General features: G+C 34.1%; 3 protein-coding genes across 3 annotated transcripts; all 3 read right to left on the bottom strand.

Moving 5' to 3' along the window:
- Window positions 1-15,526: 15,526 nt before the first annotated feature.
- On the bottom strand, window positions 15,527-19,209 carry LOC133842681 (uncharacterized). Its single transcript, XM_062275881.1, has 3 exons — window positions 18,978-19,209; window positions 16,213-16,286; window positions 15,527-16,029 (listed from the first exon to the last, which is right to left on the bottom strand). The coding sequence occupies exons 1-3, from the start codon at window positions 18,993-18,995 to the stop codon at window positions 15,798-15,800; spliced, it is 324 nt and encodes a 107-aa protein (XP_062131865.1). The 5' UTR covers window positions 18,996-19,209; the 3' UTR covers window positions 15,527-15,797.
- Window positions 19,210-34,894: 15,685 nt separating this feature from the next.
- LOC133840167 (probable nuclear hormone receptor HR3) lies at window positions 34,895-63,001 on the bottom strand. The gene is made up of 9 exons (XM_062271852.1): window positions 62,021-63,001; window positions 40,988-41,215; window positions 39,734-39,902; window positions 39,502-39,671; window positions 39,329-39,432; window positions 38,144-38,290; window positions 37,830-38,073; window positions 36,656-36,806; window positions 34,895-36,588 (listed from the first exon to the last, which is right to left on the bottom strand). The coding sequence occupies exons 1-9, from the start codon at window positions 62,148-62,150 to the stop codon at window positions 36,468-36,470; spliced, it is 1,464 nt and encodes a 487-aa protein (XP_062127836.1). The 5' UTR covers window positions 62,151-63,001; the 3' UTR covers window positions 34,895-36,467.
- LOC133840169 (putative uncharacterized protein DDB_G0280331) lies at window positions 62,534-63,454 on the bottom strand. The gene has a single exon (XM_062271853.1). The coding sequence runs from the start codon at window positions 63,348-63,350 to the stop codon at window positions 63,090-63,092; it is 261 nt and encodes an 86-aa protein (XP_062127837.1). The 5' UTR covers window positions 63,351-63,454; the 3' UTR covers window positions 62,534-63,089.
- Window positions 63,455-72,089: the final 8,635 nt, after the last annotated feature.

Genomic DNA, 72,089 nt, shown 5'->3' with positions numbered 1-72,089 from the left:
TTCATTTTCAGTCAATCGCCCCCATTTAAATATAATCAATATTCTGCATGGCATAATTATGCAAAATATGTTTCACCAAATTGCCAAATGAGGATTTAAATAATTATACAATTTATTGTGTAATGGTTTCATTTATGGCAACTGATTTTTTAATACATACAGCTTTTTAAATAAAATTTGGATTTTTTATAGAATTGAAAACAACAATAAACTTTCATTGTGAACATACAAAAAAGAGAAGCTTGTTAAATAAAATAGGGGAAAAAAAACAATATACTTTAATTTTCAGTCCATGAAAATGTAATCAATATTTGAATGAATCAGCAGTTTAGAAAACATGCTTTTATTCAATATTTATTTATTTAAACTGTCTAATTATGCAAAATATGTTCTATAAAATTGTTAACAGTGGATTTAAATAATCATACAATTTATTGAATGATTTAATTTACATTGCTTTTTAATTGAATCGTTATATATGTTCTTCAATTTTTAGTTGATTAGTTCCATAAAAATGTAATCATGATTAGAATGAACTATTGACAAAAAATTACAGTTATTCAATTATTAATATATTAAAAATGCTAATGACATAATTACGCAAAGTATGTTGTAAAATATAACTTTAAAAAGTTTAAATATTCACGCAATTTCTTGACGGCAACTGTTTTGGCAAACAAATAAATTTGAACTAATACATCACATAAATTATGGCAGCTTATTAAATACAAGGCCAAGGCAACGAGATTTCATCCTTGTTGTAAGTAATTGACAAGTTAATTGCAACAATAATTAATATGATTCCCGACCAATTCATTCTACTTCCTGCAGCTGAGCTAAAAAAAAGAAGGGTTCGCAAACCCGAGATAAAACTGTTGATGCCCCTTGGCACTCAGAATGGGTGCGGGTATCTGAACGAGTATAAAAAAAAGTAAACAAATATAAAGTGTTGTATCTGTGTGTGCGGGTGTAAGCGAATAGGTGTGAGAGTGGGCGTGAGTGTGTGTGTGTGTGTGTACTGTGCTTTTCAGTGCTATTCATTTACGAAAAGCTGGCAAAAAGTTGTGGCAATAAGCTGTGGCAACAGACACAGCGCAACAGCAGACGCTGTGTAGGCGTTGGTTCGGATAAGTAAACCAAGGAGGCGATATCAAACTGAAGCTGCCGCAAAGGAGCTGAAGGCGAGGCAGAGGGAGATGAAGAGAGGGGTGGAGAGGGGGGGTGGCTGCTGTCGACGTCAGGAGACGACAATGCTGGCAGCGATTTTTAAAGTCTAACGCGCTTATTTACACATTGTGCCATATGTGGCACTGCACAATTTGCATACGTATGTATTCGTAAGCCCAGACATTCTCACATGTCTGTGTGTGTGTGTGTGTGTGATGATGAGATTGTATTGGTGTGTGTGGTGTGTGTACCGTTATTGTGTCACTGCCTTAACAATTTTGTAAAATTTCAAGTTGCTACGTTTAATACTTTGGCTCTGACGCCATTTTGTACACTTGGCTGCGTGGCACACATCCTGAAAGCCAACAGCAGCAACAGCAACAACAACAGCAACAACAATTAAAAGGAACTCTTCCTGCTCTCCCCTTCTGCACCAAACAAGAAGCAGTAGCAACAGCACAATAAGAGCCAGCGGCTTAGCACCGTTCCGACTCGCCAGTTTGCTCGAGAGCGTCTTACGGGCGACGAAAATGAAAGAAAGCAAAAGAAATCATCATAATACCCTCACATCTGAGTTTTGTGCTTGTATTGCTTATAAGTCGCACCCACACACACACACATACACGTGGCCTCCATCATCCGCACACACACAAAAGGACGACAAGTCTATTTGTCATGTGCAATTTTGCTGCTCACTCCGCATCTGCTCTGAGTTGTTCAGCGCTCTGCTTAGTTATATACTTGCCTATGAGTATATTTTTGTATAATTGACAGCAGCGCTGCTAAATGCTCTAACTTCTACTTTAAGCACCCTGCAATTATGAACAACGTGCATAAGGGTATCAGCATTACAAACGTGCTTTAAGTCTCACCAAATTTAATTTCTAGTTCACAAAATTTTCCAATAAATAAATAAATTTATGTAAATTTCAGCTTAGGTAAAATGGTTTCTGCTAATCACAATATTTTTAAACAAATAGTATTGATTGTTAATTATTGGTTACTTTATATTGTTGTTTACCTAATTTACTAATAATCTGAATTGCTACATTACTCATCCGCTTAGTATTCTTTTTTTATGAATTACGATAAACTGCAACTTACATAAATATGTTTTCTGCCTAATTCTATTTCAGTTTCTATAACTTCAAAAATAAGTAAATTACTTATATAAAATATAGTTTTCTGTCTAATTTTCTTATAGTCTGAACTATTGCATTACTCATCCGCCTAGTGACAATATTTTTAAATAAATACATAAGAATACAAATGTTTTTCAATTGTAATTTTCGTTAATCTCTTTTCTATTTAATTTTTATCAAAATGGCATCGTAACATTACTCATCCGCCTAGTATACATTTAATTTTTTAATAATTACTACATATTATTATCGCAGGTAACATACAAATGTTTTCTGTCTAATTTTGTTGTTTTGCTTTCCATAACTTACATTCTATACGCAGTTAGTCAAATGTTAACCAAGTGCAAATTTAATTACTTCATATTAAGCATACGCCTAGTTAACAATTTGCTTAATTCATTTCTAGATAAGTGTTGGGTTAAATTAAAAAATTTTACGACTAACATGAAGTCTTTAAATCTAAAACACGCACATTCAAATAACGGCAAAAATTCACGTCTGACTTAGTTTTATTCTATGTGGAAAGTGGCTAATTTTTCGCACTGTTTACTGAGTATCTAATAGTCAAACGTCGTGTTCTATTGCGTGGCCACTTGTTTTCTTTGCTCTGCGGCATATTTCACTTTAAAAAGGCCCCAAAAAACATTTGGTTTCAAACTCGGGGCCGCCCCCTGTTAAATGGCGCGTAAAATTTCACACTCAATTTGTGAGTGTGTGTGTGGGTGAGTGTACAAGTGTGTGTGTGTGTGTGTGAAGGGTCTGGTTTTTTGGTTTTTTGCTGTTTAATATGCTCGTGGCTTAATAATATGGAATTTATGTGCATTATTTTGCTCATCGTTTTGTTGTTCTTGTTGTTGCTAGCATTTTAAATTTATTGCTCGGCTCATTGATTTGTGGCCTTTGAAATTATTTATAATTTATCAAATATGCTCGTTGAAATCGAGTTATTTAAAAGCAAATAAATTCAATTTGAATTAAACGAGATTCTGATTTAAAGCACACAGCTTAGAGTTTCATTTTGAGTTGCACAAATAAAAATGAAAACGACACAAAAGGCTAAACAATTCTTCAGAATAAATAACAGAATACGTAAAAGTCAACTACTTTTGACTGATTGACTGACTGAGTGCACAAAGCATACCCTGTGAAGTGGAAAAAATTCAAGTAAATTGTGCAATTGTCTGATGAAATGTCAAGTTGATAGACAGATGAAGTCAAGTGCTTGATAGATTTTATTTTAATAAAAGAATATTGTTGAGTGGTTAAAAGTTTGTAACTCTTTATATGGAAAACTTAGTAATAGGGTATCTCAGCGTCGATCACTCTCTGTGCTCATTTTGTTGTTTGTTTTTCTCATTTTCGAGTTGTTTATTTAGTTACAGAAAAGGATAAGTTGCATGGTTTCCTTGGTACAAAGGACAAATGTGGCACAAAGTTGCGAAACACAATTGAAATAGTCGTAATACTCGTTTAAGCTTTAATTAAATCATTTCACTGCCAGTTGAAAAATTCATTTTAATGGTTCAAATTTGACATAAATACACAAATGAAACACATTTAATTAAAAACTTGTTTTTGCTGACATTCATTAAATTTGTTTGCTTATTACGAGCTTAAATTTGAAACTGTTTTAAAAGGTCACGTTTGATAAATATTAAATCTATTTTTTGTCAATAGAAAGTAATATTTTATAACTGCAAAGTCATTTAAAAGCAAACTATATAAATTATTTTGTTCATTAGAAAGTATTCTCTTATATATATAACTATCTGGTCAACCGATTGATGTTGATTGAATTACAAATCCTTGGCAGCAACTAGTGAATGTTGTCGTGGCAACAAATCTAATCACGCTGCATTTGAATTTCATTTGTAATGTCAAATGTCATTTAGAGCAAAACGCGCTGTGAAAATTGTGAACTGAGTGGAAATAAGCAGAGATTATTTGAATTGTACTAACGTCTATTTAGACACTGAGGTGGCAATGGCTTCTGCTTAGGTTGCTTTGGCTGCTGCTCCTGCTGATAGCAATTTGTTGTGGGATTAGCCCATTGTTTGCACACGGGCACTCAGTTTCGCAGAGAGGTTCTAAACTCAATTTAACAGATCCGAATGTGCCATCAAACACAGCTGGAACTCGAATAAGGTGCAAATACGTACGAAGCTCAAAATTTGAAAAAAAAAACCGAGAGAAAACTTTTCTGACCAGACCGAAAATGTTGTAATTGATTTACAAATGCAAATGTCTTTTGCCTCACGTGTGTCCCCTTCCCCTTCCCCTGCTTTCGCCTGTTTTAATCCCCCCCACCATCTCGAGAGAATAGTGGAGAACAACACAATTTCAGGCACGTACCGAATTTGTCGCTTATCTTTGAAGCTGGCCTGGCCTCATTCCACACCCTTCATCAGGTAGAAGTGGGTGGCTTTAAAATTGCTTTTGTTTTCCACTCATTGTTGTTGCTGTTGTTATGACAGATGGCTGGGGGAGAGAAGAGAGGATGGGAGCCACTTCCACTGATGTTGTAATTGCTGTTTATGCTCTTTAAAGCAGTTAACAACTGAAGCATACACAATTTGTATTTGTGTTTGTAACAGGGCCTCTCAACTTGAAGGCTAATTGAAGGCTTGAATTTTGCTTGCTGCGAAAATTGTGTATCACGTTATGATTGATTACAGTTTTGTTCTTGCGTTGTGTAGTCCTAATTACGGCTTAGAAAATCTCAACAAAATTTGCAACTTTTTTGGTGCCTTAAAATCAAAAAGTTTGATGAACTTTTCTCCTTTTTTTTTGTATTTATTCGCACGGGAGCTAAAATTCATTTCATTATGTGGAAACTTGATTTTAGAAAATTAATCTCTTACATTTGAATAATTAATAATGAAAGTTTTACTTAAGAAAGCTTAGCTGAACATTAGAAAATGATTTCTTTACATTTTTCAAGTTTAATAAACATATGAAAAATGGTTTTCAAAGTCAAGTTGAAATTTAGCATACTTTTTTGCTGTCAATTTCTTGTGCACTTTTTTACGACAAGTTCGTAAAGAAAATTTAAACAAGTTGGCAGCGCATTCTTGGTGAGTTGGCAGCACATTCTTAGCAAGTTGGCCGCACATTGTTAGCAAGTTGGCAGGGCTTAGCAGTAACCGAATTGCCAAGAGCTCTTAAGACTCCTTGTTGCAGTTTCAACTCAAACATGTACCTTACAGATTAATCTGCTTACAATTAAGTGAAAAGCTTGATATTCGCTACTAAAACATTATTAAATTACAAACAGAATATAAGCTCACATTTCATATGATGTTTTAAGTGCTTGCTTCATTCGAGAATTATGCCACTATCGCCGCTTGTTAGAGAAGATTCATGAGAGCATCATTCGTCTCACACAATTTCACAGTAGTTTCAAGTGCCAGCTGTAAATTGGTTTGTCAGCAGTCGCTGATGGATATGAACCCGGGGAACCTTGGGGCGTGCCTGGGCTATAAAGTCGGCGTCCTCGCACATACGGGTTCTCAGTTCTCAGTTCCCAGTTCCCAGCCCCAGCACGTAGTATTGCAAATGGAAATGGAGAGAGAGAGAGATGACAGGAAAAAGCCATAACCGGCTGTCGAGTGACTTGATATCGTCGTAGTGTAGTAGTAGGTACTTCTGGGTACTTCTTCCAGAGCAATCTACTGGTCTAAACTCGTATTACGCTCTGCATCATTCTCACGTTTTTCGTCGGTTTATCAGCTGGTGCTAACACAAATTTTTTTTCTTTTTTTTGGGGGGAACTTGCTATTGTCGTGTCTTTTGTTTGATTTGTCTGGCGTGTTTTTTTGTTTGGCATCAACTCGCGAATTCTTAAGAATTTTTAATGATTTCTCTGTTTAGTCTTTTGTGCTCATTTCAATTAGGTATACATTGATATACATATATATTTGAAAAGATTGTTATTGTTGCTGTGGAACATATGCTTTTTTTATCTGCTATGCCTGCAGTTGGCTTTAACGAGCCGCTAACAAGTGAAATATATTTAAATAAAATATAGAAATACAATTCGTAGCTGCGCAGCTATATAGATAAGTATAAAAAGTATAAACATATATCTCAATGGCGCTGACTGTCTATAGACACTAGACAGCAAACAAATTGCTCAAGCTCAAATATTGAAAGAGCACATTTATGGCACCCGTAAAATCGAATTTAAACCATTTCATTCGCTCTCTGCTGTAAAGAGTCTTTTTATACTCTGTAAATATTTGTTTTTTACAATCTATTGAAAATCACTTTTCACAAATTCAAATGTTATATTTTTTGTTTTATCACACATAAATCACTTTTCACACTTCACAATTTATTGCTAATTTAGTTAGTTCTAGAACAAAAAAGGTTCCAAAATAATTTCTTAAAGAAACTGCTTTAAGCATCTAAGCACTCTGAACGACAAATTGACATTTAGTTTATAAATACTACAAATGAAATTTAATGACAATTTCATGCAAATTTTTCGTGTTCTTTAGTGTCGAATGTGTCTGAGAATATATCCAATATAAAATCGGACGATTATTTCCGCCGCCAATGTGAAATATATTTCAGAGAAAGTTGTTCTATTTGTTGTTGTGCTTTTTGGTCTACTTAAATATTTTGCAACCAATTTCTGCCAATTTTATTTAACAATTTTCTTGCCATGTTTGCAATTAACTTAATAAAAACTGGACTGATAGCAACAGAAGAAGACGAAGAAGAGGAGAGGTGCAAAGAAGGGGGAAAAATAGAAGAATAAAAGATGGTAAATTAAATTGTACTTACTTTTGTTTAATATGATTAAACTCGCACCTTTTTGCTGAACTGCTTGCAATATCAGCAAAAATCTATATTTGTATTTGTTGTTGTTTTCTTTTTGTTTTTCTTTTTTATGATGATTATTAATTTTGTTTTGTTGTTGTTGAAATTTGTTGAGTTGTTGCTTTAGCGTCTTTTGCGCCGGTTTCTTTTTTTTGGGAATATTTTATGTTGCTGGTGCAATTGTTGTTGCTGTTGTTGATTTGGTTAAAGCCGAAATAAGCCTTTAATCAGCGCGTTGTTTTTTTTTGGTCACATTCACTCACAGACACAGTTACACATACTAATGCACTCGTAAAAACTCATACACGCGTCGCATTTGCATTTGTTTTGTATTTATTGCTCAATTTGTTGTTGTTTGCCGTTGGCTGTTGGCTGTTCGCCTTACGCGCCTTCGTTTCTTCTTAACGCATGCCGAAAATACTTGTATTGAACTTGAGAATATTATCACGCGCGCGGCCGCCTTGCACGTTGCTGCGATTGCGAATAAACTGGCAAACGCAACAGAACACAGGCAACAACAGCGAACAGAGCTGAGCAGAGCAGAGCAGCGTTGCCCGAACAGAGCGTGTGAACAGAGCAGCGTCGTCTGTGATACTTGTGCGAAAAAATTTGCTACAAAAGATGCCGCCAATACTTGACGTTTGCGCTCAAACACAATCGCACTCAACGTGTGTGCGCTTCGTTGGTGTGAGTGGCTTTGTCATTCACATTCGGGTGTTGTTGTTGTTGTTGCTATCGTTCGGTTGGGTGGGTGGTTGGACCTGTCGCGTTGGTGGGCCACATGCTGTGCGCGCATACGTCATCGTTGCGGCTCGCTGCGAACATGTTGCATGTTCGATGCGTGCGCTTTGCACTCAAACATGTCGTTGAGCTCACGCTTACTCTCACTCTCATTGGTTGGGCAGCACTCTCGTCGCACTCGCTAACTGTTGCCGTTCTCAAGCATGTCTGTGCGAGGCGGCATGCGTTTATTTGCCTTGGTTTCAGTTTTCGTGCATGGCATGCCAAATTGCTTGAGTAGGTTGGTAGGTCACTGCCTTGTATTGATGTGTGTGTGTGTGGCGCTCCTTTAACCGTACATACTTATGTGTGTATGTGTATGTGTTTGTGAGGGTGGGTGTTTATACTGCGGGTTCGGTTCGTTTCGTCTATGTCTGTGCTTAAGTTCATTAACGGCGACCGCGCAACAGTTCACGGCATGTGCTGTGCTTTCTATGGAACTTATAACGGTGCTTTACATACTTACACATGTTGTGTGTTGCGAATGTGTGTGTATTTGCGCACACACACACACACTTATAGAAGACCGTTAGTTAGTCGTAAGAGATACTCAAATTTTTGGGACTGATTGCTTCGCCTATTTGCCCGTAGTAAGTAGTAGGAAAACCAGCAGCTGAATGAATGGGAACTGAAATTGTGCAAATGTTGTTTTTCCTCTTCTTCTTCTTCTTCATCGTTTCTTTTTTTGGTTTTGGTTTTTGCCTCTGGGTGCGGTCCCCATTCAAATCTGCGGCTATACAGTTGATAGATATTATTTGCACGTGCTTGTCTAGATTGTATTTGATGAGAAATGATATAAATAAAACCGGCGTTAACCAAAGAGAAAAGGGTTTACTGCCCTGCTTTTATTTGGCTCCTACGTGAATGCCAAAGTAAATGAAAAAAGGGTTCGACTTTGAACTTTTATTACACAATAAAATCAATGTTCGAACTAATGCAATTCGATAATTGCGACAGTTCCAGATGTTTGCCAGGTCTTTATCATTGTTCCACAGATCATTTCCTTCAATATCAATAAGTTTCGTTAAATTTGCAGCTTCCCATTCAATAAAAGTATCGTTGAGTTTTCAAAGACTTCTTCTAAGTAAATTTTGTACTTGAACTATTTTAGGATTCACACACGACAAAGAAAGGATTGTTACATTGCTTCAAAGGCAATAAGTATCGTTAAGTTTGCGAGATTCCATTCTATAAAAGGTTCGTTTTGTTTTCTAAGCCTTCTTCTAACTAAATAAAAAAAAAAATGTAATAAAATTAATATTTTTATTTAAATATTTACTTCAACTATTTTAGATATCACACATAGCAATTAAAGGATTATTCTACGGATCATATGCTACAATTGTCAATAAGTTTCGTTAAGTTTGCTTCCATTCAATAAAAGTTTCGTCCAGTTTGCTAAGACTAGTTTCAAGTAAACTAAATAAATTACAAGAAAATCAGCAAAATTTTTAAATTTTTTTTTAAGGTTTCACACACATAAAACAAAACTATTTTTTCCATGAACTTAACTTGAATCTCTTTTCATATTTAAATATTTTTACGCTTTAGCAATTTTGTTGAAATTTTATAAAAACTCAATTTAGCATTTACTGCTAATTTTGTGGTAAACCAGAAGTGTAATTATAATATTTCCAAAATGTCGATAAACAATTATTAATATGTGTGGCAGATGCCAGTAATTATTTCTGGATGTGTGGTTAAATGTATGTGTGTGTGTGTGTGTGTGTTCGTCTGGCTATTTGCTAGGTATTTTTATTGCCGTCTGTCCGTTAGTCTATTGGCCGTTTGGCGCTAATTAAGTGCATTTTCTAACTGCCCACACACGCACATTTCGCTGGCCAGAGTTGCCAACTCGCTTGGGGGACTCATTAAGAGCAAATCCCAAATTAATTGGGTATTAGACACAATGCATTACAGGCTAAGCGAAAAGTGTTGCTTGTCTCTATGTGGTATGCCTGTTGGCCTAGGCTCAGTCAGCTATAAAATGGGCGCAAATGGGCGTGGCAATAGCCATACCATAAAAGTAAGCAAATAATAAAAACCGACAAAAAAAACAAAAACGACTGTCAGCCGCTTATTGATTCTCAGGCAGTGTAAAAGCAAACCAACTCCTGAAATTCCCAGACCAGAGGCCATTGGGTCGTAAAAACAGTAATAATTCATATATACTATGGCATGCATAAAAGATATACTGTTTCCTATCATATATACTATATATTGTAGTATAACATACAATTTAAGATTGTGCAGACGGCGCTTTGTTTACTGTTGTTGTTCTTCTCTCTCTGCCGCTTCCTTAAATTATGCAGAAAAGTCAGCAAATTCGAGTTTTGACCAATTTTCTGTTTGTATTTCAAAACTGCAGACAACAAAACAAACAAAGAAACTAAAGCACACCCACACATTGAAGAGCACACTCACACACATTCGCAGGCTCAGAGAGATTCGCACATAAATTGGCATTTTGCTCGACAGCAACAGTGGAAAGTGCTTGGTTTATTATGGGGTCAGCTCTCTCTCTCTCTCTATTTGTCTAGGCACAAAAGCAGACTCCGAGTATTTTCGGACAGCAAATTTGTATGCTCTTATTAAACGAAAATTTGCATAAATATGCCGTGCATATTTGTAGACTATAACATGATCTTTAAGTTAGAGCTTATGCAAATCGCTGCGATTTCTGTTTTAATTGCTGCTGCCCGTGACAGTGATTTCCAATTAGAGTTGGTTTTTTATTAAATCAATATTCAAGTAAATAAACTATATACGAATAGGGGTCAGGGGCTTGGCTTTTTATGACTTTTTGGGCAGTTAACGTTATAGCTGGGAATAAAACAGCTGAAGCGACAGTTCGTTAGCACGAGCAAGGAAGTTGGTTAACCCTTTTGTGGCTAAGCCAAGGAATACAAAAAGTATAAGAAAATATTATTGAAGTTGGTGATACTAAAGAAAAGGAAAGTGGCTTGAGGTTATAATGCCACTAGTCATCTTCCAAAAGTTCACTTCTCTGAACTATCCAGCGAAATTTACTTTGATTTTTTAAAAACAAATTTATAATAATACCTTTACTTTTCTTTGACTACTGAGATTTCAATGAAAATCATATTGCATCATTTTGTTATAATCAATATTTGCTAAATTATTGAGTTGCCAAAAAGGAAAAAAATAGTTGAATTATTAAAAAATAAATACATTAAGCTGTTATATCTAAATTTTGTCTCAAAGTTGCGTTTATAATAGTATGTTTCAATTTTAAATGCATAATTAGTATGCACTGCTATTTCAATGTTCAGATCTGTATATAAATAGACTGTCTTTTAAAATAGTCATTTAATGTACGCAACTATATACAAATTTTACTACAATTAATCTACATACAATTACCTAAAGCATGCAACACTAATATTAAATAAATGATCATTCTATTTAACTAAAGTGCCAGCCTAAAGCTCACGAAATACTGAAATTTCATTCCATTTGCCTGAGCTGAGCTATGTTAATACGAGTATGCCTTCAATTGAAAGTGCCTGAACATAAGTTTTATTTGAATATCCCACATGCTTATGGGCTAAACAATAAGTAGACGTCGTCAGTAGTTTATCTAAGGGGGTTAGCTACTTGTTTTCGTCCTCGTGTTCTCCTCACTGCCCTCCCTCTCACAATCTGTTACAATCTATGCTCCTGCTGTGCTTTCCTATTGTTATGCGTGCTATGCGCATTTTTGTGTACAAGTAAATGTACTTACGACATGCCTGCGATTTATTTGACTTTTCCACAACACAACTACACACTCACACACATACATATGCAAACACAGTCAAGTGTGTGTGTGTGTGTGTGTGTAAATTAACCCAGTCACGTAGCTCGCTTAGGCGGGCCTAATCAAATAAACGCACCAAATTAAACAACAGCCGCAAAAACAACAACAGCAACAAAAACTAACAAGCGACAAGTAAATATATGAGTTTGACACCTCGACAACAGATTTTGTCGACAGAGACGAAGCGCGAGCAACAAAAACGACGAAGGAAAGAGAGTGAGAGGAAGAACAAGATCGAGTTAAGTACATGTGTAGAAAAACTACTTCAGGCGGCGCTGCAAAGTATGCTATGATTTTTTACTTCATTATACCCTGTATAGAAAGAGATTGCGTGTTCAAACTATTCACAGTAAAGTTGATAATTTTAAGAGACAATCGTACAGACTTTTTTTTTTTAGCAAAAGTAAAACTATATTAGTTAATGCCTGCATTTCTTTATTTGTCCCAAAATATCTTTATAGCTAATTTCTTAAGCAAAAGTAAAACTATTTTATTTATGTGCAATGAAATATATTTATTATTGCTTTAGTTAACACTTTGTTTAGTAGAAAAACACATGTAAATAATCATAGACAATTTTAAGACACTATCTATTGGATTTTGCAAAGACTTTCATTGACTTTCAGATAAAACTGAAATTATTTTATTTTATGCTGAATATTTTTAAAGTAGCTAAAAATCTTTATGACATAGCGTCATAAGTTATCATTTTCTATAGTAGAATATTACACATAAATATATAATTTAATTTAGTATAGAAAAGTAGCGAATTTTAAAGATTTCTACTTTTGCTAAAATGAAACTCTTTTGGTTATATCTTGCATCTCTTTATGACATATAAAGTATATTTACAATTGCACTTTGTATGGTGGTAATATACTACTATCGAATTGCCATTTTTATATATGAGTCATAAAAAATATAAAGTATATATTTACAATTGCACTTTGTATGGTTGTAAAATACTACTATCGAATTGCCACTTTTTATATGAGCCATAAGTTGTTATGCCGTATTTTAGTTCACAATAAAATAATTCAATATATAGTGATACAGTTGCGCACGAAATACATAACACAAGATTTTATTTCTCAAATATTATAGTGGCAGATATTTCTTAATACGTTACCTCAGGATGTTTACCGCTTGGTAGAAAGACTCTTCTGTCGCTTGGGGCTACTTAACTTTAACTATTTCAATTTGCCGCCATATTAAGTATGCGCAGCGTTGGGTAACCTTAGAATAATTTTGCCATAGGGTATGTTGCGTAGTCCTGCTAGCTTTTAGTCTCATTAGCAGCTCATTTACTAGCTGGATTTTTCTTCGTGTTGTGCTCTAATAAGTTGTTGCAGCTGACGTCATATTAATTATACGGCAAGTTGTGCGAGGAAGAGACGCCCAAAAGGGAAAAGGAAAAACAAAAAGGAGACGAAGAAGAAGGAGAAATAAGCGATTGGCTCTTGACGCAAAGATTCAATCGGAACTCAAAATTGAGTGGCACTGCTTGAGTGCGTTTTTGTCTGGTGGCACTTGAGTGCGTCTGCCCAAATGAGCCATCAAACCTGCCTGCTGCCTGCCACATGGTTGTGGCACTCACGATGCCGTTGCCGTTGCCGCTTGCCGCCCTGAGCAACGTTGCCAACGTTGTTTACATTTTGTTCTCATTGTTGTTGTTGTTGTTGTTGTTGATTGTGTGTTCGCTTTTTTCTCGTCTTTCGCATTTGTGTTGCTCGGTTGTTCGGTTGTGTTTACTAGACGGGCAGCACGTGCTGACAGAGCACACCATCCGTTGACCCCCAAAAGCCCAATCCCTTAGCTTCTGCTTGTGTGTGTCATGGATGTTTTTGTTGTTATTGTTGCTGTAATTGCTGTTGTTGCTGTTGTTGCTGTTGGTGCTTTGGGTTATGCGCCTGTTCCTGAGGCATGCATATTTCATATGGCCATAAGCTGAAGATGTTGTTGCTGCTGCCGTTTGCTTTAGTTGCTTTAGTTGCTGCTGTCTCAGCCGTGTCTCAGGTCGCCACTAATCGCAATTGTCGAAAGGGGCAGCAAAAAGCAACAGCTTCGCAGGCACATCATTATTTTTAGCTTCTTCGGTTTCCGTTTTTATCGGTCGTTGTTCTTCCCTTCTTCACTTGACATTGTTTGTTACTTATTTATTTATGTGCTTTAGCGTATTCCCCAACTGCTGCACGTTAATTTCAATTGTTGCAAAGCCCAAATACTTCAAGATTTGCAATTTTCAATTTGTGCCGCATGAGTGTGGCAGTGGCATAATCAACAAGTCTGTTTATCACTCTACAAAGAGCTATAAGCAGACCAGCTTAGCCTTTTGCCTCCAACCCGCTGTCGACTTTCGCTTTCTGTGGCTTTCGATTTGTTCCAAATGGCAGCAGGGCTGCGTTTCACTTTTGCCACTGTTGCATGCAACACACAGCCGACAAAGAGCGTTGCCAAATTGAGTGCGAATGATGCAGAATAAGTAAGATTTACATAAAGTATATTCGATATATGGTATATATGGTATATATGGTATATATGGTATATATGGTATATATGGTATATATGGTATATATGGTATATATGGTATATATGGTATATATGGTATATATGGGTATATATGGTATATATGGTATATATGGTATATATGGTATATATGGTATATATGGTATATATATATATATATGGTATATATGGTATATATGGTATATATGGTATATATGGTATATATGGTAATATGGTATATATGGTATATATGGTATATATATGGTATATATGGTATATATGGTATATATGGTATATATGGTATATATGGTATATATGGTATATATGGTATATATGGTATATATGGTATATATGGTATATATGGTATATATGGTATATATGGTATATATGGTATATATGGTATATCTATATCTATATCTATATCTATATCTATATCTATATCTATATCTATATCTATATCTATATCTATATCTATATCTATATCTATATCTATATCTATATCTATATCTATATCTATATCTATATCTATATCTATATCTATATCTATATCTATATCTATATCTATATATCTATATCTATATCTATATCTATATCTATATCTATATCTATATCTATATCTATATCTATATCTATATCTATATCTATATCTATATCTATATCTATATCTATATCTATATCTATATCTATATCTATATCTATATCTATATCTATATCTATATCTATATCTATATCTATATCTATATCTATATCTATATCTATATCTATATCTATATCTATATCTATATCTATATCTATATCTATATCTATATCTATATCTATATCTATATCTATATCTATATCTATATCTATATCTATATCTATATCTATATCTATATCTATATCTATATCTATATCTATATCTATATCTATATCTATATCTATATCTATATCTATATCTATATCTATATCTATATCTATATCTATATCTATATCTATATCTATATCTATATCTATATCTATATCTATATCTATATCTATATCTATATCTATATCTATATCTATATCTATATCTATATCTATATCTATATCTGTTTCGTAACTTAATTTTTCGCTTAATTAATTCGACTTTAAAATCAATATAGAAAGGGCTGAGCGTAACCCACAATGATAATATGCAACTGTTTTAATTGAAACTGACATCGCAGACAGACCATTTTCTGCTTTGTTAACTTCAAGACAAAGTGACGAAATGGGCCCAACTCAATAATGAGATTGAGAGATTGCGACATAGAGAGAGGGAACGACTTCAAGTTGACTTTAAGTTGTGCTTAAATTTAAGATTTATTTCGTTTATTTGTTTATTTATTGCACAGAAAATGTTACGCTTACAGTCTAAATAGTGACAAATCACACCCAGATTTTGTGAGTTTCGTCATACGATTTGATCATTATTTTGGTTTATATGTTGCTTAAGATGTGAGTATGTGATGTCTAAATGTTGATGTTTGCTTTTCGTTGTTGTGTGTGGGCTAGTGTGTCACGACACGCCCACAATTTAGCCACGCCCAAAGGTCCGAACCTTAGACAAAAGGATGCCGCGTACGTCGCTTGGCCTTGATGGGATACTCGTAACCCTCGAAGTCATCATCGAGCTCGTCCTGCTCGTGATAATGATGACTGTGACTGCTGCGATGGTGCTTCTTGGGCTCCTTGTGCTCCTTGACCGGCACCGGGATGGGTAACGGCACTTTCTTTATGACCGTCTTGGTGTGCACATGCGTGTGATGCTTCACCGGCACGTGGATACGTATCCTGTCAAAATGAGGATGCCAATGTGAACGTCAATGTGAATGTGAATGTGGGGATTGTCAATGCGAATAGTCATTCGGTGAGTATGTGATTCGATATGTGTGAGTGGCTGCTGTGCGAGTGTGTATGTATGTGTGTGTGTGAGGTAGGTGGACAAGTCGTTAAAGGCGTGGCCGTTACACTTACTTAAGCTTGTCGTTTGATGGATGGCCGCTTGTCAGGACAAACATCATGCAAGTGATAAACAGCAAACTTAATGCCTGCAAATATAAAAAGCAAACAAGTCAGTACGAAGTCCGCTCGACTTTCTGATATGCTGTAAGCCTCTCAAGTCTATTCAAATGTAATAAAATATATGTGAATAAAGAAGGTAATGCAAAAAAGTCAGAGGCTATCAAATATATGCTGGATAATTGAATTGCAAAAAGTTAATTAAAATGTTTTCATACTTTTTTAAAGGAACTAAAATGATCTTAACCTCTGCTATTCTCTCCAGTCTCATCTTCGTGTTTTATTTAGCTATTCGTAATGTTTTATAGGGCAAAAGAAAACAGGAATATTTAACAGCACACGAGCTTTCTGGGACCTGCCTTAATCTTGAAGACGCGTTGCCAATGCGGCGTATGCGCGATAAAAAGTTTAGCGCCTATAAACAGCACAATATAATTAGCATAATGTCTATTTAGCCGCTATTTGGTTGTTTATGCCGTATTAGTAGGACAGCAAATCTGATTTTGATTGCAGCACTTTATTGTAGGCGTGTCACAACATCTTTAAACTTCACGCTAAGGTCGCTTGTCTATCGATTTTCTTGAGAAGATTTTGCAGTGTTTGGGCAATATTCCACCCGAGGCATATTCAATTAACAGTTTTGTTATGAAATTGAAAATTTGAAAACAGCAAATTGCTCTGCTCATCACTTTCCAACTCATTAAATAACACATTGAACAGTTCTCGGCCATGTGGCCTAAAAGTTTTTATATCAATAGGGCCAGTATAACAGCAACAAAACGAAGCAAAAGCAAAAGTAGCAGCAATAGCAACAGCAGCTGCCTTAAGTAATTTGTTTAATAGATGAACCAAGTGCGAGTATTATGATTACATTAGCTTGAGTATTTCACTCAAGACTTTTGCGCTGCAAATTTAAATAGATATTCCTATAGCAAGTGAGATTCAAAATAATTAAGTTATGCGAGAGTTTCAGTATTTCACGAAAGTGTTAATAGCAAGATTGCCAAAACTTAATATTAAGTTTGTGAAGAATTTATTGTGGTTAGCTTCAAAATATTTGATTTCTTTTGACACACTTAAAAAGTTATTCATTACTCGAATTTCTGCATTTGAATTGCAGAGAAAGAATAATTTAAGTAGATCAGTTAAAGAGAAAATAAAGAAACTATCATGGAAAGATTGGAAGGTTAGGTGATAGAAATTATTAATAAATTAAGTAGTTTTGTTTGTGAAGAATTTATTGTGGATAATTTTAAATTATTTAATTTTTATTGACACACCCAAAAAAATGTTTAAATATCTGCATTTATGAATTTGAATGACGCATATTCGTTTTGAGTAGCATAAAGATTAATTTAAGTACAGCAATTAAATGGAAACTACCAAAGTTATTATGGAAATTTTTAATTAATAAAATGGGTAAAAGAGTTGAATAATGGAAATTATTAATAAACTGATTGCTTCTGCTTGTGAAGTTTATGAAGATGTTAATTGGTTAATTTTTTAATTATTTCATTACCGATACACTAAAATATTTGAGTTTATGAACTCGAATGGCAGGGATCAACTTTGTGTATCATAAAGTATAATTTAAGTAGAACAATAAAATAGAAAATACAGAAGTTATCATGGAAAATGATAAAATTATAGTTGAGTGATGGAAATTATTAAAAATTGTAGTATTTCTGTTTGTGCTGATGTTATTATGGTTTATTTTATATGTGGTAATTGTTGTTGAAACGGTTTAAAAATAATTGAAATATATTGTTTTAAATTTATGACATGATAGTGCAACGATACATTTTGTGCAGCGTAAATAAGAATGGAATTTAGTAAAGGTTATAGTTGAGTGAGGGAAATTTTAATAAATGATGGCTTAAATGATGATAAAATTTTCAGGAAATTACTTAATGAAGTTTAAGCTGATATGCCATTAAAACAATGAGAATGATTAAAATGACAATACAAAATCAAATGTATTAAGCAACCATATGACGAGAAACATATTTCCAATATAAAAATTTATATTTTTCCCTTAAAACTCTCAAATGAAATAAAATGTAAACAAGTGATGCAAGTCTGAAGAGAACACTTGACCAACATTTGCAACATGGTCTAATGAAGTGCTAGTTGTGTAAATCACTTCGGAGAGCGAACTTTACAGGGAGTTAACGCTGGATTGAATGCGTATACAAATTGCAGACACTGTAATAAATAACTTGCAAATCATCGTATTGATTACACGCTCGATTAAAGTCAATGAATTTGCTTTGCGACACAATAAAAAAAAGTACGACAACATTTGCAATATTTCAATTTGTTTTGCATTTTTTTCTTTGTTTGTTATTGCGGTTTACAATTGGTTGAATGAGTATGCGACTGTGTGTGTAAGTCTGTGTGTGTGTGTATGTTATTGTGTGTACTTTCTAAGCTGGTTTGTGGCTGCTTTTAAGCTCTTTTTCATCTCATTTCAGTGCTGTGCTGCTTAATAATGTTTTTCCCATAATTTATGGGTCCAAAACGCGTTCGACGAACTCTGCAGTCGATTTTTGTTGTTGTTGTTATTATTGTTTGCCGTTGTCGATTTAAATTAAAATAATGCCAAAGGGAGAAAATGTTGTTTTAATTGCCACAGGCTTTCGTAAAAAAAAGGATAATTGTGCATTAACTTGTTTTCAATTCACTTCGTCGATGTTCTTGGTTTTGTAATTAACACTTACTCCTTGGGGTAATTGCATTTTGAACACGTTGCCGATTCTTAACACGTTGTCGCCAAACTTTAATTTGTTTATTTTGTTTGTGTAGATTCTTGCTATGTTTTTTTTAATGTCTTGCTTCCTTTAGATTATTGCGTTTTATTTGTAGTATTTGTTTTGGTTTGATTTCGGTTTTTTTTGTTATATGCTTTTCTTTTGGCAGCTCCAGCTGCTTCAAACGTAGAAATGGAATTGCACTGGGACCTCGCTGTGTTCGCCGTTTAAATATCAACAAAAAATCGAAGAAAAAAAAAACAGCTTGGGTACAGTGAAACGTGCCGCAGCTCCAAATGAAAACTTTAGCAACAAGTGAGAGTGCAACGGAGCGAGAGACAGCTGCCGCAAAGCGTGAGTGAGAGCAGGAGAGTGTGTGAAAGAGATAGTAATAGCAGCAGCTATAATGACATGTAGTTGCCGCATTGGAAGTAAGTAAAACAAAAACATAATCAACACACACAACACACACCGGCTGCAAAACTTGACCAGGTTTTTTTTTTGTTGTTTTTTTGCTTAGCCTCAGCTGCGGCTGAGAGGTGGGCAAGGAGCGCGGGGCAGGGGGATTGGCTTTATATTTGCAGAGTGCGACAACAAGTGCTGCAAAGCGTGGCAGCAATGAAAATAAAAAAAAAAAGATTAAAGCAGCCAAGTGTCTAGGCGACGCACAAAGACGCTGCAAACACGAGAGTTTAGTCTTTGCTTAGATTTTAGATAGCGAAATGGAACAATTGAATTAATTAAGTAAAGTTTATCTGCTTTTATATAAATTCCAAAAGAGTTATTTACAAAATTTGTTGTAGTAATTCGTACATTTATTAAACGTTGTATAAGATTATTACTTATATCTTGCAACAAGATTAAGTTAAGCTCAACCTGATTAAATTAATGAAATCCATCAAAATAAAACATACTTTTACATATTTTTTATTATGTATTATTTTCATAGTATGTAGTAAATAATACATATTAAGCATTAAGTAATAAAATACTTCCATAGGAAATTGTAGTTTATATATGAAGAATTTATGAAATTTGATCTAAACTTAAATTGTTATTTGTTTTTAATTCCTTGGAGTATTTATTTTTGCCAAATTAGGGTATATATATTTTGTAATTGCAATATTCGGTGTAGTATTAATTTTTAATCTTTAGAAAATTTGAGTAACAAATTAAATTTATCAAAATTATTTAGAATTATAAAATATTTCAAGAGAAAATTTAAATTACAATCAAGGAAACTTATGAAATATGATATTTATTTTTTATTTTAAATTTAAATCTTTTGGTGTATTAGATAACTCGTTGTATACATATTAAATGCAATTTCTTTAAAATATGTGTATTTGAATGGCTTAAAACAATAAAATATCTCAAAAGAAAATTGAAGCTTAAAGTAACACAATTTAATAAACATAAATTTCATCTTACATATATTTAAAGAAATAATATCATAAAAAAAAGTTTCAAGGTTGATTTTGTAGTAAAATTAAAAAGATTATTAATTTGATTTTAGCTCTAAAAACATATCGCCCGTCGCTGTTATTGTTAAGGAAATGTAGGTCGTAAAATACATTTTAATCATAATTTCTTAAAATGAAATTTGTTTACTTTTTTTTTTGTTATTTCATATTCATATTTATTGAGAGCTCTTGAGGTATCTACATTTTTAGCTAATTAATGGAAATCGCTTCTTCAAATTTTTAATACTACTTGAAACTAATCCCAAGAATCTTAAGAAATAATTGCAAAGTAAAAAGATGACTAATTAATAAATGATTATTGATTTATTAAGCTTGTCATTAATGCTTTTACATTTATTGTGATATCAAAGGGAGGAGTTAGTTTCACATAATTAAAATTGAATAAAATTCAATATTTCGCTAAAAGTTTTCAATATGCCGCAACGCATACCCTGCAGCGCATGAAAAGTTTTGACTGATAGTGGAAATACGACTAGTATTACAACAACGATGGCAACGACAATGGCAACAGCAACAGCAACAACAGTGGCAGCAATAATTTCAGACGCACAACGACGTCGGCAATCACATTAGCAGGCACAATCTCGAAAATGCTCAGACAATGAGTACGAATGAGTAAGAGGCATGCTCAAAGGCGAAGCGTGGCAAGAGCAATGGGAACCGCCTCAAATACATGCCAACCACATTGTGAAAAGCCGCCAAACGTGTAGCAACAACAAGCTTTAGAGGGAAGGGGAGGAGAGGAGGAGAGGAACAAGCGTCAGAGCCAAAGTCAAAAGCGTAATTGAAGCTTGTGCCTCAGTTAAACGCAGGTTGATTATGTCTACTGGCTTTTCATGGTGAGCCGCGGCGGCCGCAGACAACGAGCAGCAACGAACAACGAACAACAACAACAACGAGCAACAACAAGAAAGATAACAAACAACATGTTGGCAGCACCAGGTTCAACTTGCCACAAGGATTATGCAGCCTGTAGCTGCTTCCTGGTTGCCTAAAAGCCCGCAACCGAAACTGTAACCGTAACGTACACACCAAAAAAAAAAAAAAAAGCAAAGTAAAAATACTAAAAACACTAACTGAAACTGAAACCGAAACCGAACAAATCATTTGATTTTCAGCCGTATTCCATTTGCCTTCCCCACTCGCCCTCCCCCTGCGCGCAACAAACAAAGTCAACGCAAATTGCGAGCTCTATGGCACGTTGAAATATGTCGCCGTTTGTGGCAACATTGCTGCCGCTGTTGCTGCCACAGCTGTGACTCCTCCTCGTTCTCCTCTTGGTTACCACGTTGTCCGCCCTCTGGAATTGACAGTTTTTGACTGTGGCAATTTAAATGTGCAACGAGGCTGCAATAACAACATCGTCGTGATATGGCAATTGACTTGATTGGTATTGCAATTCTGGCCAACGGCGCATTTCATTTAATGGCTAATCCATCTAATACAGGAAGCGCAGCGAATCGTATTTGCATACCTAATGAGACGAGCCGCCGCGGCGTCAAGTGACACTTAATCATGTGATTAATCTAGTGGTAATCGCTGAGTACTTTGTACATTGCGACAAACAAAGTTTGAATAAATAAGCTTATAATAAACAGAAAGTGAACTTAATTTTCATGATTAATTTACAAATATAATATACTATTTTAAAAACATTCGAAAGCTTCAACTTAATTTCATTATAACTGTCATAAAATTGAGTTAGACATTTACTATTTTGAAAGCACATGAAAGTTTCTAATTGAGCAAACATTAGATGCTAAAAATTTATAATTGTAATGAACAAAAACAATGTTAAAATGGACTTAAGATTAATTAAATTAATTTGCTATTATAAAATACTATTTTAAAAGCACATGAAAGCTTAAAAAACTATACTGTATTAGTAATTAGTTTATTACACTTATAAACTTAAAATGTGATAACCTTTATTTGTCTTAAATCAATTTACCACAAGAAAATTATGTTTTTAAAACATCAATATAAATCTTAAATTTTTAATTGCGTTGTATCTTATTTTTAAAGCAAGGAAATAACACCTACATTTTATATTACTAAGCTGTACTGTTTTAAAAGCAGGGTAAAGCATCTAATAAAGAAAGCTGTAACAACTAACTTTTATAAGGTTTTTGTTTTTATAATTATAAACATAAATTATGATCATTAATATCATTATCAATAAATAAAAATAAATAAATTGAAGTTAAAGCTTCAACATTAAAACTAAAGTTCAATTACAACTTGATTATTAAATTTATAAACTTAAGTTGTGTTCATTAAGTGTATTATTAAATATCGCTTATATCTTTTTCTGCAACAATAAAAAATAACTATAAACTTCACATTACTAAGCTTTAGGTGCAATAAAGATTAATTTAAATCATCAAAATTTTCAGCAAATGCTAAATTAATTGTTACAATATCTAAAAATAAAGTGTCTTTGCTCTCCATTGAAATAGAAAATATTGCTGTTACAACTTGTTTTGCGGGTCATATCATTGAGTGCCTTGAATGCACATGAAAGTAGAGTTACAGGAAGCTAAAGATCGATTAAAGAAATATATGAGTGATGAGTGTTAACGTAAGTGTTGCATTTAATCAAATGGAAATACATTAAAAATTAAAAAAAGCTTAAAAGTATGTATGCTCAAGATTAGAGTAAGCAATCTGAGTGTAATCATTAAATTATCTAAGCTAATTACATGATTAATTATCGCATTGCTTTGTGACAAGTTGTGCCCGTAGCTTACTTTACAACTAAATTAGCTAAGCTCGCCTTATTCCCATTTTTTTTGTTGTTTGTTGTTGTTTGTTGACTTGCATAGCTTAGGCCATAAACTGCGACTTGTTAACTGGTTTTAGACCCATTTTTTTGCTTATGTCGAGCACTCCAATTGCATAATGTTCATACAACAATGGCCAAAAACGACATTTTGAGTCGGTCAGCAGCTCATCCGCTGCAATAATTCAACTGCAACGTGAATTTTCCGCACAAATTAGCAGGTAAAATAAAACTACAAGTTTTGCGTTTTCTCCACAAATGATATAACGAGTGAAAAGTGTTATAATTATATGTGTTGTTAGAAATCAGTATTATTATAGTATAGTAATTGTGTATACATATATTTGATATGATTTATTGGCCAAATGAAAGTGCTGTGTGCTGTTTGTTTTGGTCATTCGTTGTTTTTGTATTTTCGTATTTTCGTATTTTTGGTTGGCAATTATATTTGATGATATAATCGAAGACCGATTCATAGCAAAGTCAAAATCCCAATGCTTGAGTAAACAAATTGCAACCGGTTACCGGTAACCGGTTCGTCTCCGTTCGACTTGTTACTCGTTAATAGTTACGTTTAGCTGGTTACCGGGTCCGAGATGCAGATATGGATATAGAGTCACTGCCGTAGTTCCAGTCCGGGTGCAAAATATATAGCTCTGGGTCCGGTTATGGGGCGTATACATAATGGACACATTGCCAAAGTGTAAAAATAAAGATACAATATTATTAATTGAACGTCGCTGAGGTGCATACACAAAAATCGCTTAAGCTTTGGCTTTGACTTCGGACCAGGTCATTAGCAGCAAATTAAGTGAATGTGACAACGACAGCAGCAACGGCAGCAGCAACAATAACAACAATAACAACAACAGCAACTGCGGAAACAACAACAAAACCACAAAGAGCAGAGACTGAAAGCCTTTCAATCAATCGCTCGCTTGCTCGCTCGCTCGTTGCCCGTCAATATTTGTGCAATAAAAAACTGGCGCAAGGCCAAAAGGGATTCGCTCGTTCAATCAATTGGGCCCCATCGGTGGAGGCCACATTTGGCTAACCTGTTGGCCGTGCGGCGCCACAAAGAAACTCATGAATCGTAACGTATCGACAGGCGGCAAGAAAGCCTTTCGCTTTTCAGCGTGGGTAGCTTGACAAGTCTTGTGATTTGCGAAGAGTTCAAGTTCACTATTGCTTGACAGATTGATTTAGAGAATAATTGCTGTCTTTGTATATAACATTTAATATTATTATTAAATTTACCAATTTATAAAGAAGTGTCGCTGGAGAACATTTGTGTATTTATCATGAACCAGTATGAAAATTAGATAAGTTTTATATTTATATTCGCTATCTGAAGAAGGATGTTATAACTCTGTGCCTACAGGAAATTTGCGTAACAAGCAGAAGGAAGCATCTCTGAACCCTTAAAGTTTATATATATTCTTGATAACAGACGAGACGATGCACATTGGGATGAAATGCCTTTATTTTGGCCATAACCGTAATTTTAAAGCTAGAAAGTTGAAACTTGGAGAATTTGCTGCTTATATTATTTGTGAATTTCGGATTTTTTTATTTTTTATTTTTAATTTTTTTTTTTTAGTTTTTATTTTTTATTTTTTTTTGTTTTTAATCACCTCTAAATCGTTTTCCGGAAAATCATTTGGAATTACCCAGTCAAAAGAGGCCTTGACATTGCGATTTGAATCCAGCCAAATTTTTAGTTAGTCACCCCGACGAAGAGAAACCTTGCTTGTATTTATTGAAATATTTAACCCCCCCGCAAATTCCCGCAAATTAATTAAATGCTACCTGAATATACACATAATAACTCATACTACCACATAAGTTGTTATTTGTAGTCTGTTGTATTTTGCTAGATATGCTCCACGAAACACAAATATTTTAAGGTTAGAACCAACAAAACTAATGCTTACGTATTTCATTAAAAACATGACAACACAAAAACAAATATAATTAAAACCTTATACAAATATTTTCTACATACCATGAAGAACATTTTCCAATTTAAGGTATTTTAATAAGTCAAACTGTTTAAAAATACGACAACGCCAAAATTAAGAAATTTGACTAGTCAGCAAGCTTGCACGCACCACGTGGCAAGAACAGCTGACTTTAAACAGCTGGTGCAATACGAGGGCTGCGCAATAAAATTCAAATTAAATATTTTCGATGTCTAGGGACATTTCTAAGCTTGAAATAATTGCAACATTATTGATATATTACCATGAACTTTTTAGGTTTAACGAAATAAAGGCCTTTCATCCCAATGTGCGATGTAGGCATGTCTGTCTGTCCCTATGAACACCTAGATCTCACAAACTATAAGAGATAGAACTATAATTTTTTCAGCAGCATTAGTTATGTTTGCACGCAAATCAAGTTAGTTTCAAATTTTGGTATGGGGTCTTAGTTGCTTTGGCTGACAATCTGGTATATTGTGCCGTCTATGGTATATCCTGTCTAAAATAATCGAGAGAATTGATACACTTCTAGACTGCGTCATATAATTGTTTTCACCTTTTCTTCATATACTATGTCAACAACAAATATTTTATGTATATTTATGTATTCTGCCCATGGCGATTCTTTCGACTGCCCTCAAGCAAGATGAATATAGAACTGAATAATGCTCTTAAATCTACAAATAAATCAGCTCGAAACATTTAATCTGTGTTAATATAAAAGCAATCAAATGTTATATTAATGATAAGAGATAAGCTCTCACAATATTGTCTAATGATCATCTCCGAGCGATAGACTTCATGATAATGCAATTTAATGGAAATTTAATTAAATTGATTAAAAGTTGCTACATCAACGCGTTTATTTATTTAATCTGTTTATTGAATGTTTAGATGAGAAACGAATATGTATAGATCATTTATTACATAACTTTAATATTCAAGATTCGTATGAAAGGATATATAGAGGATAATCATAGTTTAACTTACTTTTACGTATTTTCATCTCTATTGAAAGCATTTAGAGACTTACAATTTGATACATCAAAACACAAAATACAATAAACATTTATCTATTTGAATATAAAAATAAATCGCTGCATTAAACAGTCGATCGATTTATTATTCAGAACGTAATTTCTTAATGCATCAATTATATATATATATAAATGATTACATGATTGAGTTAAATATAGAAACTTCAGCTCTTCAAATGCTCACTTCTTCATCGCTTCCTTTCGGGCGAATTAGCATCTTAACTTCTTTCAGATTAATAAAATAACAAGATAGATGCCAATATGGTACATTTAAATTACTGCATAAGAAAAAACAAAAATTAATAATTATGTGTATTCCATCAAAAATAACAATTTGCAATATTAACCAATCAAAACAAAGATTGTTCCACCAGCCACTTTCGTTAAGATCTGCGCAACTATAAAAATCACCAATTTCGTAGGAAGTTGCAAATTTCATGTTTTCGCTGTTTCTCATCGCATCCTCAATAATAGTTCCATTGAATTTACTCAAACTCAGTGCGTATTCATTGACTTCAGCAGATATTTTGAAGTCATCATAACGAGCGTTGTAAGTACTTCCATTCACAGCAACCATATGTATATAAAGTTCGTAATGCTGGAAACTCATGATACGATATATTTTCTCGAGCCCGCGGAAGAAATCACTCTCAAGGGAACCGAAACCGTTGCGATACGTTGCCCAATTCCTTGAAATCCTCTTTTCCCTCAACTCGTTGTTGTATTACAATCCATCCAGGTCCAGCCAACTGACTATCGCATAAAACATCGAAGAAACCTACAACAGAAATATTGAGTTGATGAACACCAGGAGAATCTCCAAAACAAGAGCAACTTGATGGGATAAAAGTTTTGGGTAAAGTCTTATTCAATGTATCAACTTCAGCTTGACATAGCTGATTATCTTTGTCTTTCTTTATTAACATATTTTGACTCTCATCGAGTTGCAACTTAAGTGTTTGCTGTTGCTCTGTAATCTTTTCGATATTTGCATTAAGTCTCCTGATACTTTCATCCTTTTCAAATAGACTAGAATTAAGGTGTTTTAATTGAACTTCAGAAGATTCTAAGGTGCTGGATTTATTTGCTAATTCTTCTTTACATGTATCATAAAGTTTAGAAATTGGTGTTAATGTGTCAATAATATTTTTTTGTAAATTAAACACTGATTCCAATTTATCAACTTTAATTTGACACGATTGCAAATCGTTTTCCGCTTTAATTACTTTGTTTTTATACTCATCTAATGGAGCCGAGTCCTTCATAAATTTTTCATGGATTCTCACAATTTCATGATACTTTTCAATTAGATCAGAATTTAATTCTGATTTAATTTAATTTCTTTCCCTAATTTTTTTGTTTTCTAACTCATTTCTAGCAAAGGTTTTACAGTTTCATAGGTCTGATTAAGGCATTGCTCTTCCATTTGTCCGTCGAATTCGCATGTCTGATAAGAAGAAGATGTAAACATTCTTAGCACTCACTGTACTACACTGCTTTATGTTATTGTTCTCACCTCTTCTGCAGTAGCTGTGGCCACCAAGAATATTTGAAGTATTATTATGGGAAAAAATTAGTTTATTTTTATTCTACTCATTTTGAATATTTCGACTGCACACGAAAAAGATGAATTTGAAACTAAAAGTTTAATTTAAAACGAAGAATTCAGCTCTGAGTTGCTTTGCCATTTTTGAGCCTTCACGTGATCAACGGATGTGGGTTCAGCTCAAAATAAGAAGGTGATAGCAAATAGTGTCAATGTCGAGAAAATGTCAACTTTCTATCGCCTGCCTTACAGAGGCTTCTTGATAATGAAACTAGAAGTGACGATAGCTTGTGAGCGATTCATTTAGTCTCAGATTTTGGAGGCTAAATAAAATATATTTAACAAGTAAGAAAGCTTAATGCATCAAGTACACTCGACTGTGAGATACCCGCTACCCATTTTGAATAAAAGTAATATATTTTGCGGTATTATTCTCAAAATATACCAAATATACTATATATAAAAATACTAAAAATATACCAAATGGTATATGTGGTATATCGATATAGTACCGCACTCAAAATATACCATAGACGGCACAATATAACATATTGTCAGCCAAGGCATCTCCGACCCTATAAAGTATATATATTCCTAATCAGCGTCACCAGCTGAGACGATCTAGCGGTGTCCGTCTGTCTGTCTGTCCTTCTGGTTCATACAATAACAGCTACAGTATTTACGATTCGTGAAAATTGGTTGGCGATCAGATAAAAAGAGTAGAAGTAGAAAAAATACTTTTGTATGCAAAAAAAAAACCCCTCGGCAATCGGGACCTAGCTGCTTTGATTGAGAGTATACTGTGTATTCTTTAGTATATTTTGTAGTTCTATTTCAATATACCAAATATAGCCTTCGCTACAGTTTAGTTTGTTTGCGGTATATTTTATAATTTATGGTATATTTTATTTTAATATACCAAATATATCATTTGCCATATTTTAGTATTTTTGTGGTATATAAATTTGGTGTATTTTAAGATTAATATCGGACCACTTGGTAAAATTAGATATGATTTTAATATTTTACTATTTCTATATACCAAATATAGCAGTTTTTAGTTTTTTGGCGGTATATAAAGTTGGTATATTTTAAGAATAATATCGCACTATTTGTAAATGTGAAATGTAATAAACAAATTATTAGGATATTCAAAACTCTTCCACTCGAGTGCACTCGTTAAATGATATTCGTGAGTGCTCGTTAAAAAGCAATAAAGAAAAATATGGCAAATCGCCCACTGTAATTATGTTGTTGAAACTGTGTTTATTACTGCCACAGCTATTGAAAGCTGAAACGCAACTCATCAAGCGCCGCTCGCCTTCGTCCAGCAGCAGCTCTTGGAGCGTAGCGAAAAAGGATTATCGAATTGTAAGTCCCGGAAGCCAATACATCAGCCAGCCTGTAGTCTGTAGTCTGTAGTTGTTGTTGTCTTCATTTCCTTTACAAATAAATTTTCACTTAACTATGTCGGTCGTGTGGCATGCAACATTCAATAAGTTGCATGGGGCAGCCGCAGTATGCTCATGTCGAATCATACAGCATCGCATCGAAGTTGAAACCGGGGGCATTGTTTGCCGTTTGCTCTCTTGTTTGTGACACAATTTTCCCGTTTGGCTCGTAAATTCAATTGACGGAAGCGCGTTAAAGTTGCAACAGCAGCGGCAGCTGTGGCTCCTCGCAAATGTTGCATGGTCCACAAATTTGTTGTCAATTTATACATAATGCATTTGCATGCGAACTGTAAGTCAATAAAGCTGTTCATACGTTCATTTGTTTATTTGTTTGCTCGCTGCTTGTTGCTATTATTTTTTGATTGTGCACTGTAATTTATGAGCGTGTTAAGGACACAATCATGTCCTGCTTCGACGCTGTTGCCACACTGTATGTGTGTGTGTGTGCTGACAAGGCCATTGGCTAAGCGGCAACTGGTTTCATATCAGCGTTTTGCTGAGCCAAGTGGCAAGACTTATTTGGCAAGTTCAGCAAACTTTTGCTATTGCCACACACAACACAAAACTAGACCAAAGCAAAGCAGTGCGGTGAGGCACTTGCCTTGATGGCCATAAATTCAAAGCGCTCTCTTGGCCATAAAAACGTAGCCAAAAACTTCAATCCTCTCCCTCTCCCTCGCCCTCGCCTCGCCCTTTGTCATTGTCGACACCTGCAATATATATGTTCGAAACTGCGACTAAACTTATTTTTGTGTGTGTCTGAAATAAACACCAATACAATAATGTACTTACATAGATACGTATTTCACACACACACACACACACACACACACACTCGCATTCGCATTCTCGACCACAAATGAACTCAATGCCACTTAGATTTATGGCCAGTCTCCGGTTGTTGTGGCTCTGTTCGCTTATGACCATTTGTGGTAGTTTGTATACACTTGTCAGACTGTGGCATGTGCCTCAGTCTATGTGTGTGTGTGTGTGTGTGTTGCAAGGTCACTCTGATGAAGTCAGCTGCTAGTGATAGTCTTTGGCACTAATGTTTACCTTTAAACCTCAACGCAAAACCAAAATTGTAAGATAAACTTTGCATTTGCCTTTTGTTTTTGTTTATTACGTGTTTTTGTGTGTGTGGCACCTACTTATTACACACAAGTAACTGGGGCAAGGGACACACACAAACACACAAACACACACACACACACTCGCACAGTCATGCAGCAGTTAAGCAAGCACAAAAGCACGTATTTAACTTGCCTCAAAGCAAAACTGACGTTTTGGTGCTTCGACAGCAGCTTAAATTAGAAAAATTTAATATCACGTAATGGCTTTAAGTATAGAAATTACTGCAAGAAATTGAATTGATTTTAAAATATTATATAATGGACAATAAAATATTTAATATTGAAATTTAGAATTTTAATCATAAGCATATTAATATTGATATTAGTTAAAATATAAATATTTCCACCTTTCCTATTTGCAAGAATTGTTTGCATTCATTGATTATGAAATTTCAAAAAAGACTCAAGTTATTTTAATCTTTTTAGAAAACGTTTGACAAAATGGATATTATTATTCAGTTTTTGCGAATATTCTAGAATATATTAAAAATATATATACTAAGATAAATGAGAATAAGTTAATCGAAACCATTAATGATTCAAGTTTAATGTTTAATATTTTCAAAAGTACATACAGATTTATTTAAACATTCTGTATTTGCCACAAATGTCATTTTATAGTTTTAAAAATAAAGTTTAAATAATTTTTGGCTATTATTCACAATCACTCTGTGGGTATCAAAGATACAAATATAAAATGAAATAAAGAGCATAAGAAGTGGAGTTTGGAAATCATTTGATAAATATTAAACTTTCTAGTAAGTAAATTTTTAAAATATTCTAATTAATGCATCTTGGTTATTCAAATTATGCATAAATCATAAATCATAAAAAGTATGATTTTTATTGAAATTTGAATTTTGAGCCACAAAATTAAAAACAGAAAAGTTTGGCATATTAATCTAACCAGATTTATATCATAAAAAAGCAGAGTGAGGACATTTTTATAAAACAAAATAAATTTTTGTAGTGAAACAAATTTCTTAAGCGAAAAACTTTGCTGAATCATTCTGCTAATGCACTTGAAACTTATGTTTGGTATGTACTGTATATCCCTATATATACTGTATACCATAAAACGCCTCATAATAAGTGCATGCATTTATTTACTACTTCTAACTTTAACTTTGTTTCTTCTGAAATACCAAAATGCAGGCAATCTTTAGAGTTTAAAATTGAAATCCTTTTCCATTCAAGGTAAATCTTGTATATTAAGATATCCTGCTGCTATCAACTTCCCAGTCAATTCATATATGTCAATGCTAATTAATATGTGCTATTCGATGACTCTTTTTTATTTCCTTGTGTCAATCAATCAGTGAAAACGGTTGCAGTTAATGCAACGTTTCATTAATTTACCTATTAAAGAGGCGGTATAATGAACAATGCCGTTGTCGTGTTTTGTTTTTGTTTTCTGATTGTCCAGTTCAGTGCCAGCAAATAAACAAACGAACAAATTGAAAATGCCATTAAGTACTTAGTTGATAATTGAAAATGCGAAACAAAAGCAAAAGTAAAAGAGCGGACTTATTCCATCCGCCGCTTTTAATACTCACCTAACGACAAGCTGGAAAAACTGCATAATTAAAAAGAGTACAAAGAGAGTACGAGTGAGAGAGGGAGATGGAGATGGAGTGAAAGAGCGAGCAAGATATTTGAATCTTTTCATTGTTTTGTTTTTCTTTTTTGTATAATTCAGATTACACTTTATTGTTAAGAATGAATTGAATTATTTAGTTTGTTTGTTTTTTTCATTTTTGCATTTTCATTTTAGTTGAAAGTTTCATACAAAACTCTCTACGAATTGTTTTGTTCTTCGTGTTGTGATTGGGTTTTTGTTTTTCATTCATTTAATCATAATCATAATAATAATAATGCAGTATGACATAATATATGTGTGTGTGTGTGTGTGTTTGTGTTGTTGTTGTTCTCAGGGTTTCTATATATTTCTGAAGTATATATAGAGACACAGCTTATGTAGAGATATATATATATATATATATAATTCGATTTACCTAGAAAACAATTTACAAATATATAAAAAACGAATTCATCTAGTTAAACTAAGCATATAAAAAACGATCTATACGCATTGTATATATATTCTTATATATACTATATACTTATGCTTCCTTTTTAGACTTTTTCTTTTTCTTCATCTTTCACAAACGTTCTCTTCTTCATTTATTGTTTTATCTGCTTTGCTTTCATTTTTGTCCAGCTTGCTTTTTGTTTTGTTTCAAATATTCTTTTTCCACTTTCGGCTTTTATCCAGGAAAAAAATTGTGTATACAACTGAGCCATAAATATTATATGGTATTTATGTGCTGTGTTCTTTTTTCGTTTTGTGTGTGTGTTTGTTTTTTTTTATTTATGTTCGCGTTTAAAAGCATTTAAAAAACCATTAAACAAAATACACAGGTGAATAGCAAAATAATAGTTCGAGAAATGCGGCGAAAAGCGAAACAAACCGGAAAACTGAAATAATAATTCCAAATATTGCGTATACGCCAGCGGCACCCAGAGTAAAATTCCGCCAAAGGTTCTGGAGCTACAGTATGCACTCGCTGTGATGACCAGCAGAACTGTTATTACATTTTTTGAGGGGGGTTTTCAAACTCAAAAAAATGGAAAGGAAAAAACTTAACTAAAAATCATTTGTAACTGTCAGTGGCAGGGCTGGGCCTACATTTGCATATGTATGGGTGATTGTATTCGTGTGTGTGTGTGTGTGAGTGTCGAATGTGTGTGTGCTTGTGTCTGCAATGTGCAACAGTCGTACTATGGCTACGCTTAATCATACATCATGAATAAATGAAGTTATTCAGCTGCTTTTTTTTGTTTTCTTCTTTTCTTTTGTATATAATTAATTTCAGTTTTTCATCATTTGCTTTTTCTTTTTTTTTACTTTTATTTAAAGTCATTTTGTGTGTGTGTGTTTGTTTTTGTTTTTTGTTTATAGAGGGACTTGGTTGTTGTTGTTGTTGTTGTAAATATTGTAACATAATTCATATGCCATTATATGCTAAATTTAAATGTAGATTTTTGTTTACTCGTGTGTTTCATCATTATCATAATTATTATTATTATTATTATTAAAAATTTAACCATTTTTTCTGTTTTCTTCATTTCTTTTCTTTTTTGCTCATTTTGCACTAAAAACTTAGCATAAAAATTTAACAATATATATATTTATTTCTTGTATATATATTATATATAGATACTTTTCTTTGTTTTCTTTCTTGCGTGTTGTTTTCTTTTCATGCATCAACTCAACTGCTTTTACTTTTAACTTTTCCACACTGCAAATTTTGCATTGATCTGTTTTTCCCATTCTTCTTCTTCTTCATCTTCTATGTATTATGTATGTTTTTTCTATGTTTTATGTTTTTGCTGGTTTGAAAGCTGCTCCCTTGCTTTGTATAAATTATAACTAATTCATTATTCGCTATATATATAATATATATGTATATATATACATATGTGTATATATGCATGTATATGTGTGTTGTATATATATAAAGTATTTACTATCATTTATTTTCTGTTTCTTTTTTTCTCTTTTAATTCTTAAGGCCAAAAATGTCCGAACGTAAAGTGTGTGAGTGTGTGTTGTGTGTGTGTGTGTTTGTTGCTATAAATGTTTTAAGGCCCAAAACGAAAACTGGCTAAAAGATTAATTAAATTAACGATGATGATGGAATTGCAATTGGTAATTTATTGTTGTTACTGTTCTTTTTCTTGTTGTTGTTGTTTATAATTTGTTTATATATTTATACGTGTATATTTAGTTTATTTAATAATATGCCTGCCTGTTGAAGGGAGGAGTTGGAGAGGAGTTTGTTGCCAACAAATCGATTTGGCTAATTGCAATTTAATCTAAAAAAACAAATGTAAATCAATGTACTTAATGGATTGATGAGGTGTCTTGAGCGGGGGGCGGCGGTGAAGGGGGCGTGGCGAGGGGGGCGATTAAGACACACCGATTATCACCTACAAAACGAAAGTTTGTGGTTCTTCTTGTTATTTTTTTTAACGCTACTTTAACTAATGTATGTATGTGTGTGTGAAGGGGTGTGTGTGTGTGAGGAGGGGAGTGTGTGCAAGTGTGTGTAACGTCTTTGTGTAGTCAGTCATTTTATTTGATAAATCAAATCGAGAATCTAATGCAATTATGATGACATCCAATTTGTATTTTTGTTTTTGTCTTTAAATGTAATTAATGTAGGAGAAAGAGAGGATGAGAGAGGGGGCGTACGACAAAAGGGGGCGTGGTTAGGGGACTGTCCGGGTTTTGTTGTGGCGTGCGGTCCATCAGTCTGTTTGTTTGTTTGTTTTCATCTCTTTCATTCTTTCTTGTTTTTGTTTTTTGTTGTTGGTTTTTTTTCTGTTTTTTGTTTTTTATTTCTTATAAGTTTCGCTTAAAACAATAAACTTGTAACTTGATAATTACGATATAATTTTCATCATTTTGTTTTTTGCTTTTTTTTTTTTGTTTTCCATTCTCAATATTAACTTTATCATTTAGTACAATTTATTTATGTATCTTTTATTGTATTTGTATATCAAAAGTGTTTCTGTTCATTTTCATTTTCATCTTCTGTTGTTGTTTTTGTTGTTGCTGTGTTTTAGCTAAACTATTAAAGTCTGTTAATGCTTTTTTATTTAAATTGTGTATTTTTTTTTGGTTTTTTTGTTTTATTCTCATTTAAATCTAATAAACCTTGGAACCGGAATTTTTTGGGGGAAAAATGCTATAAAATAGTTAAACGAAAATGATAAAGGTTTTTGCTCCTAAATGTGTTTTTCTTGTTTTGTTTTTTGCAACTTGTTTTTTTTAAAGTGTTAAACGTAATTGTAATTGTAATTATTTAAACATTAAACATTAATCATAATTATATAAGAACACATTTTTCCGAGATATTCGATTTTGTTTTTTGCATTTTTTTCTTCCATTTTTTCGTTTTTTTGCATTTTGTTTACAAAAATTGTATTTGCATTATGTATAAAAAATGATAATATATAAATGATTATATATATTTATATGTACGTAATGTAATTTTATATTTATATATATAAATTGGTTTTATATATATATATTGTATATATAATACACATGTTTTTAGTTTACAACAAAAGGCAGAGACAACCTAGAGGGTTAGAGCGGTGTTTTATATCATTTTTTTTTTTTTTTTTTCTTATTTTTATTTAAGGGACTTTGAACTGAGGAGGAGAAGGAGGAGGAAGAGGGGAGCATATCATGATATCAAGCTGAGCTAAGTTTTACACAAAAAAAAATGAAATGAAAATTTAATTAATTGCTTGTTCATTAAGTACTTGGCTAGAGGGCGGGGGGCGTGGCTATGTTTTGCTTACATGCTTTTATTTGCTTTGCATAACTGAAAACTATTTTTGCTTATTTTCGGTTTTGTTTAGTTTTGTTTTTGCTAAAATGCATTTTGACTTTTTGTTTTTTTTTTGTTTTGTATATATATTTTTTTGTTTTGTTTTGTTTTTGTTGTCTATGAAGCGAAATATTAACTGAGTTACGTTTTAAATTTATTAAATTGTATTTGCTTTTGTTTTGTTGTTTTGTTTTGTTTTTGATGTAATTAGCCTGTGTGTGTTTTCATCATTTGCATCCTTTTGTTTTTTATTTGTTGTTTTTTTCTAGAAAAAAGTATATATAATATTTTTGAAATATTTTTGCTTTGTTTTTTTTTTTTTTGTTTGTAGCTTTTAAGTGAGTCCTCGGCCAGGATCACATCCTTGGTTGTATGCTAGCTTAAATGATGATAAAGTTTTGTTTGTATTGATGTTGCTTGCTGTTTTGTTGTTGTTGTTGTTGTTGATTATTGTTGTTGCTGTTGTTGTTGTTGCTGTTGCTGTTGTTGTTATGCCGCCTCAGTCCTCCAGCTGCAGTGGCTGCTCCGGTGATGTTGCCGTTGCAGTTGCGGTCGCTGTTGCAAGTATCTGCAGCGGACAACCGGCTGCAACATCGGCCACAGAGCCAGCTGATGTGTCCATAAAGATCGGCTCTGGTTATGTCAGATCCTGTTGTGAATCTATTGAGAATAGCTCCTTGTACAGCGCTGGGAACACAACATTCGGATGTTGTTGCTTAAATTTGCTCAGCGCTTCCATGTGCAAAATCGAAATATCGCTGTAAATAAAGTGAAATAACAATTTATAGAGTTTGTATTGTAAAATGTATTGATTCAGTGACTAACCGGAAATTGGGTATGTTATTGAGGAGCGTGTCCAGCACGGTAACATCGCCCTTGAGCGGCGCATGATTCGTTTCCAGCTCCTGCCGTATTGCATTCATGCTCAGATTGAAAAGCCTCTGTATTTCCGTATTGCCGCGCACTCCATTGCGTTCTACAAAACAAAAAGAAATATATGTTTAATATATAAAAGTAATAATGTTTAAAAACAATTAAGAAAGATAGAGTCAAGTGTGCTCGACTGTGAGATACTCGCTACCCATTTATAATAAAACCACGACAGTGTGGTATTATTCTTAAATTATACCAAATTAGCTTACCAAAAATTACTCCAATATACTACAGACTATATGTGGTATATTGATATACCTATACTTTAAGAATATACCATAGAAACCAAAATATACCAGATTGTCCACCAAAGCAACTAAGTCCCGACAGCATCACACATTTTTCACATATAACAATATTTCTTAAATATACCAAAGACTATGTGTAGTATATTGATATACGTTTATGTTTGGAATATACCATAGAGATCATAATATAACCAAAGCAATTAAAATCTGTCATCATCAGACGCCTTTTCACATATCGAATTAATTCTTAAAGAACTTTTGCGTATTTTATTTGATTGCAACTTCATTTTTAGGAAAAATTAATACTGTAGTTATTATTGTAAGTAAATACATATATCGAAATAACAAAAAATATGTCGAGGAATGTATTTGGTATATTAATATACCAAGTATTAGGTTAAAAATATTTTAAAGAGTTAAAAAATATACAAGTTTGCCAATCAAAGCCATAGAGATTTGACTGCAGGCTACTAGTTTTCATGAAAAATTAGTTCTTTAATAACTTTTAGGGTTTTTTATCTGATCGCATCCAAATTTTCAGGAATAATACTGTAGCTACTATTATAAGTACTAAAAATCGAATACCAGAATAAATATATCAATTTAAATATACCGAAGGCTGTATTTTAAATATCGATATACCAGATTGTCAACCAAAGCAATTGAAAAAGTATTTTTTTCCTAAATAATTCTTACAGTTTTTGTCTGATCCCAACCAAATTTTGGCAGTAGTCACTGATACCTAAATTTTCTATTGTCACAAAGTTATAATACTCTTTTACTCTACAAGCAACAGAAATATAAAAAAGTGATCTCACCTGGCCAGAGCAGCACTAAGCTCTGATATAGCGCCAGTTCGGTTTCAGTCAGTTTGAGTTCGGCTATCGATTTAGCCGTTTGGAAAATGCGTGACACCAGACGCATCTCCTCCGAATCGGATGTGTAGAATGCCTCCTGAGGCAGCATCACATCGCCATACAGTACAGCATTCTGTGAGAGATCTAGCAATCTGGACATGCGAACAATCGCCAGCTCAAATGAGCCCGTCTTCAGCAACAATATCTGAAAGGGGAGTTGAAACAAATTTAGTAATACTTCATTATAGTTTAATATGTATTGAATGTTCACTCACCTGATCATCTTGACTGAGTCGCATAAAGCCCGGTATTAGCTTTGCAAATTCGATAATATTCTGTATCATTTGTGTCAGCTTCTCGGCACAGTCCAGCCAGAGCTCCTCTTGGCCCAGATTTTTGTAATAGAGTATGCGCGATAGATCCTAGTTGAAGGAAAGTTTAATTTATTATTAATATTTTCCGATTTAGAGAAATGGTAATTCACATATTTGTATTAATCTTGCAAACAATAACTTTTCAATGTTAGAGTTCTCTAAACTAAAATAATCAACTTTAAAGAAAGCTACAAAATGTATTCCTATTTTTCACTTTATAAATTTAAATTTGCATAAATGCGTAACACATTTCAAAACTATTTCCTTAATTATGTGCATAATATTAAAATAAATATAATTTAATCTGCTGTACTATGAATACTTCTATTTCAAGACTATACTTTAGTTATTTTTAAGCATTTATAAGATTAAGAAATTAATTTAACGTCCGAAAAAGACTGAGACTAAGAAGATTAAAAAAAAAATGAAAAACTTAAGTGTTTAAAAGGTTCTTTTCTGATGCTTAAACGAATATATGTATATTATATTAATGTAGATAAATCATCTTTTATATTCCTGGCCATTAGTAGCTCTATTCTTAAAGTATCCTACAGAATTCAGCTCAATTCTGACTAGCAAACTACAAATTAATGAATATAGAATGCGTTTTAGTATTATTTATAGCTTCTCTGCATTATTTGATGGTAAAGCTATAGTTTTTTCTTTTAAAATTGTTATATTCATATTTACAATCTTTAAACTAAATTTAGAAATAACTTTTCATTATTTTATCAGTAAATTCAAAAGTTGCTTTCTACTGTTTTTTCACCATATTCTTTGAAGTATTGTCGACTTTTCAAAGCTGACTTAAATGCATTAAATCTAATATCAATAGTATCTACTAAATCTTAATAATTCTCAGCTTTAGTTGCTTAAAAGGAATGTTCGAATAGTTATTATTTGTAACAAATTACTACAGTTGATTGTTAATTCATATTCCAGCTATCCAGAGATTACTTCTCCAACTTGCAAATCATTTGGATTAAAATGTTAGGACGCAATCCTTAGAATACTTTGTAGTTCAATCCCTACTTTAAAGTGAATTTCTATTCCTAAAGTCCCCTCTTTCTTCCTTCCTCATCTCACCTGTGGCTTTCGGAACATGTCATGCACAGATTCCAGTTTGGTATTTGTATTTGCATGCGCCTCCGCCAGAGTTTTGATCAGCACATCATTGATATCGCCGTCCGCTGCAAAAGTGTATCAAAGATTATTCGAAATTCTAAGTAAATTGACTTTAATGAATTCATTTGGCATACCATGACTAATAAATTCGGGATCGATCATTGTACTGCGTGGCTCGTATGTGGTGCTGTCCACATAATCGGCCGAGATATCATATTGCATCGTCTGTTGCGGGGTCACCGATGCCGAGTAGCCATATGGACTGCCATAGCCGACCTCGTTGTTCGAGTAGCCGCCGCTGTAGCTGATAAAGGAATTAAAAGTTATAGCAGAGTAAATACAATATATAAACAAAAAGTTGCTTACCTGTTGTAGTTGTTGTGCTGCAGCTGATCGCTGCTTGAGGGCGTCTGTGTATCGTACACTGAGCTATCCGGAGCGGCATCGCTTTGGGCACGCATCTGAGCTCGATGGAAACGCACCTCGTCCTCCACTTTTTCGCGCTGTTTCTTGGACATTCTGCCGAATTTTACAGCTGCAAAGAGGAGGGAATTAGTTGATGGTGATTTAGTATTTAATATTATATTTGATCGAAAATAGATTACTGATTGCTTGGGTCTTCGACTCGCTAGCTATCTAGTATTATATATAATGAAAATAACTTCTATAACTGTTTTTTTTTTTTATTACAAAATCGAAAAACTATGAAGGAATGTGCTCGACTGTAAGATATCGGCTAAGCTTTTTCAATAAACGCGAAATATTACTAATATTACTTCTATACTAAAATACCCCAATAAAACTATCATTGATATACCATCACATTCCAAATATACCGAAGTTTCAAAAATATACCAAATCTACAAAAGGATTTTGCCGTATAGAATAATTTCCAAATTTTGCATTTCACATAAAGATAAACTGTCATTGATATTCTTCTACATTCGAAATATACCAAAGATTTAAATATATACTATATTAGCAACCAAATTCACAGAGGGATTTTGCCGCATAAAATAATTTCTTGAAAAATTTATAAATTGCAGTTCACGCAAAAGCAAACGATCATTGATATACTACTACATTCAAAATATACTAAAGATTAAAAAATATACCATATTACCAGCCAAATCTATAGAGAGATTTTGTCGTATAGAATAATTTCTTGAAAAATTTCTAAATTTTGCAAGCCACCACAAAAAAAAAACTTTCATTGATATACTACTATATCATATTATCACTATATTGATATATTATACTACTACTACTACATTAAAAATATACCATATTAGCAACTAATACTCGAGGGCTTAAAATAACACCGTTCGTATTAAACAATTTCAGTGGAAGGAAGTCGGCATGACCAAAATATGTCACATTCTTGTAAGTCTCTTTATTGTAGTCTCTAAGATGAAGGTGTTCGTATGGACGGAGAGATTAGATATTCTTCCTGCATTTGTCGACAACATATAATGATTTTCTTATTTTATTTAGTATACTAAATCTAGTATTCAATACTTCATTTAATAGAAAAGAGAGTACTCCAAAAAATGCTTTATAAATGTATCTCTCAGATAAATATTGTGTATCTAAGTGAATGTGTTTGCATCATCTTCTTACCATCACGACTCATTCCCAGTTTTAGGCACTTTTGCAGTCTACAGTATTGACAGCGATTCCGATTAACGCGATCCACGACGCATTGCTTATTGCGGGGACACTGATAGTTCACAACGGAGCTCTGCGATCGCCGGAAGAAACCTTTGCAGCCCTCGCAGGTGATGACGCCGTAATGCACGCCCGATGATTTATCGCCACAGACTTTGCATGGAATTATTTCAATTTGAGCTGCAAGTAAGAAATAAAACAAATGGGTTTTCAATTAGTTATTTTGTATTTTAAAAGAATAAATAAAAACGAATTTTACTTATACCAAAAAAGACATAGAAATATGTATTTAACTATATTATTATTACATTTAGATTCCATACTTTCAATTGAAATGGAATCAATTTTTTATCGCAACATTTTGTTGCGTACAGTTGAGTTCTGAGTACAGTAGTTATTCGTAAAGTGGCAACCAAGTGTAACTGATGACTATATTACATAGTAAATGTTGCGATTGTTAAGTGAATTAGGTTCGAGAGGCCTATTTACATTGTTCCCAAATACTTTGTTCCGCCTGCTGTCTATGGAAAAGCCTTCCCCGCTCCCCACCTTTCGTTGTGCCCACAAAAATGCGTAGGGCTAACTGTTTGGGTATAGAATTATTCAAAGACCATTAACTGTAACCGTATGGCCTCTTGGCCCCCATGCAAAAGTAATGCAAATTGAAGTTGTTCGTGGCAGACAATTTGCTACAATGCGCCATTAGGATTATTGCTTGGGTTTAGTTTAGTAGGTTGCCCATTGTCGTCGCATAACAATGCGGGATTCGCCTAAGAACTAAGTACTTATTACGCAATAGGTAAGTGCACACTTGGAGAAATTTGACAGCATAAAACTTAGAGCATATATATATTATACTATCAATACTATCAATATATAAGAAAATGTATTCACAAAATACATTATAAGAATAACATAATTAAACATTTCAATTATTATTTGAAATAATAGTCTATATTTATATTTATCAATTAATTTAATAAAAAACACAAATGTTTAGATATTCCCAATTTAATATTTTTACTAAAATCTTTTTGCGTAAGATCATGTGAACATTTTCTTTAAATTCTGTTGGAAGTAAAAAATCTCTTTATATTAATATTGCATTTTTTTTTACTCTTTCTTCTTTTTTAAGGTATTAATATATTAAAATATATATTATATTGATTTGGAGTTTCATTCTGAGAAACACTTAAACATTTTAAATATTTTTTATATAATTTTTCCTATTATCCTTCCTTATTTTTCTGAGAAACACTTAAACATTTTATATATAATTTTTAACTAACAGTATTTTTTATTCATTCTTCGTTTTCATGGTTTTAAAATGCCTTTTAATGCTTAAAAGATTCAATATTAATTTTAAGTCTTGTTATAAAAATATTTTGTTTCTTTTTATTGTTATTGGTATCTCTTAATAAATATAATATTATATTTTATGTATTTATTTATATATAACATATATTTGAATAGCAAATAAGGGCAATTTAAATTCCTTGAAAAACGTTCTTTAATTTTCTTTACACAACAATAATTATGTTTACCAGTTGCACAATTCACACGAATTTTCGGCGAGTGTAACACGACATAACATAAAATGAGTAAAGTACCTTAAGCCACTTGTTCGGCTAGACAATGAGACTGAGAAGCGACTACAGCGCCAGCTTCAGTTCAACTAAATTGTTGTGCGAGCATGTGTGTGTGTGTGAGTGTGACTGTGTGTGTGTGAACGACAGCTGTTGGGATTCCCTCACAGCAAAGCAACAATCCTTTTCAACGATGATGTAATTTCTGCGCGGCGGCAACACAAAAAGAGAGCAGCAGACGCATAGCAACAACAAAAGGAACAACAACAACTAAGACTGCTGATCAACTGCAGGCACACACACGCACACATACAGTTGCTCGCACACAGATGCGCACTTGCAGCAGCAGCAGCAGCATCCGCAAAGAAGAACTGGTTCTAGGCAGCGCTTTTGGGCACAGTTGATTACGATTACAAAAGCTACCCGCACTCCGCCCCTGTGCTGCAGCAGCAGCAACAGCAGCAGCATCGCAACAGCTGAATCCGCATTCATTTGCGCTGCTCTCGAACTGAGGCGTATTGTGTAATCCAACGCTTTGCGTATTTACCCACGAGGATGAAAGATGCGCGCTGAACCGAAAGCAGACAAACACAGACGCAGTCAGCACTGGCAGAGCAGCGGCAGCGGCAGAGCAGCATCAAAAGCAGACACAGCCTCCGCTGCAGTTGAAAAATGTGCCAAGTCGCTTTGTTGTTGCTGCTGCTGCTGCTGCTGCTGCATTGGGAGAAATGTGTGACAGTTGATGAGCGTCAGAGCGAATGAGTAAGAGACGTCTGTCAGTGTCTGTGTCTGTCCCTGTGTGTGTGTGTGACTGACTGAAATGTTTTTCAAGTGTCAATGAACTTTTCCAACACGGCAGTATCACACACCATAATACAAATCATACAACAAACACACACACACACACACTCACACACTTGCTTATTCTCATTCTCCATTCTCGTGAGTGCGCGATGCGAATGAAAAGACAAAAACATATTGAAAAGAAAGTTCATAGCGTGCGCTCTCTTCATTCTTAAATGCGCTCTCTTAAGCGCATGCGTTATCACGCTCTTACTGCCGCTCTCTTTTGAGCAAAGAGCGAATGCAAGCGCAATTGAAGAGCAACACTAAACGCAGCGTGCAGTGCAACAGACAACAGTTTTTTTTTTGTTTTTTTTTCGGTTATTTTGAAATGTGTGTCGTCACCAGCGGGCGCTGTTGGCTGTAGGGAAGAGGGTGGGGATTGGGGTGTTCGTTGACTTGCTCGTTTTGTATGACTGTTGTTTCGAGCATCGCTTAAAGCGCTTTAAACTTGTAACGTTCTCAGACATTACAAAATGCCTCCACACAACGAACGAATCACACACGAACAGTAAACGAATGTTTGAGTGTGTGTGTGTTTGTGTTGGTAAATCTTTATCTTTATCGGCTTAGCATTAGCTGTAAATGTACGTGCGTGCTTTTTTTTTTTTGAAGGCGGATAAGAAGAACAACAAGCTTTAAACATGTGTGTTGTACAGCATGTTGACAACTTTACCGTTATGCTGTCGCATCAATATGCAAAAGGTTTTGTTGATGTGCACGCTAAGAAGCATATTTCGACTTAATGGCCTTGCATTTAACTTAGAGAGGGAATTGAAATCCGTCTGTCTGTCTGACTGTTTACATATTTCCCGATAAATCCGAAACTATGCGAGTTAGAAGCATGAAATTTTGATAATACATAGAAAATTACAAATACTTTAAACATATCAAGGAACAACTCGATTAATTTTAATTTTAAATTATAATAAAAATATGTTCATCTTTACTTTAGGTTGTATTTCAGTCAAATTTAGATTTGTATCGCACAAAGAACTTTAAAAGACATCGAAATTCACGAACTAAACACGTGTAGACAAAGGTCCATAAATGCGTAATTGATGTGTGCTCCATTATTTGCTAAATATTTGTTCAATAATAATAGAAGCAGCCCAACAAGTATTCCTACTCATACTCCAATTTCTCCATTGTCTTTTAGAATTTTATTTGCTAAAGCACAATCAAAAGCAAATAACTCTGTGACATACTTTCGAAATGTGACAAATATTTGCCAAAAATTTATTTGTCATCGTGAAATAACTGTTTGTATTTGGATATGTAGGCAGTACCGCCCACAACCAACAAGACAGATATATTACACGCAAGTACTCTTCGTATTTAAATTTATGAAAAAGATGTTCTACATTTATCAAAAGCTATGTCTGACGCATTACGTATATATACTTATGGATTAAGTAATAATTTATGTTTTGAAATGTAATTATTAAATATATTTCTTAATTTATTTTCAATTTTCACAATATCACTGAAAATGTAATACGAAAATCGTCTGCATTAATTAAAATATCACCCATTGATAAATCCATAAATTTGTCGACTTTGTTTTTCCACAATGAAATTCAGCGCATTAAAGAAAACGCTGAGGAAATGAAAAATAATAAAATAACGCATACGCACCATAAGCATTGCCAGCAAAACGAGTAACAGTTAATTAACTGCTGTATGTGCTATAAGAAAGATGAAAAACGACGCAAGAGAGACAGAGAGAGAAAGAGAGAGATAGAGAGGGAGAGAAAAAAGCGCCGCAAGTGCAAACAGCAATTCGCCAACAAGTTTTCCACAGGCTGCGCAAACGATAATTTAAACGTTGTGCAAAAATGCACAAACAAATAAAATTCTGAATGGGCAACAAAAAAGAATCACACACACATGTACAACACCGAAGAAGAAGAAGAGGAGGAAGAAAATGCGAAAATATTTTTGCATATGCAATTTATTTTGCATGCCTGCGGGATTTTTTCTGCTTCTGCTTCTTCGTCTTTGCCTTCCACTTCATCTGCACTCCGCTGCTGCGTTTTCTTGTCATCGTTTCCCGCTGGGTGCAGCAATAACCAGAAGTCAAAATTAATATGTTCTTCTTTATTGCAAATGCAGGCACAAAAGCAAAAAAAAAAAAATACCTACATGCAAACAGTATGAAAAATTAATATGCAGCGACATGTGCGAAAAAAAGTACGCAGCAAAAAGAGATAAAACAAAAAGTAAAGTAAATAAAAAACTACAGTGTAGAATATACTGCATATGATTTGCAGTTTTCGGCTGCAACGAGCGCGCCATCAAATAAAACAAAAACAATAATAATAACAATAACAAAAGCAAGCTACATAATAGCAAAAGCAGCAGCAGCCACAGCTCCAAAAAGCAATCGAGACAGAGCAAAGACGTAGACGCGGAGAAGGGAAGAGAGAGCAAGCAACAGCAGCAGCAACAACAGTAACAGAGCAGCGTTCAAATGAAGTCGCAGTCGCAGTCGCTGCTGCTGCTGTCAGCTATTGCACAAGTTGTCACGAAGCGAATACGAGTTCGGCAAACGAACACGAGCGCAACACATTCGCATTCGCATTCGCAAAAAGCAGCTTCGTAAGTGGGTCAGCGAGCTGTGGGGTCAATGCACCGCCTGCCTGACAGGCCTGAACTGCTGCTGCTGCTGCTGTTGTTGCTGTTGTGAGAGAGTGAGCTCATAATAATAATAAAACAGCGCCAACTCACAACTTTACACACACACACATAGCTTTCGTGGCTGCTCTTTGCTTGAACGCGCGCGTGCTCTCTTTGCCTGCCCACGAAAGAGAGAGAGCGAGAGCTAAGCAAGTTTAAGCTTGCGCTCTCTTATGTGTGCTTCGTTCTTTCGCGTCCGCACGTTAAACATAAAAAAACTCGTTTGATGGCGCACAGCTTTCACAAGTGAAAAGGGAAGGGTGTAGGTAAGCCGGCTGACTGACGGAAAGAAACATACATACACATAATAAAAATGCCGTTAGAGAGCGACGTCGATGTTGGCATGGCTACGTAATGTTGGCGCTTTCTTTTCGCTCACACGCATTTGCATATGCTGTCGCTGTATATGTGTGTGTGTGTGTGTTTGAGGAAGACGCCGTTAGAATTAGTAAAGAGCAGCAAAAAAAAAATATAAAGAAGAAAAAAAAATTCATTCACGCTGCTTCCATGCTTAATACAGCCATAATAATCAGCAGCGAATCATTATAATAATATAATTTTAATTTACGCGCAGTTATGCCACAAAGTCACAGGCCTAACGGTGCTTTGCAGTCAATGGCCTTTTTTTTCAAGCTTCTTTCTTCGTTCTTTTTTTGGCAGTTGTGATGTTGATGACCAACGCAGGCATTTTTTCTGTAATGTTTACATTTCGCACCACAGAATTCTCTTCCCCGTCTCTCTCTCTCTCTCTTTATCTCCGTCTCGCTCTCGGTGTGCGTGCCGCTTGCTACGTGCTTTTGTTGCCAACAAAAGATCTGGCTCATACAGCAACCAAAAAAAAAATATATGTTCTTTTTGCCCAAAAGTTGATTGACCCACGAAATTTCACAGCCAAATGAAAACGAAGAAAGAACACAAAAATTTCACACAAATGATGTAATTTTTTTTTTCCATCTTTGCTTTTGTTTTGTGTGTGTGTGTGAGTGTTTTAACTGTTATTATTAGCCAGTTAGTTTGCATTTTCCTATTTTCCTATGTATAATATAAATTTTATTGTTGTTGTTTTAGAGATGAGTGTGCACATGACGTATGCGTTATATACATATATATTGTTCTCGAGCAACAAAATCACGTATACGCCGCACGTGACAATGAAAACCGATGCGATTGTGTGTATGAGTGTGTGTGTGTGTGTGAGTCTGAGTTAAGATACATTTTCGTCACATGATTCATATGCACGAAATTTCTCTGTCAAAATGTTTGCATACAAATCGAACATTTAACTTCTTCATTTTTTTTTTTTTTTTTTGGCTACCACTTCTTCTTCTTCTTCTTGTTCATTGTCGTCGTGCGTTGTCCCGACTTTAAGTCGGCATGTGTAGGAGTATCATAAATATTCATTTATTTCTGTGCATAATAAACAGTTAACAAACCGAAAGTTAAAGCCACTTTCTTTGTCTACATCGAAAGCCTTTCAATCCGCCAATTTATTGTATAATATGCGCCTCCTTCTTTGCTTTTTGCTTTGTAATATTTGCTTTTCATTTGAGTGCATGAATTTTATTCATACCTTGAGGCATTTCAAAAGAATTCGCTCAAATCGCTCATAATGATTTTAAGCCAGATTTTGATCTTTACAATTGCTTTAATTAGGCTTTATTGTGAGTAAAGTGCAGCTGAGCAATAAATGATTATTTTTATTGATATTTTCATGCAATTCTTGATTGTTATTTAATTTAAATTTTTATTTATGTGACGAATTATTTAAAGCTTAGTTTTTCGAAGTGTTGCATTTATAGTTGTAAAGTTTATTTGTATTAATAAATGCATAATTCCTAATTTTTATTGATATTTTTTGCAATTCTTTGTTGTTATTTGATTTAACTTTTTATTTAAATCTTAGTTCTTTGAAGTATTTTATTTATATTGTAAAGTTTATTTCTATTATTAAATGCATGATTTCTAAGACTCTATTTAAATATATTTATAAAACCGCTTATCAGTCTTCACAATAAACTTTTAATACATTTCTATCGCTTCTAAAGTAAACACGGAAACCTTTCGTCTATTTTCTTTTCAATAAGTATTTATTTATTTAGTTTATTTTTTGATTATTTATATTATTTAATCTTTCTTATGAGTATTAATATATCATTATTGGTTTCAACTGTTTTTATTTATTTTTCTTTTATATTTCATTATTGAATTAAACTTTTACTAAGTGTATTTCTTTTGTTTTTTTAAAAATGATGTCTTCATTCTTTATTTTATTTACTTTTCAAATGTATTTCTATTAAGTTTACATAATTGCACTTTACTCTTTAAGTAATAGACATTACAACTGCTTATATTTTTCTCTGAACTTTAAAAATGCACGTCTCATCAGGCACTATCTATATATAATATATATATATACATATTTATTAAACTTATCAGTCATCACAATCAGCTTTTAATCAAATTTTACTGCATGACAAATAAGTAAGAAAATGTTTTGTCTATTTTCCTTTATAAATATAATTCATATTATATTTAAATCCTATATTAACTTTTAATTTATGTGTTTTTATATTATATTTTATTAACTATTATTTTATGTATGATTTTATGAATATTTGTATTTAATGTAATTATAATTAATAATTAATAATTATAATATAATATTAATTAGCCAAAAGCTATAGTTTATTTTCATTTATCATAAATATAATTGTTTTATTATTTTATTTATTTATTTGTATTATTTTTTATCAGCAGTTATAGCTTTATTTTATGCATCTTTTTTGCTTCATTTTAGTTATAATTATAGCTCTTATATTTTTCAGTCATCAATGTGGTTCATGATACAAATCTAAACAGGCAAAATCTATATTTGATTTTAGTTTAGCATTTTTGTATTTATTTTATATATATTTATAATATATTTCATTTAAATTTAGAGCTTTATTTAAAGCTTTTTTATGTTGTATCAAGTTTAATAATAATTTTTTTAGTTTTACTTTAATTTTATGCGTATTTAAAGTTTTATATTTTTATAGCTTTCATATTTGTCACTCACATCTAAGCAGGCAAAATCTATTGTTGATTTTTATTGCCCATCTTTATATATATTTTATTTATAATCATTATTATTTATGTTCAATTTCATTCTAAAGTTTGATATTAAGTTATGTATATTTCGGTTCGACTCTGGTAATAAATTTAAAAGGCAACTCATCTCACTTTCTTTAAACAATTGAAATGAATCTATCTCTATCTATCTTTATCTTCTTTGATCCCATAAACTTTAAACATATTTCGGCTTTTGCATCTTCGCATTATTGTTGTTAGCTGGCCACTGTAAATGCTTTGGAGTGACATCAAAAAAAAACGAACATAAGAACTGTGGAAGTACGTTGACTAGTTAAGTATTTCGACAGACCCTCTGGAAAACCCTAAAGTCGACAGTCGACAGTCGACAGACTGCAGTCATTGCTATTCTAATGCAAAACAAATGAACAAAGCCGCAAACAATGGCGCAGAGAGCAAGCATAAAACACACAAAGAGAGGAGAGAGAGAGAGAGAGGGAGAGAGAGAGAGAGAGAGAGAGAGAGAGAGAGAGGAGAGGGTACAAAGTGCAGATCGAGGTGGAGGCATGTTTTGCACCCCATAAAAAGTAGGCCCATGCATTATTTATGCACGGCTTCAAAATGCAACAGCGTCGACATAAATGAAACTCAAAAAACGAAAAAAAAATACGAAAAATAGCAAATGAAAAATACAACAAAAAACAGCAACAACAACAACAGAAAAAAAGAGAAATACCTTGACAACCTCAAAAGCCACACACAAAGCCACGTAAGTTGACTCTTTTAGCATTACTTTTGCGCAACTTGCAACACAGCAGCAACAACAACAGCAACAACAACAACAGAAACAACAGCGGCAACAAGATTTACACTTAAATAGCCAATTATTTATGGTATTTTGTTCGTGTTGTTGTTGTTGTTGCATAGAACCAAAATACATAATGGCAAAAATGCAGTCAATATAATTTCAGTTTTTTTCTCAAGTTGAACACGAACTGTGGCCAAAAGCAACAACTGGCTAAAGCGAGTAACTAACTTGGCTTAAACTAAACACAACGAAAAGCGCGAAAAATTCTTAAAGAAAATGCAACAAATGCAATGCTGGAAATACAGGTTTCGGTTCTGTCTAATTTCAGAGAACCAAACGATACGAAGCGAATGAAGGAACAACGCGGCGTATGCGCAATGCCCAATAACAATGAATGCCTCAACTGGCGGCGGCAGCATCAATTGTTGTTCTTGTTGTTGTTGTTGTTGTTGTTGCTGTGGAGAGTAACAAAACATGAAACACGAAAATATTCTGCTGTCATCCGCCCAAAGAAGACAAAAAAAAAGTCGTTGACGTTGCATGCAAATTGTAATCAGAAAAAATCATCCGAAAACTATATACCAAATACATATATGTATGTGTATGTGTATATATACTATATATATAGTAGTCGCCGCTAACAACAACAACAACAACAACCGCAGCAGCAGCAGCAGCAGCGTCTATAAAATACACAAAACTAAAAGGCATTCATTTTGTTTTTCCAACTTTGTTGTTGTTATTGCTGCTGTTGCTGCTGCTGCTGCAACTGTTGTTGTTGTTGTTGTGGTGGTTGTTGTTGTTGCCATCGCTTCCATCATGCAACTGTGCGCACTAATATCCGTCCTTGGCTCGTCTGTTCAACTTTGTCCCAGTTTTTTCGCATTTGTTGGCGGCGCTCGTTCGCCTCTAACTTGTCGGCGAGTTGCATTTTTGTGTGTGCAGCGCATACAGCAACAACAACAACGCACACACACACACACACACACACACACATACATACTCCAACAAATATATATGTACACATTCGTCTATTCATTTGGCGCGACTCGCTTCACCCAGTGGGACTTTGACTGCTTCTCTTTTTTATGCTCGTCCCACAGCGCGTATGCTTAATCAAGGTAGTTGTTTTACTTTTTTGTTTTGTGTTGTGCGTTTTGCAGACCTAAAATAGCAGCATAGCTATTGCGTTGACATCCAACTAATAGTTGACTAATTACGCACTTTATATGCAGAGGTTCTGTCTGCATTTTAGCACATGAATTTGCAGTGGAACAGAAACAGAAAATAATGCCGAGTGCAATGCAGAGTTATGCTGTTTGAATAGTTCTTTATTTATGATCTTAAGCACTTCGCATTTTTGGTCTTTCAACGTAAAAGTCCTACACAGAAAGAAAATACGTGCTTTAACCAAGAATGATATCTTAAAACAAAATTTGTCATCTTCTTTTCAATCTACAATAAAGCATTCTTGAATCAAGATTTTAATCTTAATATGCAAATTTAGCATAAAAATCTTCATCTAAGATTGTTTCAACCCAAAAATCTTATTTTAAGATTGTTCAAGACTTTTTCAATCTAAATTTTTTCTCTGTATAAGTATTTGATTTATATTTCCATTTAAGTACTACACCGGACAAAAAACAATATATCATCCAACCCTTAACATAGACTGACATTTCTAGATATTTACTCAAGCAAAGATTTCTTTACAATTTCTTATTTTTGACTGAATTGTGAATAAGAAAAATATTAATGTAGACGTAAATCCATAGTTGAATATATATTTGCCAGTTTATATTTTTAACAACTCTCAATAAACTTTAAAAGCATTACATTTTAGTAGTTACAAACAATAATATCAATTAACATTTTATTACAATTTAAAAAGCTTTCATAAAATACCCCAATAAATATAGTATAAAGCTAATATTCTGTGACAATTTAAATAGTCGTTATAAAACTTCCTAAATGCATCAATACAAAATAAATCTAATATTTTAAAATTCAATATAGTTTTTATAACAAATTAATCGGTTTATGTGATAAAGACCAAGTTGGCCTTTATACTTTTTTGCTTCAGTTGAAAAACGTTTACTTGTAAAATGTATTTTACTATTGTTCTAATAAAGTGTTCTTCTTATAAATAGGTAAATAAAATGCAATAGTTGTTGCTTTGGAACTATTATTATAGAGAACTTTATTGAGCAAATAATTTGATTTAGACAATTATAAATGAAAAAAATAAAGTAGTTGGTGCTTTGGAGCTATTATTTTGGAGATCTTTATTGAGGAAATAATTTTATGTAGCCCATAGCTGGAGAACACTTCATGAGAAGATTTAAAAATCGGTCTTTAATGTAAGACTTCAATAGAATTCTATCGAATTTGATTGGCTAAGCAGCTGTTAATATTGTATTTAAATTTTCATTTTTATTTATTAATTTATTTTTTACAGCATTCATCATTTATCTCCACCTCATCTCATCTAACAATTCTAAGAACAAGTTCTGCAGTTGCCACTGGGTCTTTTTTTGTTGTTGTGTTGTGTTGTGTAGTTCGTCGCCGCATTGTGGGGCACATGCAATCTTTTATTTGCTGTCCATACACACACACATACACACACCAACACATACAAGTAAACCACATCTATAGGTATCTCTCTATCTGCATCTGTCTCTGTCTCTGTCTCTTTGTGTGTGTCAAACTCACGCACATTAAATGCTATGCGAGAGTTGCATAGATAAGATACGCAGCAGCAGCTGCTGCGGCGGCTGTGGCGAGTCTGTGGCGGCAACTGTGGCACGACTCCCCTCCCCCTACCCCCTTCCTCTTCCTTTCCCTCTGCCACTCTTGTTGCGTGCATATATTTTGTATGCTCGGCCCCGTGGGGGCCACTGATGCATTGCATTTTGTCTGGCCAGATAATTGCTAGAATAATATTATTGCATCTATGCATATGCATGAATTTGTTCAACTACTGCAGCAGCAGCTTTTGCTTCTTCTTCTTCTTCTTCTTCTTCTTCTTGCACTCTATTCACATTCAAATTGCATTCATCCAAAATTTGTTTAGCTATTTTCTGCATTGCACTTTTTGACGAGGAGGCCAATAGGTTAAGCATATGCTAATTAAAAGTGCTGAAAGCTCAACATATAGATAAAATGAGCAGGTTTTTATGTTTCTTCTTTGTGCTGTATTCGTAAACGTTAAACCTGAATGAACTTTGAATTTTTCCTTTTGTACCATATTCTTAAACGTTTTTAAAGCTACTTTTTCATTGATTAAAATATTCATTTAGCTCTTTGAAAATTTGAATTGAATTAAAGAGTTTAATGTTTTCATCTTTTTATCATATTCGTAAACGTTTCAAATGCAGTTTTAGCTTTCATGTTTCCTCTTTGTGTCATATTCGCTTTGATTGCCGAAAGAATTCTTTTAGCGACTTGAAACTCTTTTAAATTGAAATAAAGTTTCTTTTTGTCATATTCGTAAACGTTTTAAAGGCAGTTTTAGCTTTCATGTTTCCTCTTCGTACTATATTCGTAAACGCTTTGAAGGCGCTTTTCGCTTTGATTGTCGAAAGGATTTTCTTAGCTACTTGAAACTCCTTCAAATTAAATTAAGGTTTTTTTCTTTCATCTTTTTATCATATTCGTAAACGTTTTAAAGGCAGTCTTAGATTATTTCCTCTTTGTGCCATATTCGCTTTGATTGCCGAAAGAATTCTATTGGCGAGTTGAAACTCTTTTAAATTGAATTAAAGTTTTTTCTGTCATCTTTTTGTCATATTCGTAAACGTTTTAAAGGCAGTTTTAGCTTTCATTGTCCTCTTCGTACTATATTCGTAAACGCTTTCAAAGCGCTTTTCGCTTTGATTGCCGAAAAGATTTTCTTAGCTACTTTTTGTCATATTCGTAAATGTTTTACTTGCAACTTTAGGTTAATTTGTCTTCTATTTTGTAATATTTCTTAATGATTTTCTTATAAGTTATAACTTTTGAGATACAAGTTTCGACTGTCTGTAATTTGTGCATCTCACCCTCCATTCTTAAACATTTCTGATGGCTTGTAATACGCCTGAGTAATTGCTGTAATCACTTGACACGACTTGACTCGACTACAGCTGAATATACTTCAATTCTTTTTCTTGTCTGTACAATAGCATTGAAGTTGTGGCCTTATGACACACATTTGTGGTTAGCTTATCTCGCAATACTAAGCACTTAATAAATACTTTACTATATATACTTGCACATTTTCCATATATAAACACACACATTTTCCTACTGCAGATAACTATAACTATATATATATATTGTATAGTATAGTCTAGTAGTTGACAATCATTAAACAAAGTCTGTAACACTCCAGTCCGAGACGCCAATTCAATGAAACTTTCAATGATATTATCATCGAGAATGTTGTTAATTGACGAAATATTATTATATTGCAAGCAATCAATCTGAATGTTTAACTGTCGACACAACTCTATCAAAATACAAAAACCTCAGACATTCAGATAACTTCTAAAGAGAGTGAGAGAGAGAGAGAGAGAATTTGAGGTATTGGGTGTACTTAACAATAGAAAATAGAAACTATGTCTATGGCTTATCTTTACGACAAGTGCTACGAGACATTAGCAACAGGTTCAATGACCTTTTCACACACTCAAACCGAAAAGTGCCTGAAGGGTATTCAGGGGTTAGCATAATAATCTCCATTTAACAGGTGAAATTTAAATAGAAAACAAAAGTTGATATTATTTCGATATTAATTTAATTTTAAAATATTTCTTTTATTGTCTGTTCACTATACTCGACTTAAAGAGTATTTGCTATTCTGTGTGTTATTTGAGTTTCATTGTAATGTCTGGCCGCAAACTTAATGAAAATTTCCATATTTATCGCACACAAAAGAAAACAAAAAACTAATGTGGTTTCCAAAGTAGTTTCTGGGACAAAAGCGAATGAACTTGCCGAAAATTTGCTCTATTTGTTTGCAAACAAGTCGAAAGTTTTGAAAATATTTGCATGTGCCATATATCAATTGGAATTTCCATAACCCAAGCAGCAAAAACCGAAAAAATACGAAAAAAAAATGAAATTCCTATTCCCATATTTTTTTTTTCTAGGCTTCAATTGCCCAGTTTTCCCCAAAGCACACATTACAAACAGCTGTCGGAGTAATGGGAATTTTCCAACATAATTGTGTGCGTGAGTGTTTGGGGAGTTCAATAATTCCATCGCCCTGACCCCACTGTACAAATATTTGAGACATTTGCCGAAAAACTTGCATATGGCGTGAAAATCAAATTAGCCAAACGGTAAAATTCAAGCGGCTTCTAGATTGTTTTTTTCTCACTCTCTGTCTCTGTCTTTGTAAATGGAAATTCACGCAATAATTGTCAAACGCAAACAAAAGGGCCAAATTACTCGCACAGTGTGGCAAAATGCCAAAGTTGCTGCACAATTATATGCAATTACTTTAATAAGCTATCGGTATGCAGATGGTGTTTAACAAATTATTTGTATTTATTAGTTATTATTTAATCACTAGTTGCAGTTGTGTGTTTGGTTTGTTCCACTGTGTTAACTAATAACAACACAAAACTAACGCTACTCTCGTGCTCTTTTGTTCGCTCTCTTTCTCGCTCGCTCTTCATCAACTTATGCGTAAATAATAATAATACAAGTTGTGAGCTTCTGCTGCTGTCGGCAGAGGCAGCGAAGTAGACAGCAGCAGCATCGCCAAGCCATAGAAAGCATCGCATTCTACATGTGTGTGTGTGTGTGTGTGCGTGTGTGTGAAAGCGAATTCGATTGCTAGCCGCCGTTTCAGTCACCCAGCCCCTGCCTCTGGCAACTCGCATGTTGTAATATGCGTTGCGATGACGTCGACGCGTCAACGCTCCCGCATAACATCGACAGCGACAGCGACAGCACACACACGGACACACACACATGCACGCACGCACTCACGCACTGTCAGCTAACTGAACGAAAGCAGGCGATGAGAGAGTGGAGTGTGAGAGAGCATAAGAGAGTGGGAGCTCGACAGAGAGAGAGCTGTGTGCTTTCTTGTGTTGGCGCGTCTCTGCGTGTGCGTGTGCGTGCGTGTGTGTGTGTGAGTGCGTATGGATCTGTTCGGGTGAATGACCGCCGAAAATTAAATTTTTTGTCGATTTTAGACTTTTACTATGTTGACGCTGCGCTGCCTCGTCCGCTGCTGCTGATTGTATTGTGCTTTGCTTGCTGAGAGAACTACACACATACAATACCGAGAGAGAGAGAGAGTGAGAGGCAATGATACAACTACAATGCGTTGCTTTATAGTTTGCTGCGTTGTTCGCACTATCGCGCTTAGTGTTTATGGCTGCGTTGTGTGTGCTCGGGTGGAGACTGATAGAGAGGGAGGAAGAGGAGGGAGCAAGCGTTCGCTGGCTGGGTGGGTGGCTAGGGAACGACCTGCAAGCTATGTGCGTGTGTGTGCTTAGACTACACAATCAGCAGTAACAGCAACAGCAAACGCAACGCGGGCATTTCACTCGACAACAACAACGTTGAGCGACAACTTTTTGTTGTTGCTTTGTTGTTGCTTTGTTGTGTGTTTCTCTTTTGAATTTTTGACGGTTTTCGCTTGCACTGTGTGCCGCAAGGGCCTGCCCCCACCTCTTAGGGGGGTGGAGGTAAGCGAAGGGGGGAGGGCTTATGATCGCCAGCCACTTTCGACAACGAATCTTGCGTTGCTTCTGTTGTTGTTGTTGTTGTTGCTTTTTTTTTGGCCGCTTTCTGTTTACGCCGCATTTCTTTCACTTTGTACCGTACTATCTGTTTGCTGTTTCTGTTTCTGTTTCACATTTTATTGTCGTCGTCGTCGTCGTCGCTCTTTTCTTTTCTTTCTTTTTCTTTCTTTCGCTTTTTTTTTTTTTTTTTTGTTTCTTCTGGCTGTATATTTTTATGAAGTACTGCCAAATACGCAGGGTGGAGAAGGGGGCAGGGAAGTTGCCTGTTGCCTTTTTGGCAAAACTCAAAGTGAAAATTTCAATAAAAAATAAAAAAAAACTTGCCATCACTTTTGCTGTCGTCGTCTTTGTTGTTGTTATTGTTGTTGCTGTTGTTGTTGTTGCTGCTGTCGCGGAAGTCATAAAGGCAAATTGCATGCATATTTCGTTGAGTTTTGCGAGCGCTTTAGGGACTGCCTCCCCTTCCCCTTCCCCCTTCTTTCCCTTCTACTTCTCCTTCTCCTACTCCTTCTTGTCTCCCCCTTCCCATGCCACCTTCCCCCCTGCGGCGTGCACACGCAACGCACGCAGCTAAAAACAGTTTTAGTAGCAGCTTTTTGATGGCTTTTAATTGTTCGACTTTTTCGTTTTTTTCGTGGTGGGGAGGGAAGCCGACGAAAAAAAACAACCAACAAAGTGAAAACAAGTCACAAATGAAAATGAGGGAAAATGGGAAAAACTAACATTGCGTATTAACGAAGTGGCAAACACTCTAGGAAAACTTCGTTTTTACGACCGTTACAATAACAAACAGAAAATAAATATAAAACCTAAGGTCGCTTGGCTTGAGATTTGGCTGGGAAATGCAGATGAAAACTATCTCTAAAAATGACATAAATCTTTTCCAAGTAAAATGCAACTCGATAAGTGTAAAGTCATTTTAATGAGTGGGAAATTTTTCAATTTGTGATGCTCCGAGAACACAAAAAAGTTTTAAGTTATTTTCTTTTAATGAATTTCCTAATGCAATTATTTAAAACTGCAGTTTTTATTTCAAAAAAAACTTTAAAATAATGCAATTAATAATTAAGTTTTTCAATAAAAACTGTTAAGTTTTCAAATTTTTCAATTAAAAACTAATGAAATTTTCATAATATGCTTTTTAAGCATTACCCATAAGCTTAAAAATACCTCATACAATTATTTAATGAAAACAGTAAGACTAACAATTTATTAATATATTTGCATTTAATATATTTATCTATAAATTATGTTTTAATAATATTCGACACATTTTAAAAGCTTTAAGTAGTAAGCTAAAATGATGAAGCAGCTTTTTAATGAAAACTGTTAAGCTTACAAAGCTAATTCTAATGCTGAATTAATGCATGTGATCTTAATAATGCAAACTGAAATGCAAAATGTGCCGCTTAGGAATTTCCCCAAGCGTTAGTTGAGGTAACAAAGTCAATGTTTATGCTTGTAGATATTAATGTGAGATTATTGCGTTCTCTAATTAATGAGTGCTCTAATGTAGGCATATTTTATAGCTTGTATATCGCTTGTAAATTATGTTTTAATAATATTCGACGCATTTTCAAGGCGTCAAATAGTAAGTTAAAATGATGAAGTAGCTTTTTAATGAAAACTGTGAAATTACAAAGTTCATTCTAATGCTCAATTAATGCATATGATCTTTATAATGCAAACTGAAATGCAAAATTTGCCGCTTAGGAATTTCCCCAAGCGTTAGTTGTGGTAACAAAGTCAATGTTTATGCTTGTAGATATTAATGTGAGATTAATGCGTTCTCTAATTAATGAGTGCTCTAATGTAGGCATATTTTATAGCTTGTATATCGCTTGTAAACGCACAACGTCTACTATAATGCTAAATATTTAGTTTAGGCCCCGCAGCTCACGCAACTTTTGTGCTTTGATTGACTTCCAAGGGTGGTTTGCCTAATGGGGTGTGAGGGGGTTGGGGGTTGGGATAGATGATGGGGTTGGCGTCGGTGTTTGGGGATAAAATGACCATTTGCCGGTCCAAAAGGTTTACACAGACACAACACACACACAAGCACACCCAGGAATAGAGAAGGCGAGTGAGAGATTGAGGGCTAGCGATTAAGATTTATGACGGGCGTCCTGCGTTGATAGCCCCTGAAATACGCATTAACCATAAAACCAAAAAGCCTGACAAATGCTCATTATTCATTTGGGCCGCTGACCCCGCCAGCGAGAGGTCAAAGAACGCAAAGTTCTGACCCCGCCAGCTCTCTCTGATAAGCTGGCCCCAGGCGACAAAATTCGAAAATGGGCAACCAAAAGTGCTTCAGAACGAGGCAATGAATAGCTTAAAGTTTGGCTGCATTAATTGCAAGCATATCAATCAAATTTAGTACAAATATATATCACTATATATATATGGATTTCATATCCTATTTGCTTCTTAAGCATCGCAGCTAAAAATAGTTTTAATTTGACAACGCGTCGTGTAATAAACAATAATAAGATGCATAAAAATGTCAAAGAAAACGTGAAAATTAAGAGTGACAAACATTATTTTTTGAGTACAAAAGCAAGAAGCGAGTGTGCTCGACTTGGAATTACTTCGCAATCTGATATTTCGTTTATTGTGAAATATGAAGATGATATAAAAGCAGTTCTATTTAGGTGAATACAAATTTTAAAGAAAACGTGAAAATTAAGAGTGATAGAGAATTTTTTTTTGTGTACAAAGAAAAGCGAGTGTGCTCGACTTTGAATTACTTAGCAATCTGAAATTTCGTTCATTGTAAAGTTTACATCAGAGAAAGCTGATAAGAAAGCAGTTTTATTTTGAAGCTTATGTTTAGTTATATTCTATTTTGATTGTAAACTTTATTTAGAAATATGTTTAGAGAACTTTTATTATGTTTATTCCTCAGCTTTAGAGTTTTCATTGAATATAGAAATATTGAAAATAAGAATTAGATATCATCATACAAAGATATTTATATGAGGCCACAATTTTAATAGTTTCTTAAGACAAAATGTTTCATTTTATTATATTATTTTTATAATTTTCTTCTTCCTTAATTACTTGGATTTATTATTATTATTTTTCTTTCTTTTGTATATCAGGAATACATACATATAAATACCATATTACAGGGTACATAAAAGTCTATGCCCTCATCGTAATTCGCATTGTATATTTATATAAATTTATTATACAGCCAAAAATTAAAAAAAAGAGAAGAAAAGAAACGCAACAAATAAAAAGGCAAAAGAAATTGTTGGCATTACAATATCGCTTTTTATTGCTGGCGCGCGAATTTTAATTTGCCAGTTGCTTGAACACATACGTGAGTGTGTGTGTGTGAGTGTGTGAGTATCTGCACCTATTGCAAATGTATCTACAAGTCGCACAAATGTATCTGTGAGTCAGCGATGGCAACACAAATGTATATACAAAAAAAAGGGTCTCTTTTATGAAGGCTTATTGGAGGTGACTCGTCAGCAAACTGATTGCCATGTCGAATTAGTTTAATTGTTAATGCAAACACAAAGCGCAACAGAGATAGCAGGAGTGTAGAAAAGAGAGAGAAACACACACTTGATACGTGTGTGTGTGTGTGCAATAATGTTTCGTAATTCAGCTGTTGTTATTGGCTTTGCTTTGACTGCGTTGCGTCTTTCTTCATTTACGAATTTCATGGATTTCCCTACAATAATTCCGCTTGCTGTTGAGAAACTCAAACTCAACTCTCAAGTGACTTTCACTGCCAACGATGCGACCGACGGCAGCAACAGCAACACCAACAGCAACAGCAGCTTAATTTATTTCGGCAACCTGACTTCCTCTCGCTGCCAAATCAGCTAATCAAGGCAGCCAAGCCGAGCAAACTGACTGACTGACCGACTGACTGACTGACTGAGTGACTAACTAACTTAATATCAAAGCAGTCAGAGCTTAACTTGGCTAACATATCGTTGATTTCATTTGGAAGCTAAGCCTGCTAAGCTTTGATCGTTGAAATGATTAAAATATATATTTTTTTGCGTATTTATTTTGTTACAATTACTAGAGTTCTTTTATATTTCATTCAATTTTTTAAAGTGTGCATTGTTCTTTAGTGATTTACAGGATATCCAAAGTTTATCAGAATTAGCGGAATTCAATATATATTAAACTATTTTAAACTTTAATGAAATCCTCATAGAGGAAACTATTATCTTTTATAGGGTATTCTGATCCTGAATTCAAACTTAATTTTTGTTTTAGCGGAAAGCTGTTATTTGATCATTAAATTTATTTAAATATTTATTAAAGAATTTTAAATCTTAATGAAATTATCAAAGGCAATATTTTCATTTATTTTAGGGTATCCTGATCAGTATTCAAATTTTATTTTTATTTTGACCGAATTCAAATGTGAACTTTAGTTGTAACAGAAATTTGATCACTGAAATGATTGAAATAGAAATCATATATTATAGAATTCTATTTCTTAGTGAAATTCTCGAATAGGAAACTTTTATGTTTTATAGGGTATCACTAACTGATCAGAATTTAAACTTATTTTCCGTTTTAGTGGAAGTCAACTTTGAGCTTTCATTGAAACTGTAATTTTATTATTTAAATGATTAAGATAGAAATCGTATAATATCGTATTTTTTTCTAAGTATAATTGAAAGAGAGGAAACTTTTATAATTTACAGGGTATCCCTAGCTGATCAGTATTTAAACTTATTTTCCGCTTTAGTAGAATTCAAATGTGAGCTGTTTTCTTATCACTGAAATGGATTAAATATAAATCATATAATCTAGAATTGTATTTCTAAGTGAATTTCTCAGAGTGAAAACTTTTAACTTTTACAGGGTATCCCTAGCTGATCAGGACTCAAGCTACACTTTCGTTTTAGTGCAATTCAAATGTGAAATTTTATTGAAACTGTAATTTCTTCTTTTATGAATGTTTACTTTATGGTTTGTTTATGCTTATAGTAGCTAGTTTTAGAGCTGCAGCATTAGGAAAAATCTTGTATCATTTTTTTTGTTGTTGTTTGTGGCTTACATCATCAGCTATTAAAATTGCAATTATTATTCATTTTATTGCGACTATTTCAGCTTTAGCTATCTACTGAAATGGCAATAAACTTTGAAAGTAGATTTAAGCCCTTTTATTTGTAGATTACCCAAAGCTTTCTTATCTTTAAAGATGTACAACTAAAAAAAAAACTCACACCCTTAAAGTAATTATTTCTATATTGATTGATGTGTGTGTGTTTACCTTTAATTGAACCGCTTGAGTTATTTTGTCCCGCTGGCGATTGCACGTTGCTTTGACCCAAGTTATTTGCGTGTGCTTCCAGTTTTGAAGTGACGCTGCTCCACATGTCAAACATACGTTGCGTATACATAATTAAAAGGACGTCTAAGCGCGCTTGCCACCAAAACTTGTACTTGTTATGTTTATTTAATGCGTGTCTTCAATTCGAATTCGAATTCGAATTTGAATTCTTGATTTCTTTAGCTTTATCCTTTTCAACACACACACAGCTACATAGCCCGTAGATGTGTGTGTGTCAACTTAATTGCAATCGCTTAGATACAACAAAAAATGTTCGCAGCAATTTTCCAGTTGTTGTTATTATGTAACTAGGCTAAAGTAAACGCTTTTCCGATTTGTTTTTCTTGTTTTCTTTTTTTATTGTAGAGCTGCACGGCGTAGGATTGCCCAAGGATGGGGATTATTTATTTATTTATTTTTGTATTTATTTTGAATTTTTATTGCACTTTGAAGTTTTGTTGTTTATTATATATGTGAAATTACTAATATCACAGTGGGGGGGCAGGGGGCGTGTTCTTAGCTGCAGTTGCTGCTTCTTCTGCTTCTTGCCAATCTATAAAGTTTATATGTATTGTATAGGTGTATATAACTATAGCTATATATAGATATATATATATATATGTATATATATGTTGTTTTTGTGTGTATATATAGTTCTAATGTTCTGTCTTCAGGCCTGTAGGTACTAAAACTTGTTTATTTTTATTTTTATTTTTATTTTCTGTATTTAACTATTTGAATAATGCTGCTGCTTCTTCTTCTCCGTTCTTCTTTGCTTTGCTGATTATTGGTTTATTCCTTTTTGTTGTTGGTTGTAAACTATTTAACTATGTAATAAGACACTTGTTCGCATATATATTTATTTTAGAAATGTTATATATATATTTAACTTTTTTTATAGCAATTTTGTTGCTGCTTTTTTTGAATTTGTTTTCGTTTATGAATTTGCTGCTTCCCTTTTCAGCGGCTTTTTCAGCACTTGCAAAATGGTTTTTGTTGTTTAGCACTTTCACTGCGATTTGGTTGCTGTGATTTTTAAGTTGTTGTTGCTGTTGCTCTTCTTCTTGCTGCTGCTGCTGTTGTTGTGGTTGTTGTTGTTGTTGTTGTGAGTGTTGCTGTTGCTGCTGCTGTGATTGTTGGCAATGCTGTTGTTGTTGTTAATGTTGTTGTTGTTATGCTCATTGTTTTGTCGATTTCTCTGTTTTGTTTGATTCCAAATCAAAATTTCCAAAAATACGAAAATTTCACGACAATTAATTCCGGAAGACATTTAGGGGCATTCTTCAAAACAGCATTTCAAGTGAATTTTGTTGGTTTTCTTTTTCGTTTTTGTTGTTTGTTGTTTTTTTTTTGTAATAATTACTTTGCAAATTATTTTGAATTGTTGTATTTTGTTTATTTAAACACTTTGATGTATAAAATGGTTTGGCCCGTTATATAAATGCTTTTGCTGCGCGTTGTTAGCCATGGCCAATGCATGGCATTCAGCATATTGTTAATTTAGTGGGCGTGGCACAAAACACTGCTTGCGAAATCGAACAGATCAATTAGTGTGTGTGTGTGTGTGTTTCGGTCAAAAAATCTTCCACACTCCTCTCTGCATGTGTGCGTCTTGTGTATGTGTGTGAATGAATTTTTCCAATAATTGAATTTGCCTTTAAACGGGGAAACAAAACAGACATCAAACAAGCCAAACAGGACATGAAAACTGTGTCGGGACGAGCAAACTCAAAACCCAGCCCCCCAATCTCCTTCTCCCCCTCAGCAACAACCCCAACCACTGCCCAAAAAAAAAAAAAAAAAAAAAGTATAAAACAAGCAAATGCATGAGAATGTAACATGAACATGAAAAATCGATATAGAAATGAGATTTAAGGGTGCTAGACAGCCAAACAGTGGCGTCTGGCGCAGGGGGGGGAAGGCGAGGCGGGAAGAGGGGCCCGCCTAGTCATAATAGCAGCATAGGCTGGAGTGTGAGTGCGACGAGGAGGAAACGAGCATGGAAATGCAGTTCACGAAGCAGCAAACGCAGCAAAAGCAAAAGCAACAACATAAATCTCACAACGAAAGCTCAGTTCGTATGCGACCGAGCGAGAGAGTGAGAGAGTGAGCTAGACGAAATGGGAGAGAGGGAGTGAACGCAGCAATAACATGTGCGTGAGAGTGTGAGTGTGAGTGTGTGCTTGTAAACAGTGAAAAAAGTTCTATGACCCAAAGCTTCAGCATGCCGGCAAACGGGCAAAAGCAATGAATATAAAACATTTTTACTTCTTCTTCTTCTTCCTCCACAACTAGCAACAACAAGGAGTTGGCAGAGCAAGCGAGACAGCCACATAGCTTAGGCAGGCGGCGAGTGTGGGTGAAGTGGAGAAAGGGAGACGCAGATCAAGAGAGAGGGGAGGTTAGTTTATTGGAACTCCAAATGCGGAAGCCAGCAAAACGCAGACATGCAAATACGTCACCAACAAACTGTAGTTGTAGTTGCTGTTGTTGTTGCTGTTGCTATTGCTATTGTTGCCGTCGTCACCAAAGCGACAACAACAGAAATTGTGCCAGCAGCGACAACAACAACAACGAGAATTGTAACTAAAGCAGCGCCAGCATTTTATATTGTTGTAATGGAGAAATTTACATATACAAAACGAAGCAAGCAGAACATCGACGTCGCAGTCGCCGTCGCAGTCACAATCGGAAACAGTGGGAAGCGCTAGGCAGCGCTAACGGGGCAGCGACAGCGTCAAATAAACTGAAAAGAAAATGAAAATGAATAGCAACAACAACAACAGCAACAAAAACAAGAAGAGCAGCGAATGAAATTCGAAAAAAAAGAATTCTCTCAGTGTGCGAGCAGCGAGCACGAACACGACAACGAACTTACTAACGGTACTAAGCCGGTCAAGCCCGAAAAAGGGAGGCGGCAAACACAGCGAGCACAGAGCTCCAACAGCAACAACAACAACAACAGCGACAGCAACAGCAATAAGAACTGACGACAAAGTTACATGCTGACTGCGCTGCCCCGCTGTCGCAGTACGTTGACGCCGAAAAAGACCAATGACCTATGCTAGAGCCACACACACACAAACACACACACAGTCATACAAGCAGACACACTTATACATGTGCATAGGCGCTGCTGCTGCCGCTGCTAGGCTTTTTCTGCTGTCGCTGCTGCTGCTGCTGCTGCTTCTTCTTCATTTCTTTTTTGTTGTTGCTGCCTTTGCCTTTACTTTTCCCCCCCTCGCTCGCTCGCTCGCCCACTTGGCGGCTGCGTCTCTAGGGTGGTTGTTGGGCTGGCACACTTATAGACGACACATAGAGTGTGTGCTTAGCAATGTTGTTCTACTAACGTTAATGCAAACAGTTGACGCTGACTGCGACGCTGACAGCACCAGCAGCAGGAGTGTGGGAGTGCCAAGTGGCGTGAGGAGGGGTGCGGTGGGGGGGTTGCACTGTGGGCGTAGACAGCGCTGCTTTAGGTGCTCTGAACTCAACTGAACCGAACTCGACTGGGTGACTTACTGTGGGGAGTTTTTATTTTTTCCTTTTTTTTTACCACCAACTGGAGTCGACTGCCAACTATTTAGACGACAGTTGCAGTTGCAAAAAGAAACTGTCTAGTTTTATAATGACAACAACAACAACAACTACTACAACTATAATAATGTCTGATAATCATAACTGGGCACAATGGCCAAACAATTTGCATTGTCTTCTACCTGGGGGTAAGGGGGCGGGAAGGCGTGGCTGCCACACAATGTGCCCTCCCCATTATGAAAGATTATTGCTGTGAACTTTTAACTGTTGTCTGACTGTTGATGATGAGCCATATTTGCATACTCTCAACTTAACTCGACTCATCTTATCTCAGCTACAAATTTTAGTATAGTTTTTAGCGCTTTCTTTATCGTTATACTATTATAACTCTTTTTTGAAGTCTACCAGCATTTTTCAAATGGAATTCATTGGGGAAATTATTTTCGAATTTACGGGAATTTCCAGTTCCCAGTCATACGTTTCAATTGGATTGACGTAAAGATCCGGGTTCTCCCTAAAGTCATCTGGCATTATACCAACATTTGTGATTTACAAAGAAAACTGCAAGAGTATTTTAATTATAAAAATGCTTGCAATATTAAGATAATGATTGGTATATGAAGATTGCTTTAGACTTATTTCACTTTTCTGGAATGATGCACTTAGTTTGAAGTAAACTATACAATACTATATTGAGATGAAATTTAATCTATAAAGAATGTATGAAATTCTTTTAGGATTCTCTAAATATACTCTAATCCGATTTGATCTAAAAGATTAATCAATTCTTTCTATAAGCAAAGAAGAATCTTCATTAAATTCCATATATGGGGCCCAAATTAATGGATTTTTAAGGGAGCTTTTAAAGCTTTTAGAAGTCAATTGAAGTGTTACATTCAATTTACTTCGAAAGAAGCTTGAAAGCTTTTAGAAATCTCATTTCTAGACAATTTTAAGGGACAAACTCGTTTCAGTTTGGAGTTAAAGCAGAAAACTAAATCGTACAACTAGATAAAGACCCAAATACTAGTGTTTAAAGGCAAATTCAAATGTTAGAAAAAGCTTGGAAATAACAATAAATGATAATATTAATATAAAATATAGCAACAGTGATGAGCTGTTTATAATCCATGTGTAATCCAATAGTTAATCCAAATTGTTCAGCTCCAATACAGTTTTTTCTTGTGCTTTTTCTGTTCAAAAGTATTTTTTTTTATAGTTTATCCAATTGTGGTTTTTGTTGGTATTTTAATCCAATTAAAGCTTGCGGTCAAATTATCCTTTTAAGGGGGAGTTATTTTTTTTTTTATAAGACACACACACATGCACAGTGGAGCAAACACACACACACAGTAATTTATTACACAATCGCAGTGATTGTGGAAAGCGGGCGTGACGTGTTGGGGGAGGGAAAATGCTCCAAAAAGTTCATAATAAATTTTCTTGCATTTTTTGTTGTACGACTTTTTGGAGTCTGTAGCAATAAATTACGTCACTTGCACTTCCGTTTTGTTGTTGTTGTAGTTGCAGTTGCAGTTGTTGCAGTTGTTGTTGTTGTTGTTGTCGCATCGCCAACGATGTTGCAGTTGCATTTAGGCACGATTTGGAATTTGAATGCACACTTTAGACTTGATTTTTATTCTTGTTGTTGTTGTTGTTGTTGCTTGCTATAATTAATATTTTGTTTTGGTTGAAACCGAACAACTTCACAGATGCCACCAACAGCAAATTAGCCAGGCATGTTGCAACATTTGTTGCTGTGCATTTGAATTATTTTTTATCTATTGCTGCTGCTGCTGTTGGTGTTGCAGATGTTGCTGATGTTGCACCCGGGACACCACCGCACCGCACACCGCACACGAAAATTTGGAGACGAAGACGAGAGACGCGCGTGTTGTTGGAACAGTTGAAGAAACGCATACACGGATAGACAGAGAGACAGAGTGAGAGAGAGAGAGATACGATGACACACACACACACTTAAATCATATATAATATATATATATATTTGATTTTTTTTTGTATTCGTATTTATATGTATTTATTTTGTGAAACAACAACAACAAATAATTAATAATAAAGATACAACGCGCAACGCATCGTTACCGCCGCCGCGATACGCTCAATACGAAGTGTAGCTGAAGACTGCCTCAAAATGTTATCGAGTTCGTTGTCCAAGTGGCGCGCCGCATTGCGGCCTCCTCACTGTGGCAGCAACTCACAACACACACACACACACACACGCACGTAACTCAATTCAAAAGAGAGCGCGCGCCAAAGAGCAAAAATATATTTGTAGCCACGTTGCGCTCTCTCATTTGTGCTCCCTCTCTCTGTCTGTCTATCGTTCGCTAACCCAAGCAGCAAAGCCAAAGCACTCTGTTGATGACGACGACGACGGCGACGTCAACGTCGCTGCCTGCTGAGTGGGTATATGTGTCTCTGTGCCGATGACTTCTTCAGTTTTTGTGTTTTTTTCTTTCAGCATTACGCTTTGTGCCGTTCATTCGCTATGGCAACCGCTCCACTGCCGCTGTGTGTTGGGGCGAGAGCGTCGTTTGTGTATGTGTGCGTGTGTATGTGTGTGTGGGGAAGAGTGAGCAGCGCGCGCTTTTTCCTAATCAGCTGTTGTCGTTGCTTGCTCTTTACATTACGAGCGAGAGAGTGCACTCTCTCTCTCTCTTTACACAAAGCTTTGCGCGCTGCAGGCGGAAAAAGCTGTGTGCCATATTACTATTACAGCATTTTGTTGTTTTTACTTTGAGTGCGTTTTTGTTGTTTTTTTGTTGTTGTTGCCGATTTTTCGTTCATTTCCTTTTTGGACTGCGCTTCTCTTTCGGCTACGTCGTCGTTGTCTACTGTCATTTCCATTTGAAATTCCCAATTAGCAGGTCAATTGCTTTTTAGGCCAAACTGTGTGCATTGCAGTTGACTTCTTTCCATTATCCCTCCCCTTTCTCCCTCTTTCTCTCTCTCTATCAGTCTGTCTCTTTCTCTTTCTGTCTGGCTTTGGGCTTTATTGTTCATTCCTTCCTTGCCATCATCCTGTGCGCCATTTAATTACAGTTTTAGCTTACTTTTCCTCAACGACTTACTTATGCATGAAAATTGTTTCTAATGGCTTTGCAAATTGCGCACAAATGCATTTTTTATAGGTTATGCACGCCCAAAAAACCAACAACAACAACAACAATAGAAAAACAAAACATATGCGACGCTTCACAACACTGGTTGCTGCACGCATTTTAAAAGCCGTTAAGTACTCGAAGTATGCAACTTAAATTGTTCTTTCAATTATGGAATTAAATGCGCATTCATAAAGTTTTAATTGTTATAAGCCTAAAGAAAGCTTTTACTATAAAAAACTTCCAAAGTATGCTGAATGCTTATTACATTTAGTTTGCTTTATAAGTAGAGAGGATGTATTTTATTCACTAAAAGAGCGCTCGATTATATATAATAAAGTTGTGCCTCAAATCTAAATGTTATCCACATGTAATTATTATTAATTTTTATAAATATGGTTTCTTTAATTTCATAAGTTTGTTGAAGTAGCATAAAATCATTACAAAAAAACACCAAAATAAAATAAAAAAATATATATCTTCTTTATTTTTCTGAACTATTTTGCAAACACAATTTTCTAAACTTTGAGTATTCCTGAATATTTAATTTTAACGGGAATAAAAAGAAAATTTATATTTAATACTCTATAAGTAGAAATTTTATAAAATATCTTTAATTTTTCTCGATATTAATCCTACATATACATAATTATTTGCAAAGCTTTTAAAAACGTAAATAAATTATTTCAAAGTTTTGAAAGATTTCCCCATTACAATGAATTTTTAATTTATTACTAAAATATTTCATGATAAGGCTTTTAAAGATTTGGCAAAGTTAATTGAAACTATCCATCATTAATTCGCATCAAAAAGTATTGCTTAGGCTCAGTAAATGAATATATATAATTTATGCTAAACTTGTAGTTAATTTCGTAGATTTATTAAGGCCTTGCTGTCAATTTACGATTATTTAATTAGCATTTGGAATTCACTAAACTGTTGTTTTTATTCAAATATTATCAAATATTTTGCAAAAAAGCCTTTTTAAATAATATGGATTAAAACAAAGAGAAAAAGAAAATGACAAAAATTAGAAATCATATTTAAAGCATAATCAGAGCAACAGTCAAGGTAAACCGGAGTCAAAGTTCAGTCCACAGCAGTGAAATAATAATACGTATAAATATTGAGTTTTAGCTTAAGGAAACTTCGATTTCAAACGAAACGAGTCGAACTTTAAGTATCGACGATGACGACGACGACGATGATGATGTTGCAATCTGACTTTCAGTTTAGTTTTGCAAAATTCGCAACGCGCGCAAAGCAACAAAAATGTTTCGTAGTCGAAAAACGTTAATAAATTAATATTTTGTAGCTAATTTATGTGTTGTTATTGTTGTAATGCATACAATTAACTCTGCCGCAACGCACACACTTGTATCTGTATCTGTGTATTTGTATCTGCAGTGGTATCTGTTATGGGACAGCATAAAAAAACTTTGACTTTGCATAAACGAAACAAACAGATGAACACACACACCAAAATAACAAAAAAAAAGACTTTAACTCGATATTACGAAATGTCTAACAAACTATAAAGATTGGCGAAAAAAAAGATCGAAAAAAAAGAGAAAAAAAACAATGTGAATATGATAATGAAACCTCTGCTACGGTCGATTGGAAAGAAACCTCATGCGGCGCTAGCTAATGGACAAAGTTACAGGGCCCCCTTAGAGGGAGAGTAGTAGAGAGGGGGGAGTGAGGGAGTGAGGGAGGGGGAGTTAAACCCTCGGCAGATTCATGCATGAAATGCAAACGTTGTCTGGCTGAAATTATAATGAACTCAACTATAGCCAATTCATATACATAACTCTACACTCGTAGCGCCGATGGGGGACATCTCTATATACAACATATATTATCGCAAAAGTGATAGTCGCTTCTTCCCCTTCCCTCCCCTTCCCTCCTGTCGCCACCTTCGTACGGGGGTTTTGCATCTTGTGTAATGGGCCACGCGATCAATGTACAACTTCAGGGTCGCATCTCAAAGATACAGATACATTTCTGCAGCTTAGTTTTAGCCACTTGCTGCTCGCTTAGTGCAAAAGACCTTTCGATTATTTCCCTTTTTTTTTTTTGGTTTTTGGCCAAATCTAATATGGTTATTAATGCGTCGCGCGTTCCACATTGCCACAAACAACAAAAATATGTTTTATATATTCGCGTAATCTTTATCGTAATATATGTTCGATTAATTATTAAGTCATGTGACTTATTTTTGGCAATTTTATACGCGCAAATACGAAATAGTTTTAAACGTAATTTAAATTAATGGAAGATTTTTTTAATAACTTATCTTCCATTTTCGAAATAGTTGTAAAAATTTCATTTTAAACAACGTTTTTTTTTTTACTAGTTTTCTACTGTTAAAAAAGTGGTTTAAGTTTAACGAATTTAATAAATTTCTGTAACCTAAATCAATACTTTTACAGCAGTTTAATAAGCTGTAATTAATCTGAAATTGTTATTCCTAGAAGCTCTACCATCATCATATATTGTGAAAATCTTTTAAGTATTATAATTGAATTTGAAGTCCCCTCTTCAATAAATTTATGGGATATTAACATAGTTTTCAATGTTATTAAGAACACTTTAACTTTTGTTAAATATAAATGAATAAATTCAAATTATAACCAGTTAAAGTAATGATTAAGATACAGTTAATATAATTTAAATAGGTATTTAACGGCAACAACAGAGCTGACATTAATAATAATTGATTCTAACGTGTAGAATATCTTTGTTCTGTTAACTAACAGCAGTTTCTTTAACATTGTATTAACATCATCCACGTATTTCGAATTAAATCAGTCGTAAACAGAAAAATATTTCACGTCTTCGCCGGTTTATAGGAAAATTTGTATATTCAAATGAATTGACTAACAGCATCATTTAAACTAACAAGCAAATTTATCCTATTTCGTTAACATTACCTTAACATTTTAATATAAATTTAACAGCGACAAACCTGTCAACATTAGTAACAAGCTAAGAGTGTTGAGTTTCTCTCATATTTATGCTCTGTTACCAAAAGCAGTTTATAATGTTAACTAACAGCTGTTAATATGGCAATAAATCAACTTCAATTTTAAATTACAAATTCATGTTCGATAATTATAGTTGAAAGAATATTTCATATTTCCAATATAATATTGAACGTTTAAAAATAACTCTATTTTTCAATTATTATCATTAAAATATTTAAGAAAAGTTTAACTGCATCTTTTTAACTAACAGAAATTTCATTAACATAGCATTAACATAGCATGCTTAACATTTCCGCAGTCTAGAAAGAACTTAAACTTTAAAAGTCTCTTCCCATTTATGTTGAAGATTTCAATCTTCTA

Source organism: Drosophila sulfurigaster, chromosome 3 (assembly GCF_023558435.1).
Source record: "Drosophila sulfurigaster albostrigata strain 15112-1811.04 chromosome 3, ASM2355843v2, whole genome shotgun sequence".
Lineage (NCBI taxonomy): Eukaryota > Metazoa > Arthropoda > Insecta > Diptera > Drosophilidae > Drosophila > Drosophila sulfurigaster.
This window is presented reverse-complemented; position numbering and strand designations above follow the sequence as displayed.

Excerpts from the sequence above, each read along its gene's own strand:
- LOC133842681 (XM_062275881.1), bottom strand. Across the intron at positions 16,030-16,212 it reads CCATCAAACGACAAGCTTAA|GATACGTATCCACGTGCCGG; the intron begins GTAAGTGTAACG and ends TCATTTTGACAG.
- LOC133840167 (XM_062271852.1), bottom strand. The coding sequence starts at position 62,150 with ATGTATACGCAACGTATGTTTGACATGTGGAGCAGCGTCACTTCAAAA. Across the intron at positions 39,903-40,987 it reads ACTGGGAATGAGTCGTGATG|CTGTAAAATTCGGCAGAATG; the intron begins GTAAGAAGATGA and ends TCCTCTTTGCAG. Across the intron at positions 36,589-36,655 it reads AATAACATACCCAATTTCCG|CGATATTTCGATTTTGCACA; the intron begins GTTAGTCACTGA and ends CTTTATTTACAG.
- LOC133840169 (XM_062271853.1), bottom strand. The coding sequence starts at position 63,350 with ATGTCTTCCGGAATTAATTGTCGTGAAATTTTCGTATTTTTGGAAATT.